This window comes from Rhamphochromis sp. 'chilingali' (genome assembly GCF_963969265.1).
Source record: "Rhamphochromis sp. 'chilingali' genome assembly, chromosome: 1".
In the NCBI taxonomy this organism is placed as follows: Eukaryota; Metazoa; Chordata; class Actinopteri; order Cichliformes; family Cichlidae; genus Rhamphochromis; species Rhamphochromis sp. 'chilingali'.
The window spans coordinates 9400403-9472491 of record NC_137929.1 but is presented as its reverse complement, the minus strand read 5'-3'; the positions used below and the strand labels follow the sequence as shown (position 1 = coordinate 9472491).

The 72089-nt window shown below is 41.6% G+C and overlaps 2 protein-coding genes and 2 long non-coding RNA genes across 4 annotated transcripts in view; 2 read left to right on the top strand and 2 right to left on the bottom strand.

The window, feature by feature from the left end:
* The window catches only part of LOC308403400 (NACHT, LRR and PYD domains-containing protein 12-like), a 309314-nt gene extending 299022 nt beyond the window's left edge, over nucleotides 1–10292 (bottom strand). The window contains exon 1 of the mRNA XM_080892773.1: nucleotides 9789–10292. Within this exon, the coding sequence (XP_080748899.1) occupies nucleotides 9789–10043 (255 nt within the window). The 5' untranslated portion in view covers nucleotides 10044–10292. The remainder of the gene's footprint in view (nucleotides 1–9788) is intronic.
* Nucleotides 10293–11716: 1424 nt separating this feature from the next.
* LOC308403883 lies at nucleotides 11717–13885 on the top strand. Its single transcript, XR_013972996.1, has 3 exons — nucleotides 11717–12983; nucleotides 13100–13171; nucleotides 13847–13885. It is a non-coding gene; the product is annotated as an uncharacterized lncRNA (long non-coding RNA).
* A 38169-nt stretch (nucleotides 13886–52054) lies between these two features.
* LOC308402658 (NLR family CARD domain-containing protein 3-like) lies at nucleotides 52055–60219 on the bottom strand (the record flags this gene model as incomplete). The annotated part of the gene is made up of 6 exons (XM_080891649.1): nucleotides 60088–60219; nucleotides 58176–59946; nucleotides 57934–58107; nucleotides 53745–53918; nucleotides 53404–53559; nucleotides 52055–52160 (listed from the first exon to the last, which is right to left on the bottom strand). The coding sequence occupies exons 1-6, from the start codon at nucleotides 60203–60205 to the stop codon at nucleotides 52055–52057; spliced, it is 2499 nt and encodes an 832-aa protein (XP_080747775.1). The 5' UTR covers nucleotides 60206–60219.
* A 9725-nt stretch (nucleotides 60220–69944) lies between these two features.
* On the top strand, nucleotides 69945–71033 carry LOC308404035. Its single transcript, XR_013973050.1, has 2 exons — nucleotides 69945–70196; nucleotides 70785–71033. It is a non-coding gene; the product is annotated as an uncharacterized lncRNA (long non-coding RNA).
* Nucleotides 71034–72089: the final 1056 nt, after the last annotated feature.

The following is a 72089-nucleotide window of genomic DNA, read 5'->3' as shown; positions in this document are numbered from 1 at the left end:
GTAGCCGGTTACCAAGATTACGTGAAGTACCCTCAGAAGGTCTGCTAGATGATGTTAATGCAGCACTACGGACAATACCTACAACCACGGTTACCGACACTAACAAGCTGATCTACAATACGGCAGCAGTGATCAGTGAGATGCTTGGCTACAAGTTGAACAGCCACAAGGGGCAGTACCCTCCATGGAGAAGGAGGCTAGAGGGCAAGATCAAAGTAGCACGGAGGGAGGTTAGCCAACTAACGGAGTTGCAGAAAGGTGCGACAAATAAGGTGCCTAAGAAATACAGCAAGCTGTCCATACCTGAGGCCTTGGAAACTGCCAAGCAAAGACTCACAGCCTTGGCCAGCCGCTTGAGGAGGTACACCAGAGAGATAGAAGGCAGGAGAATAAACCAGCTGTTCTCCACAGAACCAGCAAAGGTGTACTCTCAGTGGCAAGGGAACAATAAGAGAACAGCACCACCAAGGCTGGAGACGGAGCAATACTGGAAGAGCATATGGGAGAAGGATGCAACCCATAACGGCAATGCTCAGTGGCTAGAGGATCTGAGGGCAGACCACAGCGACCTCCCTGAACAGGGTCCAGTAACCATCACAGTGGCAGATATCCAAGAAAGGGTCTCCAGTATGAAGAGTTGGACAGCACCAGGGCCCGACATGGTTCACACCTACTGGCTGAAGAAGCTGACTGCACTCCACGAGCGTCTGGCAGCACAAATGAACCAGCTGCTAGTTAACGAAAGACACCCGGAATGGCTAACTGAAGGCCGGACGGTCCTGATCCCCAAGGACCCCAAGAAGGGACCGGTCCCCTCCAACTACCGACCAATAACCTGCCTCAGTACTACATGGAAGCTCCTGTCAGGTATCATATCGGCTAAGATGAACAGGCACATGGGTCAATACATGAGCGGGACACAGAAAGGAATTGGCAAGAATACCAGAGGTGCAAAACGCCAGCTACTGGTAGACAGAACAATCAGCCGAGACTGCAAGACCAGACTGACCAACCTGTGCACTGCCTGGATTGATTACAAGAAGGCCTATGACTCAATGCCCCACAGCTGGATACTGGAATGCCTAGAATTGTACAAGATCAATGGGACCCTAAGAGCCTTCATCAGGAACTCAATGGGGATGTGGCGTACAACACTAGAGGCCAACTCCAAGCCCATAGCACAAGTTACCATCAAGTGCGGGATCTACCAAGGAGATGCTCTGTCCCCACTGCTGTTCTGCATAGGCCTGAACCCCCTCAGTGAGATCATTAACAAGACTGGCTACGGATACCGACTACGGAACGGAGCAGTTGTCAGCCACCTCCTGTACATGGATGACATCAAGCTGTATGCCAAGAGTGAACGAGACATCGATTCACTGATCCACACTACCAGGCTATACAGCAATGACATTGGAATGTCGTTCGGACTGGAGAAGTGTAGTCGGATGGTAACAAAGAGAGGGAAGGTAGTCAGAACTGAGGGGATTGAACTACCAGAAGGCAACATTGCAGACATAGAGGACAGTTACAAGTACCTGGGGATCCCGCAGGCAAATGGGAACCATGAAGAGGCCACTAGAAAGGCTGCAACCACCAAGTACCTGCAGAGGGTCAGGCAAGTCCTGAGGAGTCAGCTGAATGGTAAGAACAAGATCCGGGCCATCAACACATACGCCCTGCCCGTGATCAGGTACCCTGCTGGGGTAATAAGCTGGCCAAAGGAGGAGATAGAAGCCACTGACATAAAGACAAGAAAGCTCCTTACCATGCATGGAGGGTTTCACCCCAAGTCCAGCACCCTGAGGCTGTACGCTAAGCGGAAGGAAGGGGGCCGGGGACTGGTGAGTGTCAGCACCACAGTCCAGGATGAGACAAGGAACATCCAAGAATACATTGGGAAGATGGCCCCAACTGACCGAGTGCTCAGTGAATACCTCAGGCAGCAGAAACCCAAGAAAGAGGATGGAGACGAGGAACCATCATGGAAGGACAGGCCCCTGCACGGTATGTACCACCGGCAGATAGAGGAGGTGGCTGATATCCAGAAATCCTACCAGTGGCTGGACAAAGCTGGACTGAAAGACAGCACAGAGGCACTAATCATGGCAGCACAAGAACAAGCTCTGAGCACAAGATCCATAGAGGCTGGGGTCTATCACACCAGGCAAGACCCCAGGTGCAGGCTGTGTAAAGATGCCCCAGAGACAATCCAGCACATAACAACAGGGTGCAAGATGCTAGCAGGCAAGGCATACATGGAACGCCATAACCAAGTGGCCGGCATAGTGTACAGGAACATCTGTGCTGAGTACAACCTGGAAGTCCCGAGGTCAAAATGGGAGATGCCCCCAAGGGTGGTGGAGAATGACCGAGCTAAGATCCTGTGGGACTTCCAGATACAGACGGACATAGTGGTGGTAGACAAACAGAAGAAGGCGGCCGTAGTGATCGATGTAGCGGTTCCGAATGACAGCAATATCAGGAAGAAGGAACACGAGAAGCTGGAGAAATACCAAGGGCTCAGAGAAGAGCTCGAGAGGATGTGGAGGGTGAAGGTAACGGTGGTCCCCGTGGTAATCGGAGCACTAGGTGCGGTGACTCCCAAGCTAGGCGAGTGGCTCCAGCAGATCCCGGGAACAACATCGGAAATCTCTGTCCAGAAGAGCGCAGTCCTGGGAACAGCTAAGATACTGCGCAGGACCCTCAAGCTCCCAGGCCTCTGGTAGAGGACCCGAGCTTGAAGGATAAACCGCCCGCAGGGGCGTGCTGGGTGTTTATATATATATATATATATATATATATATATATATATATATATATATATATATATATATATATATATATATATATATATATATATATATATAGATAGATAGATAGTATGGAATGCCCTTTAGGAAAATATTATATATATATATTCCAACCAAAGTCTGAATATATAGAATGAAACTTGAATATATAGAATGATCTTTTGACTATATAGAATGAAACTTGAATATATAGAATGATCTTCTGAATATATAGAATGAAACTTGAATATATAGAATGAAACTTGAATATATAGAATGAAACTTGAATATATAGAATGATCTTTTGAATACATAGAATGATCTTTTAAATATATAGAATGAAACTTGAATATATAGAATGATCTTTTGAATACATAGAATGATCTTTTGAATATATAGAATGAAACTTGAATATATAGAATGATCTTTTGAATATATAGAATGAAGCTTGAATATATAGAATGTATGAACCTCTTTTTTAGAGATGATGTGTTTCTGAATTCTCTGCCTTTACAAAATGGCATTAGCTGAACTATTTCAATACTTTTTAGAGCTTGACAACTGTTTTGCGACAGCTGTTCAAATTGCAAATTTCCATAGTCCACTAGTTGTATCTGTTGAAATCTCCCAATTCTTTGAATCTTTGGGCTGAAGGAAGGACAATACTCGGTGTATTTATGCTCAATCAACAATCATTTATTTCCATACAATTCAACACTTAAGAGCATAAGGACCATCATGATGGGGAGACATGCCTGAAGAGGGTCACAGCAAGTCTCAAAATGGTGACGGGTTGCTCAGCTTTTTATAGTCTCTAGTGGCCCCCATCTAGTCGTAAAAGCCAAAACATCACATTCTTTCTCTGTTACAGCGCCTAAGTTATGACCTCGGCAGTTGTCTCTCTGCTTTCTGTAAGGTGGGGGTGTGGAATGTGGTCTGTCTATCTCCCCTGTCTTAGACACAGAGTCTCCTGCTTACAATCTTCTCTTCATGATTCAACAATTAAGCATGTAACACATTCACAGCAGATCAAGGATACAGAGTGATGCACAATTATCTAATAAACTAATAAGTGAATATGTTCTGTTAACTCAAAAGTATAACGAGAACTAAACTACATACAGCTCACACACTCTATATTAAAGGGTATAATATGATCTACAGCAGTATTCTAATTCAACTACTTTGATTACATATATAAGGTAACATATAATAACAGAATAATCTAATATATCCTGTGGTTGTACAGTGTTCGAACATTTACTGACAACATTTGAGATATGACCATCCAACTAAACCCCAAGTCTCGCGTGTCAGTCAGCTGAGTAGCTGGTATGTTGTACCTAAAAGAGTTAGAAACAAAAGAAGAAATATGTTAACTTCTTTCTTATTTCTTGCATTCATTATCTTGTTTGCCATCTCTTGACTCTTTCAAGTGCCATACACATTATGAATGAATTTGTTTCCATTTTTATCACTTACCTTGACCTTCCTCTTTGAGATGTAGAATGATATAATGAGCCCATAACATGTGCTTCAGCTTCTGCTCGAAGTGTTAGCTCAGTTGACATCTCCATCAGTGATTGATAAATTCCCTCAAGAAGTGTGCATAATCTTCTCCCAGAAACATTTTGTTGAACATTATTCATGAGCACTAGAAATGTTGCAATAATGAAAACGTGTTCTTCAAGGTGACGTAGTATAAATTCAAATTATTTCTACCATTTGCAATTTGAACAGCTGTCGCAAAACAGTTGTCAAGCTTTAAAAAGTACTGAAATAGTTCAGCTGATGCCATTTTGTAAAGGCAGAGAATTCAGAAACACATCATCTCTAAAAATGAGGTTCATACATTCTATATATTCAAGCTTCATTCTATATATTCAAAAGATCATTCTATATATTCAAGTTTCATTCTATATATTCAAAAGATCATTCTATATATTCAAGTTTCATTCTATATATTCAAGTTTCATTCTATATATTCAAGTTTCATTCTATATATTAAAAAGATCATTCTATATATTCAAGTTTCATTCTATATATTCAAAAGATCATTCTATATATTCAAGTTTCATTCTATATATTCAAAAGATCATTCTATATATTCAAGCTTCATTCTATATATTCAAAAGATCATTCTATATATTCAAGTTTCATTCTATATATTCAAGTTTCATTCTATATATTCAAGTTTCATTCTATATATTCAAAAGATCATTTTATATATTCAAGTTTCATTCTATATATTCAAAAGATCATTCTATATATTCAAGTTTCATTCTATATATTCAAAAGATCATTCTATATATTCAAGCTTCATTCTATATATTCAAGCTTCATTCTATATATTCAAAAGATCATTCTATATATTCAGACTTTGGTTGGAATATATATATATATAATATTTTCCTAAAGGGCATTCCATAAGATATATATATATATATATATATATATATATATATATATATATATATATATATATATATATATATATATATATATATATATACAGTGGGGCAAAAAAGTATTTAGTCAGCCACCAATTGTGCAAGTTCCCCCACCTAAAATGATGACAGAGGTCAGTAATTTGCACCAGAGGTACACTTCAACTGTGAGAGACAGAATGTGAAAAAAGAATCCATGAATTCACATGGTAGGATTTGTAAAGAATTTATTCGTAAATCAGGGTGGAAAATAAATAAATAAATAAATATAAATAAAAATAAATATATAAAGAAAAAAAAAATATATATACACACACACACACACACACACACACACACACACACACACACACACACACACACACACATATAAAGGGAGTGCAGAATTATTAGGCAAGTTGTATTTTTGAGGAATAATTTTATTATTGAACAACAACCATGTTCTCAATGAACCCAAAAAACTCATTAATATCAAAGCTGAATGTTTTTGGAAGTAGTTTTCAGTTTGTTTTTAGTTTTAGCTATTTTAGGGGGATATCTGTGTGTGCAGGTGACTATTACTGTTCATAATTATTAGGCAACTTAACAAAAAACAAATATATACCCATTTCAATTATTTATTTTTACCAGTGAAACCAATATAACATCTCCACATTCACAAATATACATTTCTGACATTCAAAAACAAAACAAAAACAAATCAGCGACCAATATAGCCACCTTTCTTTGCAAGGACACTCAAAAGCCTGCCATCCATGGATTCTGTCAGTGTTTTGATCTGTTCACCATCAACATTGCGTGCAGCAGCAACCACAGCCTCCCAGACACTGTTCAGAGAGGTGTACTGTTTTCCCTCCTTGTAAATCTCACATTTGATGATGGACCACAGGTTCTCAATGGGGTTCAGATCAGGTGAACAAGGAGGCCATGTCATTAGTTTTACTTCTTTTATACCCTTTCTTGCCAGCCACGCTGTGGAGTACTTGGACACGTGTGATGGAGCATTGTCCTGCATGAAAATCATGTTTTTCTTGAAGGATGCAGACTTCTTCCTGTACCACTGCTTGAAGAAGGTGTCTTCTGACATTCTGCACTCCCTTTCTGACACCCCCATCACCTCTGTGGACTCATTCCGCTTCCTGGGTACCACCATCACCCAGGACCTGAAGTGGGAGCCCACCATCACCTCCGTCATTAAGAAAGCCCAGCAGAGGATGTACTTCCTGAGGCAGCTGAAGAAATTCAACCTGCCAACACGGACGATGATGCAATTCTACACTGCAATCATCGAGTCCATCCTCACCTCCTCCATCACCGTGTGGTACGCTGGAGTCACTGTCAGGGACAAACAGAGACTGCAGCGTGTTGTGCGCTCTGCTGAGAAGGTGATTGGCTGCAGACTCCCATCTCTGCAGGACCTTTACACCTCCAGGACACTGAGGCGTGCAGCTCGGATCTCAGCTGACCCTTCTCACCCTGGACACAGTCTGTTTGACCTGCTCCCCTCAGGCAGGAGGCTCCGGTCCATTCGCACCAGAACCTCTCGCCATGAGAACAGTTTCTTCCCCTCTGCTGTTGAACACATGAACAATAACCATATGACTGTTCCCACCACTAACACATGACCCTACGCTGTGTTCACTGCATCATTCCATGTTTGGCACTGATCACCACCTGCACTCATGTACATATCTATCTATCTATCTGGCATCTGTGGCATTTTGCTGTGAGACAAAACTGCACATTCCAGGGTGGCCTTTTGTTGTGGGCAGTCTGAGGTACACCTGTGCACTACTCATGATGTCAGATCAGCATTCTGATGTGGCACACCTGTGAGGTGGGATGGATTAGCTCAATATAGCAGATGTGCCCACTACCACACATTTAGACTGATTTGTGACCACTGTTTGGGAGGGATGGTTATATTGTGTATCTGGAATGAATTTTAGGTCTCTACGTCCATCCCATGGGGAATGGGAGCAGTAACAAAGGTGTTGCGTTTATATTTTTGTTAAGTGTAGTTTCAGTTAGGTTATTGTATCTAAGGATGAGCCTCGGTTCTGGTAAAAGGTCAGAAGTGCAATGGGTGAATTGAGAGAGCATTTGAGGACGACACACACACACACACACACACACACACACACACACACACTCAGTTAGAAAGAATCATTGTTGGTCATGTTTGTCTCTGGAAAGAGGAACAGCGTCTGGCAGGATGTGGGGCTCGTGTTCCAGACGAGATAGAAGACAATGTTCTTTTAAAAAGTCATTGTGGTTTTGATTTGACGTATGTATATATTCTGTCTGTGACGTATGAAGGGGCGTCATTAATTCAAACCCTGATGCTATAAAAATCTGTGTATGCTTTGATTACGTTGAAGATCAATCCCTGTCTGCGTACAGAGTGGTCTTCCCACGCGTGTATTCATTAAAATCAATTGTTTGACCATGATCTTCTGGACCAATGTTGTACTCTCCTTCCTCAATAATTGAACCTTAACAGTACGGACACAAACACTTTGTGGTTACAATCTGATTTTATTTTCAAAATTAAACTACTAACCTACACTGATCAATAATGTTAATGATCACATCTGAACTCACCGAGCCTTTCTGCAGTTCGTCACAGCTGGAATCAGTCTCTGTCGTCCCCGCTCTGATGTGTTGTACTTCAGCAGGTCCAACTCATCCAGAACCTCCTCTGACATCTGCAGCATGAAGGCCAAAGCTGAGCACTGGATCTCAGAGAGTTTCTTCTCTGACTTCAGGAACTCTTGGATCTCCTGAAATAATGAGAGGTCGTTCATCTCCATCAGACAGTGGAAGATGTTGATGCTTCTGTCAGGAGAAATTCCATCACTATTCATCTTCTTCAGGTTGTTGATGACTCTCTGGATGGTTCCTGGACTGATCTCTGTCTGACCCAGCAGACCTACTAAGAGTCTCTGGTTGGACTCCAGACAGAGGCCATGAAGGAAGCGAACAAAAAGGTCCAGATGGCCATTTTTACTCTGGAGGGATTTGTCCATGGCTCTCCTCAGAAATACATCAAGTGATTGGAGATCTATGTTATCAAAAACACTGGAAATCATCTTGATTAAAGATTCTAATTTTAGAAACATCTTCAGCACCTCTATCTTCCTGTTGGTGAAACAGTGGAACATGTAGACAGCAGCCAGAAACTCCTGAATGCTCAGATGAACAAAGCAGTAGACTGGTTTCTGGAAGATCACACACTCTCTTTTGAAGATCTCTGTACAAACTCCGGAGTACACCGAGGCCTCTGTCACATCTAGACCACACTGCTCCAGGTCTTCTTGGTAGAACATGATGTTTCCTTTCTCCAGATGTTCAAACGCCAGTCTCCCCAGCTTCAGAAGAACTTCCCTGTCAGCCTCCGTCAGCTCCTGTGGACTCGTCTCATGTCCCTCATGGTACTTGTTCTTCTTCCTCTTTGTCTGAACCAGCAGGAAGTGTGAGTACATGTCAGTCAGGGTCTTGGGCAGCTCTCCTCTCTGCTCTGTAGTCAACATGTGCTCCAGAACTGTAGCAGTGATCCAGCAGAAGACTGGGATACTACACATGATGTGGAGGCTCCTGGATGTCTTCATGTGGGAGATGATTCTGCTGGACAGCTCTTCATCACTGAATCTCCTCCTGAAGTACTCCTCCTTCTGGGCGTCAGTGAAGCCTCGTACTTCTGTTAGCCTGTCAACACATGTAGGAGGGATCTGATTGGCTGCTGCGGGTCGGGAAGTTATCCAGACGAGAGACGAGGGAAGCAGATTCCCCTGGATGAGGTTTGTCAGCAGCTGGCTGACTGATGACTTCTGTGTGACATCAGACAGCAGCTTCCTGTTGGTGAAATCCAATGAAAGTCTGCTTTCATCCAGGCCATCAAAGATGAACAAAAGCTGAGAGACAGCCAGCTTCTCTGCTGTGACCTTCTGTAATGTTGGATGGAAAACATGGAGCAGCTCCAGAAGACTGTACTGCTCATCTCTGATCAGGTTCAGCTCCCTGAATGAAAGCAGAACCACCACACTGACATGTTGGTTCTCCAAGCCCTCTGCCCAGTCCAGAGTGAACTTCTGCACTGAGAAGGTTTTTCCAACACCAGCCACGCCGTTGGTCAGAACCACTCTGATGGGTCTCTGTTGGTCAGGTAAGGCTTTAAAGATGGCCTGGCACCTGATTGGAGCGTCATGGAGGGCGTCCATCTTGGAAGCTGTCTCCAGCTGCCTCACCTCATGTTGGGTATGAACCTCTTCACTCTGTCCCTCTGTGATGTAGAGCTCAGTGTAGATCCTGTTGAGGAGGGTTCTACTTCCTGTTTCATCACTTCCTTCAGTCACACGTTCACATCTCCTCCTCAGACTCATCTTATGTTCATCTAAAACCTCCTGCAGATCAACATCTGCTGAAAGAAAGAAAAACAATGAGACTAAAGAGAAAGAAAACTCTTCAATGTCTGAACAACACAAGAAGTCCAGTTTTCAGAAATGAGTCCATCAGCAGACAGATGTTCAGTCTTACTTTGTACACAGCTGCTCTGACTGGCTGTCTGCAGTCCAGCTCTGCTTCTGGATCTTTCTCCACACTGGGGACAGGAGGAGTCTCCTGATGAAGCAGACTGGTCCCAGTATGAGGAGATGCACTGTCTGCAGAACCAGTGTCCACAGCTGGTAGAGACTGGATCCTTCAGGACGTCCTGACACAAAGCACAGCAGGACAGCTGCTCCTCCTCACAAACACCACTCCTCTTCCTCTCTCTGTGAACACATTTCTTTATCACTAAAAACATTTACTGTCAGTGAAAAACATCCAGATGTGACCAAACTGCAGTTCCTCACAGTTCCTTTGATTTCATCAACACTAATGAGCTGCTCTTCCTGTCTGCCTGTCTCATTAAACACTGAGTGATGAATACAAACTCAACACTTCCAGCAGACTTCCTGACTTCACAATAAAAGCTTTCCATCAGAGAGACAGTTATGACTTTCACTGTTTTACAGCCTCTGTGTGCAGATTATCTGGGTCAGTTCACTCTGAAGCAGCTTAGAAGTGTCCGTGTAGAGCCGTGGTCTGACACACAGAGACTTCTGATTTTCTCTATTTAAACAAACATGATGAAGATGAGCAGGTTTCTACGGAAGAGGATTAGGGCCACAGGAAAAAAAAAAAAAGAATTCTGACTTTAATCTCAGAATTCTGACTTTATTCTCAGAATTCTGACTTTTTTCTCAGAATTCTGACTTTAATCTCAGAATTCTGAGAATAAAGTAAGTTACACTTAGTACAGCGGAGGAGAGAAGCTGTAATGAATGTTTATGCGGATATTTCACTCAGAAAAATGGGTGGCGTTCATACACAGCCACCGACACAGCCCCGGTTGTTGTTCTGACGGTGGCCGACTGACGATCCCCTCACAACATGTTAGCTAACACAAACTAATGTAGTGCATGTAACTGTGTATACGTTAGTGGTACAGTGTCGGAAGAAATGAGCAAACTGTTTATAATGTCAGAATGACATCATCTTTCTCCTATATATAAAAGTGCTGGCTGAGGAGCGCTGCCGGGTTGAACTTTGACCTCGGAGTGACGTGACGTTTGTTCGCACAACCAATAGAAGTGCAGAAAGTCGCAAATCAGGCATATTGTTCGCATAAACACAAAAATAAATAACGAAATAATCCCGATATTGTGCCAAAGACTGATTTACAATGTTACTTTGTGTTCTATGTGTAATACCTTTGCTTAAATGACTAAATGGACTGTGTATTTATGACTCTGCGTTATAGTCTTACATACATAAGTAACATTCATATGTACAGATAAAAATGTACAGAGCTATGTACACAAGCGTGTACACAAAAGTCTACTGCTGATCGAGCTGCTCAGTGGTCGTACAGTCTCATGCAGAGAGCGTGGAGGTGTTGTCCATGGTGGATGTTAGCTTAGACAACATCCTCTCCTCCCCAGTCTGCTCAGTGGACTTTAGCAGACCGCTAAAGCTGGCCCTCCCGACCAGTTTGTTAAGTTTCCCCCTGTCCCTCTCTGCCATTCCACCACTCCAGCACACCACAACATAAAAGACAGCAGACGCCACCACAGTGTCGTAGAACATCCTTAGAAGACGTACTACCTACATCATAACCAATCAAGTCCCGCTTTTTTTTAAATACAGAAGAGGATTTATTATTTACTGAAAGGCTATGCCTTAGTTTGCTTCTTTCATTATTGTGTTTCGCCCTGCATAAAATAGATAGCTTTTCTGATAACTACAGTCAATACTCTCCTACTGGCATTAGCGGTGACCTAAGAGGCTTAACTGTAATATTGCTTTGCAGTGTAAATGTTGCAGAAAATGACTGTCTTTTCTTTCTTCCTGTGTGCAGATTGACTGTGACGTCATAGCGCTGATGGATGACGCAACTTTGGCAAACTACATTCCCTCGTACGGAGACCAAATTGCCGTCTTCAATTTCTGCAAAAGCAAGCAACCACTGTCAAAAAGAAAACTAGGACTTCTGCAAAAAGTTCACCTCTCAAAGTGAGAGAAACAGTGGCTGACATGTCAGATTTGGATGACTTAATAAGACTGTATTTCAGACTTTCTTTCAGTAACAAAGAAATACTTTCAATTTTAGCACATAGTCATCAGACAATTATAAGTGTTCGAACTCTAAAGAGAATTTGTAAAAGACTTGGGCTTTTTAGAAGGAAGAATCAATCAAACTTGGAGGAAGTGCTAGCCTTTGTCCAACAAGAGATCATGACAAATGGACAGATGCAAGGTTATCGTTGGCTACATCTACGTGCAATTCAACATGGATTTGTGGTGTCACAAGATACTGTAAGATGCATAATCAAATTGCTTGACCCTCAAGGTGTGGAACTGAGACGAGCTCGACGGTTGAGAAGACGACAGTACAGCTGCAGAGGGCCAAATGCTCTCTGGCACATGGATGGCTATGACAAGTTGAAACCATATGGTATTGCTATCAGTGGCTGCATAGAATCAGAATCAGAATCAGAATCAGAAAGGGGTTTATTGCCAAATGTTGAGCAGGTTTACAAATTAGGAAATTGCTGCGGTGCTTCAGTGCAAACATAATGTCATAAATAGCACTTAAATAGACATGAAAAAATAAAAGTAGGGATAAGAATTAAAAGTGCTACGTAGAAAGATATGTGCATGAGATATACATGAGATATATACATGAGAATAAGAATTAAGAGTGCTACGTAGAAAGATATATACATGAGTGCAGGTGGTGATCAGTGCCAAACATGGAATGATGCAGTGAACACAGCGTAGGGTCATGTGTTAGTGGTGGGAACAGTCATATGGTTATTGTTCATGTGTCCAACAGCAGAGGGGAAGAAACTGTTCTTATGGCGAGAGGTTCTGGTGCGAATGGACCGGAGCCTCCTGCCTGAGGGGAGCAGGTCAAACAGACTGTGTCCAGGGTGAGAAGGGTCAGCTGAGATCCGAGCTGCACGCCGCAATGTCCTGGAGGTGTACAGGTCCTGCAGAGATGGTTTTAGCCGCTATGTTTTATGGATGGAGGCTTATACTACAAACAGTGACCCTAAATTGATTGCAAGTTATTTTCTGAAAACAGTTTCATGCATCAGCGGATGTCCAGAAAGGTTACGTGCTGACCGAGGTACCGAAAATGGTTGTGTCGAACAAATGCAGATGTTTTTACGGAGAAACCACACAGACAGTTTTGCAGGTGAGAAAAGTTTCCTTTACGGAAGAAGTACGGCCAACCAACGTATAGAAGGATGGTGGGCTACCCTACGCAAACAGAGTGCACAATTTTGGATGAATTTATTTCAAACTTTTCAGGATGATGGCCACTTCACAGGGGATTTTTTGGACAAAAGTCTTATCCAATTCTGCTTTCTCAATCTTATTCAGGTAAAAGCATGTGCTCATGCTATGTAATGTCTTAGCTGCATAAATAGAAAATATAAATATGGTTAGAACATTTTTTTTCTTTAAATTAAATATGAATTTTATTTCCATTTTAATATGTCTTGATGCATGCTCAATCAGCCAGGTAAGGAATGTTTTTTGACAGAACATTTCTCACACTGAAAACGCTACATCCAGATGAACAGAATCAACTTTTTGGGATTCCATTTTAATACTTTGATGGAATTGTATTCATGTTATCAGTGGAAGTAACTGCACCTTTCTCAGCACAGGTGCATGGAGCATTTTTTTTTTTTTATTGCCACATGGTTTAAATTACTATGGAGTCTGTTACCTAGTGGTCCTTTGGGCACGGTTTCAGAAAGCAATCCTATCATTTGGTTAATTCTCTATTGAAAATTTATTGTAGAATCATTGCACACTGAGTATAAAGTGTTGGGCTATCTATTCAACAGCAGAATCATGCAGCACCATTCTGTGTCCATGTGCTGTTTAGTGAAAGTGCTCTTTTGTTGTTGCTGCTTGGTTTTACATTAATTAGAGGTCAGTTTCTATGTCTGTTGATTAATGAGTTAATAAGCCTCAACTTTGGCTAAATCTACTGGTACATGGTCTGTTTCATATACCGGTACTTATATTGTGTTGTTTTTCATGTAGGATGAACTTGATGAAGTTGTGAACACATGGAACTCGCACAAAAATCCGGCCAAGTGGTAGTGCAGCATCGGGTCGACCAGTAGTAATGTACTCATTTCCAGAGCTGCACAGTGCTGAGGATAGACTGAAGCCTATTTCTATGGAGGATATCACTTTGTGTATGGAAGAGTGTAGCCCAAAAGGTCAACACCCCTGTGATGAAACAGTCTTTGAACTGTGTTGTCTGCTTATGGTAGAAAATGAATGGGATGCCCCAGGAGATCCACTTGGTGCTGCGGATCTGTACATTAGGTTAAGAGAAGAAATACTGCAAAGTATTTAAGGAACTTCAGTGTGTAAATGTACAAATAAATACAAAATATTTCTCTTTATCTTGATAACGTGATTTGATAGTAGGTGCCATGTCTTACAGGTACCTTTTATGCAGGTATTTCTGCACTGCATTAAATGAAAAATGTTTTTCTACATTCACACTACCATTAAACAGAAATGTTTATATATTACTTGAAAAAGCTGAATATTGTGATATTATCAATCAGTTATGAAACACATGTCAATCCTTTTAAAAGGCCATACATTAAACTGCATTTACAAATGTTATATTTTTGATTGAATCATAAGTGGTGTAAACCTGCCTACCAGTAAATTGCAATATAAATTTCTGTGTTTTGTTGCCAGACATGTGCATAGTATATAAAATATAAACTGACCAGCTCCCTGCTCATTGTTTTCTGTATCAACCTTTACTCTTAATATTCATGGCTGGAAACCCAGGCACCAGCATATGATATGCTAAGTGCCCGGGTTATCTGTGGTATGTTTCAGCAAACCATAGTAGCATTAACAATTCTAGGTCTTGACAACAGCATGTTTCTATAAACGTATCATTGTTAATATTTAAAGTCGTTATGCCTTTTGGGGAGCTTTTAGTGCAATTATATTAAAGCAAAGCTATTATAATCATTTACCCATATGAAGATCCATCACTTAATTATTAATGTATTTCACTTCTGTTAGTTGTAAGATATTTTAGCTGGTCTGACACACAGAGACTTCTGATTTTCTCTATTTAAACAAACATGATGAAGATGAGCAGGTTTCTCTTCTAGTATAAACTCTGTGTATCTCTGGCTGGCTCATGATGGCTTTTCAGGTTTTATGTTTTGCTCTCTCCTGTTAGCGTTTTGCCTGCCTGGGTGGAGCTTGTAATGGCCTCTCGCTCTTGGTCCACACAGTTATGATGATTACACCACCTGTTGCTGACTCACCTGGGCTTACCGGTAACCATTTAACGCTGCGGCATGGAGCAGTTTGTCGCTGGGACATTGACCCTCCTGTGTTCATAATCTCGGCTCCTTGCTAAGAAATCTATCTCTAAATTCACCAGCTGGGTTAACTTTGTGTATACTTTGAGTAAATATTTCCCCGGACCTGGTTACAGACGCTTACCTCTGACTCCCATGTGTGGCTGTGTGAGTGGAGAGCAGGGCAAGAGTGACTGAAGAGGAGTGAGAGTGGACTCCCTTCCCTCTTTTCCCTTGAGCCCTGGACCCCCTCCCCAACTCACTGTACATATATAGAGCACTGTGGTTCACCCCTTTGGTAAATAAACTGTCACCTTTTTGTTTGTCAGAACGCAGTCTGTGCTTGAGTTCCTCTGTTAGCCATGACATTTTGTTGGTTCTCTCTCTTCAGGTCCCTGTAAGTGTTTGATCTAAAACATTATATTTATTCTGCTTTGATTGTTTTGTGTGCTGAGGGACATTGTTGCATGATCCACTTTTTCTTATCACTCAAATATCCTGATACTTTCAGAAAGTTGGAGAGTTGGGGGTGCATTCCTGGAGTGCACACCAAGCTTGCAGCCTGCTAAAGATCACACACAATTGATTATATGCCTCTAGGTATACATGGTTAAACATTTCCTAATGCAAATAACTACATGCAGTATTCTACCATGTGCAAACTTATATCACTAAAGGATTCTAACTGTCTAGTGTTTAACGGACCTGTCAAAGGTATCTTGAGATTATAGAAGGCCCCTTTCAGAGCTAGGGGGAACTTCCTTATATGGTTGTAACTTGAAACTTGTTGACACACGAACCCTTCTGCCTACAAAAACCCTGCACAAAAGAATAAACTTTGAGTTAGTTTGGGATGACAATCTAGAACAGTCTCCGCGTCTTCTTGTTCTTCCAAACTGCTCCCGGTACTCTGGCTGGTGCCGTAATTAACCGTTGATCATACTTGAGAATATTTTAATTGTTATAGGTTAAAGGATGAACTCTGATGATGAAAGCCCACGCCTCAGAGAAACCCGGAATGGAGTTTCTTACACTCAGTTCGTCTGTATTCAAAGTGCATTCGGGGCTTTAGCTGACAGCACTTTATGCTAACAAACTAAACTCTCTTAGTTTAAGCCAGCAGACTTTACCAAACACAAAGCCTGCTGCTGCCTCCATGGGTTAGCTTGTGTGACTGGTGTTTACACCAATGAAATCTAAATCACACTAATGTGTCCTCCAAGGTGTTTGGTGGGAGCACTGAGTGAAGCATAAGAGCTCTGGTAAAATAACAAACAGGGCTGTGAGAGCAACTGAAGTGACAAAAATACTGTTTAAAGATAAAAAACACTTTGATGTTCTCTCGTCACCTAACAAAGTCCAAACCCTGTGAACTATTTTAGCTTTAATAATTGTGGATTCAGGTATCCTGAACCCATCTTTGGACATTTGTAATTAAATATTTTAAAACTCCATCAAAGACTCCTGATGTGGCTGTTTGGAGAAGGAAAAGAGGGACAAAATGGAGCGTCGAGCTGAGGCTTCATTCAGTGCAAACCTACAGTTATGTTTTCTTATTTCTGCTGTTTGCATGTTCACCGCTGAAATAAAGCTGCCTCTTTGACTCCATCCTGTTGTGTTTGGGTCCAATCCTGCCTGCCACACAGCGCTACAGGACAAAGTCTAAGATTTTTATCTTTTTAATGAATTTTTGGTTATATTTATGGAGGAAAACACAAACATGTAAAGGAGTCATCACAGGTCTCTGACCTCGTTGGTCCAGGTTCACCACTGAAGTTTGGAGGTTGAAGTATGGACCAGTCACTCCTCACAGACGGACAGCTGGATCCTGCAGACTGTGACCTCTGACCTCTGCAGACACAAACATGTTTTATTCAATGATCAATTCTCTGATGAAGTGATTGAAGCAGCTGTGATCACACAGACTGCAGATAATGCAGCTGTTTCCTGTCAGTAACAGTCCTCTTAGATTAGAGTTCAGCTTTTTACAGGAAAACAAAGGTCCCTGAATGCAACAGTGAGACACAGTCTGCCTGTGTGGCTGTGATAGCTGCCGTTAGGAGCGCTCATGTGTTTGCAGTTAGACGAGGAGATGTTACCATCATGGACACGTTAACAAATCCTGCAGCATCACGTGGCACAAACACTTTGTGTTCCTGTAATCTGCAAGCAACAGGAAGTTCATTAATAAAGGCGGGATGGAGACGTGACTGTGATGGTTCTCCTTCATCCAGCTGTTACACACATCTGGGCTCACACGACGAGCCTTTGTCTAATACAGCAGCTGCTCTCTAAACACTTTTCTGAAGAGGAGCTTCACAAACCTTTGTTTGCTTTCTAGAGCAGCGTATCAAAGTCAAACTACCCACTGCTAGCAGCTGTTTCTATCATAGTTTAGGATCCAGATGTGTGAGGTCTAGATTTACACCTCTGATTAAAATACATAGTTAAAAACAGACAATTGTGTCCAAATGTGTCTTAAACCAGATAAAGTGACAGTTACAGCTGAGCCTGTGTGTCCTTGGAGACACTGCTCTGCTACAGAGATGCATATTAGAAACCAGGAAACATCAAAATCATTGAAATCAGAGAGTTCTTGTTACTAACAGCTCACCTCTCTGCAGCGGACACAGGCTGGGATTTAAAACCAATGTCTCGGTGATTTGACCGGTCACTCTTTAAGGACACAGAGCTGGACTGTTTCTCATTGACACTAAAAGTAAGTGAACATGAAATATGTGTCACATACAATGTGTCCAATACATTACATAAAAAGTATAAATAGAGTATGTGTCATGATTCGTTGTGTGGCAGGCAGGAGAAGGACCCAAGATGCAGATTCACAGACACGGGGATAAACTCAAAAAACACAGCTTTATTGCTGGCCACGAGAAGCAATACAAAATAAACTAAACTGGGAAAACTAAAGCATGAGATGTACAAGGAACCGAACCACGGGGAGAATAACACACAACATGAGGGAGAACGCGACGCCGAACAGAGGGAGACTCAGACAGAAATACACAGAGGGTAAACGAGGAAAGTGGGAACACACGGGGAACACAGGTGACACTGATAATCATAACGAGACAGGGCGGGGTGAACTGAACATGACATGTACAGGCGTGAGAGTCACAAAGTAAACAGGAAGTGCACAGAGGTTCAGACAGGAGGAGAGAGAGCACGGGGAAAACACAGACATAACGGGCTGGGGAAACATGAAACAACCACAAAGGGAGACGAGGGCTCATAAATACATAGAGGGCACACAGGGGGGAGAGAGAGCACGGGGAGAACTTAGACATAATGGGCAGGGGAAACATGGAATAAAACATAAGGAGAGACGAGGGCTCACAGATACACAGAGGGGCACACAGGGGGTAAAAGCCATGAAGGGAAAACACTTAGGGAACAACACAACAGGGCAACTCAGAAAACATGGCCTAAGCAAGGAACAAAATACAAAAATACAAGGAACTAAGAATACTGGGCCCACATGGCCCAGGACCATGACAGTATGTAAATAGTTTATTATCTAACCCTTGTGTGGTGTTCATATTTTTGTTACTCAGCCAGTGTTCATGGGTCTAGTGGACCCGCTAGAGCCTTGGCCTTCCAAATTAACACTATCAAACAATTTTATGTTAAATTACTCAACAGATGTTTACTTCATCCCAATTACAAGCCCTATTGACAGCAAACATGGTTAATTTTTTCCCTTTACCTTTGTTAGATCACATTTATGAATTAATGTGCTTCTCGTTTTTTTTTAAATTTTTTTCTAAAATGTTAGAAAAAAAATTAATCAGTTATAATCAAGTGGAGTGAGTGGAAAGACACAACACATTTACATGTGAAGCAATATGTTTCACAACTAAATGGGATCAGCTGCTCATCAATGGTGACATTAGGCCCAGGGCTGCAAAACAGGGGGAGGTGGTGCACCCACTTATCCCACACTGTCCTGATGGCAGCTAGCTTGTCTCTCTGCCGTCGAGCTGGTCTGTCGTCTCGGTTATCAAAACGGATAATCCTGGAAATTTTGTGAGTTTTCCAGAGACACTGATGCACGCAAAGGTTCTTGCCGGTTTCTGCATCCCACAGGGATTCTGTCGATTCCACTTTGGACCTGAAAACTCCTGCATGGCTAAGAACCTGTTACAGATTCAAATATTGGGGATATTCATGAGAACACAGGCATTTTATCTTCTAAACGCTATTCAGTTCATTTCAAACCCCAAAGTAGGCCTTTGGGGTTCTTAGATGAATTTGGTCTCCTTCCATCTCTCTCCAAAAACACACCTTCCTTCTAGATTACTGCAATGCAGAATAATTTTCTGGATGGAATCTGGGATGAAAAGCTCAAATGAAGACTTGATGTCCTGCACATGAGTAACTGTCAGCCGTGTTGGCCCTGGCTTATCACAGTAACAGCTCTGCAGGGTGGCTCATTTCTTGGGCAAGAAGACCATTCAATTTCACCAGTTATTGACATCCATATTTCTTCACTTGCTGTCTGGTGGGCTTGTTCTGGTCCTGGAGCTGGCTGCAGATGGGGTACTCGTCTTTGTTTTGTTACTAAATGGTGCTCAACCGCATCCTCTTCTTCAAAGTCACTGTCAGACTCTGAATTTTCAGAAATGTGAAATATTCTGAAACCTCTTTGTCAACATCATCATCCGAAGCCCCTCTCTCTTCCAAAATCAACTGGATGGCCCTCACAGCAGATAATCTTTTGCCATCTTGATCAGTTGTGATAAAGAACCATACTGGCAAAGTCTTATTTATAGTATTATGCCCCTAATTTGCAGGTGGGACAGGGTATGAGAAAATAAAATTTGGATCCCTCAAGAAAGAGGGTAAAATGTGTGGGAATGTCAGAGCAGATGGTGTTGATAGTTGAATTTTCAACAATGTTGCAACTTTGTGCGGGAGCAGGAGGGGAAGAAAACACTATCAGCAGCACCAGAAAGGAGGAAGACAGAGTGTGGGAACACAGGACCTACACTTTCAACACTTTTATTAGACCTGGGTCCAGTGGACCCGAACACCTTGTATGTAATGTAAATGCGTGGGGGGAGGTACAGTATGAGGTCATTGAAGATTAGTCCGGATTTATGTTCTTCACAGAAAATAAGCCAAAGCCAATGAATTTCAGGTTGAAAAAATAATTAATTGTTTAATTTTTCTTTTGAAAAAAAGCTGAAAACGGGTCTCACAGACCCGAACACCATACAAGGGTTAAATCATTAAATAGTAAAAAGCTGATTAAAATTTCAAACATTTTAATACTGACATGAACGTACTTTTCGTCAGATGACTTTTTTCGCCTTAAATTACGAAAGAAATGCTTCACCCGTTTGCTCTTAGAGGACACACTTCTGGGTGGAGGTCCAGGCTGGTTCCTGTGAATAATGATGGAGCAGTGATGTGAGTGCTGAGCTGTGACATGGAGAAGAGTCATGGACAGTTAGAGATGGTCATCTCACCTCTGAGCTTTGGTCTGGCTCTCATGTTCCCCACACAGAGTGCTTTTAGAGGGAGGGACTCCCTCCTCTCTGTCCTCACACTGATCCATGCTGCTCAATTCACATCAGCTCACACACACTTTCTACCTTCACCTGCAGAGGAAACACAAATCATTCATGTGCACATCAACTGAGAGCTGCAGAGGTCGTGTCTGATGTGTTGGACTAACATCCATCTGAGACGCAGCTTTCATCAGTTCACTACAAAAAGTGTCACAGAGCCCAGTTCAGCCTCCAAATCCTCCATTACTGTAGTCCTACAAAGCAGCAGGTCAAACATGGCTGCAGAGAGCAGCTTTATGTCAGTAACCATGTCCAGGACCGAGCTGACTGCTTACAGAGTTCATACTCTAACTGCTAGCTGCTCTGCTAGCTAAGCTAACTCAGTAACAGTGACTCTGACAGCAGTTACTGTGGAATAGCGGCCGAGCTCAGGACACATTCAGTGTGTTTAGTCTGAGTCCTGGACTCTGATTCAATGGATTCAATCCAGCTCAGAGTTTCATGTGTTCATCAGAATAAAATACATGTACTAATATAACAGAAGTAATGCTCTGAATGCAGGACTGTAATGGAGGATAAGTAAGGTTTTTACAGCCTGAAAGAAACATTCAGTTCATGTATTTGTAGACAGTGAAGCAGTTTTTAATACTGCAGCTGTTTCCTTCACCTGTGTGTGTGTGAGCCACACCTTCATGTGCTGCTTTAGAAATATGTGGTCTGACTGCTCAGACTGAGTCTAGGAGGAAAGTTCACACGCTGGAGAAAGTTTTGTTCCTAACTTTGTCAGAGTTCGGCTCCAAAGACAAAGAAGACGGAGCTCACAGTCTGTAGATGGTCCTCAGTGTGTGTGTGAAGCCAAGAAAGCACACAGGAGTGTGTTTATGTCAGCAAATCAGTGTGTGTGAAGAGTCTGAGGGAGTGTGTGAATGAGACTCAACACTGAAACCAACAGTCCAAGAAAAGCGTCTGGATTTCTTTAAGTTAAACTTAAAGAAATCCAGACGCTTTTCTTTTTGTCTCCATAATGCTGCAATGTTATCTGCCCCAGAAACACTGTGCAGAAGCTCTGATGGTGACACAGAAAAGTCACAGTGGAGATACTTCTGTCCACCTTTGATTAGACTCATTATAAAAAGGAAAACAAAGTTTGAACACAGTCATGTTTCCAGTTCACTGACTTACATTTATTCCATGGACACTCACTCTAACCTGAACCACAGCTACAACCCAACATTGTTGAGGCCTCATCTCCTCCTTTCCTGACTGTAGAGGTTAAATATGCAACAACCAACAAATAAAAGAATTTGGTTCATTTCAAAGAAATTCACATGGTGACCAAGTAAAGTAACCGTAGTAAAGGAGACAACATCCCGTTGATGGTGGGATTATTTGAAAGATTTGCTTTAGTCACGTCACCAAATGCAGTTGAACCACCCGTGGATCCATGTTTGACCATTCTACCACTCTGAGCTCTGCTTTTTAATCGTTTTATTATTATCATCATTCATTTATTCATTCTTTGGAGGTGGGCTATTTCCTAATGCCGCCCTAATAAGCTGATGTTCAAGGGGAAATATAACAGAAACTCTTTCAGTGTTATTCATTAATAAATTAACAGATAAACTGTGAAGAAGAAAAAAACTGAGATTTAAAGGAGAGAGTGAGAAACTTGATCATCCATCCTCATAATACATGTTTATCAGTATCTGCTATCACCATACTGCAGTAATAACTACAAGTCTACATTTCTGTGACTGTTGATCAATCACAGCAGGAATCTGAGCTCATCTCTGCACACAGAGCAGCTTCAGCTCTGGGATAAACTGCTCGCTTCACGTCCTTCTCAGCTCACAGACATCTGAAGATTAAACCGCTACATTCTCGGCTAAAAAATATTAAAACGGTATTTGGTGAGACACAAACAGGGTTTTTCAAAGTTCAGTTCTGTTAGTTTCCACATGGCAGTTGTTGGTGTGCAGTAACGCCTTCTAAAGACAATGGCCACCAGGCCAAAGCAATGGTTCTGACTCGATCAGCGTTAACCCTGCCCCCTGGGTTTGATGGGTGAGGTTGACAGATAAAATAAATTTATGGTGAGACCTGAAGGAGTCAACTGTGCCAAAATGAATTAATTAAATACACCATTAAATAATTATTTAAATGTGCCAATAATTAATTAAAACGTGAAATAAATAAATAATTAATTAAATGTGTCAAAAATTATTTATTTAATTAATTATTTCAAATTTAAAATTATTATTGTCACATTTAATTTATTATTTAATGGTGCATTTAATTAATTCATTATGGCACTCCTGGCATTCCATACTGTGGTTGGGTCGACTTTACTATATAGATGTTTCAGAATCAGAATCAGAATCAGAATCAGAATACTTTATTGATCCCTGGGGGAAATTATTTTTTGTTACAGTGCTCCATTTTAAACCAACATTAAGACAAGACAGACAATACGCTAACTAAGAATAGTACAATATATACATATATATACATACATACATACATAAGTCACTTATAAATAAATATTTGGAAAAGAAACATGTGTAGTTGTAGCAGCAAACAGTGTGTTAAGTGGATGCGTTGTACAGGGAGATGGCCACAGGCAGGAATGATTTCCTGTGTCGTTCAGTGGTGCTTTTCGGTAATCTCAGTCTCTCACTGAACGAGCTCCTGTGACTGACCAACATGTCATGGAGTGGGTGGGAGGTGTTATCCAACATTGTCTTTCTCTTGGACAGCATCCGCCTCTCCGACACCACCTTGAGGGAGTCCAGCTCCATCCCCACAACATTGCTGGCCTTACGGATCCGTTTATTAAGTCTGTTGGCATCTTCACGTTTCCATCTCAGCAGCCCCGTTGACAGATCACAGTATTATTACTTTTAAACTAAACCCTGAAAATAAAACGCAGTTTAAAAAAGATTACTGGAAATTTAATGCAGATCTATTAATTGATGATGGGTATGTTAAGATAGTTAAAGAGCTCCTCCATAACATTTACAACAATGTAACAATTGGCAATTACATACATAGATGGGAATTTTTTTTAATTTAAAGTTAGAGAATTTTCTATTACGTTTAGTAAACTGAAAAGTAGACAATAGAAGGAATTTGAAAGTAAATTACTTTACAATATAAATAACTATTGTAATAGACATTTTATGTCAGAGGCCGATAAGAAATCCCTGTTGTCTTTACAGGCTCAATTAGATAATCTATACAAGAAAAAGGCTCATGGAGCTTACATTAGAGCTCGTGCAAAATGGATAGAAGAAGCTGAAAAAGTGCTTCATATTTCTACAATTTGGAGAAACGGAGGCAAGAAAAGAAATCTATTAATACAATAATCGTAAATCGGGAGGAATGCACAAATCATAAGACTATAGCGGAAGAAAAACATAAATTTTACTCAAATTTATACTCCTCGAAATATTTAATCACTGATTCATTAACTTGTTTTGATCAGATTGAATCTTATATTCCAAAAATCGATTCTGTATTCAGAGAAATTTGTGATTCTGATATATCACTGGATGACTGGGATCAAGCCTTAAACAAACTGAAAATGGACAAAGCTCCTGGTCAGGATGGCTTGACTGCAATCTTTTATAAATTCTTCTGGAAAGAAATAAAAGAGTTTTTCTTCAAAACTATTAGCGAAATCATTAGTAATGAAATGTTGGCAACGACAATGAAACAATGATTCAAACGGTATTTTGGTTTTATTTCCCCAAAATAATTTTCAAGAAGCTCTGAATTTCGTTTAAAGTGCGACTTTGAAATTTCCAAATTAAATTATCCAATTTTCACAAACAGGTTCTCCAGTACTGGAAAAAGATATTAGCATATTTTTTTCCTCCACATACAAATTCGATTTGGAACAACAGATGTATACGATGAAAGAAAATCCATCTTTTATAAGGATTGGATGGATCATGGCATTTGGACGGTTTTACACCTTTTAGACAATGACGGAAATGTGTTAACATATAACAAATTCATAGATAATTATGGCATATCATGTACTCAGAGTAAATTCATTAAAGTTGTGAAAGCCATTCCCCTTGCAATGATTCAGATGTCTTCCCCAGATTGAACAACAACCTGTCAACAACATGCTGAGCTGTGACTCTTCTTCCCTCTAAAGTCCTGGTGTTAACACTCACCCTGCATCAGCTTCACCTATTTTTAAATTGTTTTTACTTTTCAAACCGACAGATCATTTGAAGCCAACCATCCAAAAACTGCTTCAGCTGTGTTTGATGTTTATGCTACACTGAAAAAAATATGTTGTTGGATTTACTTAATTCAATGGTGGACATTTGTTGCACACAGATGTTTTGCTTCGGCAGCAACTTAAACAATTGAGTTAAATTAACACAATTTATTCATGTTAAATAAACCTGTGCAATTTGTGTTGATAAAATGTGACTTAAACATGTTTTGATGAAGTAATTTGAGCTCTTGGAATATTTTAATCCTTCACAATTTTCTCACTTTATCCCAACACGATTCAATAACTTTTACCCAATACTACTTGGTCACTTAAATACTACATGTTATCTTCAAATTACATTTTGCTATTATATTCTAGTATCAAATACACAATTTTCAAATGGAGGCCTTATAACAGATTGTATTGTTCTCTTCCAAGATGGTTGCTGGCATCCACCAGTAACCTTTCAAAACAACATGTCTAATTTCACTGCATTGACAGTAGGTAAAGAATTAAACTGACATTACTCCTCCACTGAATCTATATAAATCAACAGTTAAATAATGTCAGTTCTTCCGTGTATGGATGGAGCACTGTAACAAAAAATAATTTCCCCCAGGGATCAATAAAGTATTCGGATTCTGATTCTGATTCTGATTCTGAAAAGTAATGAAGAGTAATGAGAGGGACTTTAGGAATAGTTGTAGGATTTCTATGTTATGTAAATTGCCCAAACACACTGTTCAGGACGGATATGCTCAACCTGTTAAAGCGGGTGAAGAAACCAGGACTAAGTTTTAAAGATGAAACTCTATAGAGTATGTTTTCCAAAGATTGACAAAATAATCTAGGACCTTTTACCAGAAAAGCTAATTGTACCTTTTTGGAGTTTACAGTGAGCTCTGAGGGAAGTCAGAAGTGGGTTTAAACTGGGATTCTGGGTAAAACAAGGGGGTGTAGGAAGTAGATTTAGGACATTTCACATTTCACAGGTGCTGTCTTAGAGCTTGATTTATTTGTTGTGGATAGAAGTAATTATGACAAAATAATAAGTAAACATTGAAAACATACAACCTGTTGAGGGGACAGATAGGGTTGGGCAATTGAAAGGTTTCATTTTGTTTAGCATAATCTCTTTTGTTATATTTTAGCCTTTTAACATGCAGGTAAACTTAATGGGATAAATTAGGAATTATGTGTGTTTCTTAGGAAACACGAAAAGGGGAGAACTGTCATGTAATTAATATATTCTTAGTGCTTATTTTCTGATTATATTGTTTTATGTACTTTAATAAAGAAGTTTTGTAAAGCAAGGCCACTTTTGACTCACAAACTAAGTGCTCAGCCAGACTGAAAAACAGGAAGTTAGTGTAGAAATATACAAGCATATTAATAAATACAGGAAGCCAGAAAGAAAAGAGGAACTTGTACCATATAAGGAGTTGTTGAAACTGTGTGACGTGTAAAGTACCAAAATAACACCTATATGAGACCACAGATATTCCCTTACTGTGAAAAAATAAAGCCAGTTTTCAGAACAGACCTGATGTTTATGCTACAGCCTGTTTACCAATATAATTAATATCAGATATCAGAGCAACAGAAACCTCGGTGATCAGGACGCTGGGACTGAGAACAGGAAGTGGCTCAAACGTCACAGTTTCATAACGTCACCCTGAACTCCACTCACGGAGTTTCTGTCGCCATTGTAGTTTTTAAAGTCCCGTGATAAAGGCGGGTCTTTCTGTGAATCCGCACGCTCATTGGCTAATAGCTCGAGATTGACACATTGTTATCCAATGAGCGTGCGGGAACTTCCGACATAAAGTTGTTTCCTTTGAAAAAAAAAACCAAAGTCTGATTATTTTTGCCTCCACTGACGGAGCCTGTTGTTCCTGCCACAGAGACACAGTAATGTCAGAGCGGTGTTAACACTCACCCTGCCTCAGCACAGCTCTCACTCTCCTCCTGCTCTCTCACACTAAACGGAGGCTCAGCTAAACTCACTTCCTCTCTACTTACAGGAAACCAGCGCTCAGAGGAGCCGACCGGCCTCACATTTCACCCACAGACACGAACAGCGTGGAATTATTTTATGTCATAAGAAGAAACATATTCATGTTAACACTCACCTGCCTCAGCTCCACCTTCCTCCTCCTGCTGCTCTGAACGGAGGCTCAATACTTTCACTTTTACTACTGCTCCCTAAACACAGAGGATGCTGGGACTTGTAGTTGTTTCCTTCCGGTGCGTCTTCCTCTTTGTTTGTTTGTGTTCAAGTTATTTCGATCATGTAAACATCAACAGAACACGTGAAGCCACACAGAGTTTGTATGTCGAGGTGGGTAGGAGGGTTTGAGGGTTTGGGGAGGGGTCAGAGGGAAGAGGTCTCTCAGTCTGGACAATCCACATTGATGGCTTTGCATCTTTCAACGTGTTTGTGGGTCGATTGGGATGCTCCAGGTGTAAGAGCAGCCACTCAGCCTCTACTGCAGATGTGTGTCACAAGTTCATCTAGTAGTAGGCTATGGCACTTGGCCACAGGTGGCAGCAGTGGACTGGTATTAAAACCCGATTCTTTGATCCCCATGATAGAACAGAGAAAACCCGACTCATAGTGGTCAAAACATTTATAATTCTTTATTCAATCATCTTCCGGAAGAGAAAGCCCTGCACAGCCCAACGGCAGTTGCAGGATCTCTAACATTAGAATCTAAAAATGTGTCTCATATAGGTGTTATTTTGGTACTTTACACGTCACACAGTTTCAACAACTCCTTATATGGTACAAGTTCCTCTTTTCTGTCTGGCTTCCTGTATTTATTAATATGCTTGTATATTTCTACACTAACTTCCTGTTTTTCAGTCTGGCTGAGCACTTAGTTTGTGAGTCAAAAGTGGCCTTGCTTTGCAAACCTTCATTATTAAAGTACATAAAACAATATAATCAGAAAATAAGCACTAAGAATATATTAATTACATGACAGTTCTTCCCTTTTCGTGTTTCCTAAGAAACACGACATAATTCCTCATTTATCCCATTAAGTTTACTTGCATGTTAAAAGGCTAAAATATAACAAAGGTGATTATGCTAAACAAAATGAAACCTTTCAATTGTCCAACCCTATCTGTCCCCTCAACGGGTTGTATGTTTTCAATGTTTCATTATTATTCCGTCATAATTACTTCTATCCACAACAAATAAATCAAGCTCTAAGACAGCACCTGTGAAATGTGAAATGTCCTAAATCTACTTCCTACACCCCCTTTTTTTACCCAGAATCCCAATTTAAACCCACTTCTGACTTCCCTCAGTGCTCACTGTAAACTCTAAACAGATACCATTAGCTTTTTCTGGTAAAAGGTCCTAGATTATTTTGTCAATCTTTGGAAACGTCCTCTACAGAGTTTCATTTTTAAAACCCCTTTAACGGGTAGCGCATAACCGGCCTGAACACTGCGTTTGGGTTATTTACATAACATAGAAATCCTGCAACTATTCCTAAAGTCCCTCTCATTACTCTTCATTACTTTTATGCTCACATTTAACCTTTGTCTAACGAGCTTTTAATCTCCTAAACAACACATTTTCTGGAACTATGGTTCTCTGTGCTCTGTGCTTCTTTTCGGGTTCCCCTTTCTCTGGTTGGTTCCGTTCGGTCTCGGGCTTCCAGGATTCTCGCCACCAATGTGGTCGCTGTAGTCCTGAAATCTTCTCCTGTAAAGGATCCTATTCTAAAAATCCTTCTATCCTTTATATTAACTTTACTTAATCTTTCATTAATCTTAATTTACTTGATCTCAATGTTCTTTATGTGTGTGAGCAACACTTTTAATTTTATTAAACACACCCAGGGTCAGATATACACCATAACCATATCAGCATAAAAACAGACAGAGACATTCCTCTTTCTGTCACATTCTTCCATACATGGCAATTTGTTTCACCTTCCAGATGATTCCTGGGGACTTACAATTTCTTGACTCTTCTTCTGTCACTTGTTACTAGGCAGCTCAAATGCAGTTAGAAGCTAAATGAATTCCAGGCCCTCGGAATTCTTACAAATCATTTGTGTTTGTAAGCGTGTATGCGGTTTAATCTTCTGCTGCTCCAAGTCACTTACACAATAGATCATGGGGACATCGTGCCAAACGAAGCTTAAGACCTTGAATAGACTGAGCATCAACTCTTTCATGAGCACAATATGCAATGTGTGTATACAATGATTATAGCTGCACCTTTAATAAAAGTTTTAGTCTAATGCCAGTAGCTTTAATAAACATTTTAATGCAATGTTAATGATGAAGGCTATATTGTAGCAGTAAAGTATTTTCTTTATTCCCACATTCCCTCTCTTGACCTTTCAAAAAGAAAGGTCACCACACTTCGTGTTGTGTCACTCCTCGGCCCATTCGGCCACTTCTAAGTCCATCAATGGCATCATGGCCACCAGAACCACTGTTCCAGGGTCCACTGCCCTCGTTATTACCTTTTCCAGCAGTCCTCTGGGACAAGGAATGAGACAACAACCGCAGGTGACCAGTATCGCTAAAAAGTGGCAGTAGAAAACATTGCAGACATGAAAAACCCCTTCCATTTCCCAAACACTGAGGTCATCCAGCTGTCCAGCGGATTGTCAATTCCCGAGTGCTCATGCATGGTTTTAGACTGAGTTTTCAGCCCCTCCAGAGCTCGGGTTACTGAGCCATCTGGAGCAGTGTTGTTGGGGATAAAGGTACAACACACTGCTCCAAACATGGCACCACACGCCCCCTTTCTTTCACGCCAACAACATGTAAAAAGGGCCATTCGATTTTGCACTCCCATCAGCGAGGTCGGACCCAACTGTTCTGTGAACCCCTCCATGGCATCTCTGGTCAGGTTAGAGAGTCTCAGCACATTATAATGGGCATAGTTTATGCAATCAAAATTCTTATTTGGAGTTATCCATATGAACATACTTTCAAATCCTGAAGCTAGTTGGTCCACTAGTTTATACTCATCTGGTACTCCCCTGGGCACTCCTATTGAGTCAATCCAGGTAGGCGAGTTCATTCTAGGGTCATAAGCATGTATCCCCTGTGTCCCTCTCTTTGCCAAAATGTGTCTCTTATGTCTGGCTGCCAATGTGCGTGTGTTGCGTTGTGGTATGGCTTTTACTTTGTTCCCGATTAGCATGAGTGGAGCTCCGAGTCGCACCATTGCGCACGTCCCTTCACTTCCCATATGGGCACGAACCAAAAGGGTGTTACGTCCACAATAATAATAGAGCCCACTTCTTGCCCATGTTCCAATTAAAGTGTTCGTTTGGCTTACTTTGTTTGTGGTTCTCCCTGTGAGTGTGACAGAGCACCAACTTGGGTCAATCTCTCCCAACTTGTACTTTACCGTATCCATTGAGAATTTAAAGCATGTGTAGTTGTTTCGTTTGGGCATGAATGGTCCTACTTGTGTTTGCTTGTGAATTAGGGGAAATAATTCTCTGTTCTAATTTACTGTTTAAAAGGGAAAAAACCTTGGTCACTTGGACAAGTCTTTGTTATTCTATAACTGCATTTTTATATAAAAAGTCTAGCGATCCCCTATTTGACTCATAAATATTACTTTGGTTGTAATTATTTTCGTCTATCAAATTTAATTGACTTCTACAGTGGCCTGCTTTTGTTAATAGTAACATGAGTAACATCCACCATTTTCTCCCCTTTAGCATCTGGTATTTTCCCCACTATATAATGTACTACCATAATCTACACCCAGTCAATAAAACTGAATTTTCTCAAAGCAAACATCAGCAACCCAAAATCAGCAGCCCCAGAATTAAGTCTTCCGCTCATCCTGCTCATGGCAAAAGCAAAGCAAAGCAAAGCAAAGCAAAGCAAAGCATCCCCTTTCTCTTGCCAGCGTGGTGAATTGTTTGTCAGCATTTATTCATCCTACTCTTGGTCCAGTCTTTATCTCAGTGTCCAGTCAGTCCAACCTTTAGTCCACATCATCAGTCCAGTCACAGTCCAGTCACACACATTCACACCAGATATTGCTGATAGTGGAGACTCCTGTGCAAATAATCAGATTCTCCACCCTCAGCAACGTGAGCTCATTCATTTGTTTTATTTTGTTTTGTTTTTTGTTTTTAAGTAAAAGAGTTCTTTATGCTCTTGGACTGGATTGACTCGCTGCAATCATTTTAGACAGGGACTTACAACCTGATCAGGTCCCCACAGGTCGGCTTTTCCTCAGCCAGTTGTAATCTGGAAAAGCTCACCTTATATTTGTTCTCCCGAAAATTTTTACAGCGCTGTTAATTCAATCTTTCAGGCCTGCTTAGAACAAAACCGAGAAAAAGAGAGCTGATTATTAGCTCATCAGAGCACAAAACATCATCACCTGACAGGTTTTCTCTAAGTGCACTGTTACAACTTTAAAGGGCCCAGTTCTAACCATGTCCATGTTTAATAAAACTCCCTCTATTAAAATAAGAAAACAACCCAAACCTAACTGTCAGAATCAACCCATCACTAAAACAAAAAAACCCCAAAAATCTCAATCACAGAAACGTTTTGCCTCAAGTTCTTCAGCGTCCTGACAGTCTGAGGTCAACTGACATAGTCTCACCTGCTCAATACACAGAAAATCTTGTTAAAAGCTGCACAGTTTTGCAGACCATTGATATTCTCATTAAGCCTTTTCTAAAGACGTTATAACCATCTATCATCACTAAATTCTAAATTCTTTACCAAATCTGGACGACTGCACTTAGTCACAGACCTGAACACTTTATTTAATTATCCTGTCTGTTACCAAGCCTTTCTTCTCACACAGTCACAGTGTGTGTTTCAGTACAAGCTTCACTCATCCAGTCAGACAGACAAATGCATATTTAAACATCACCACATTATTGAATTATTTTTATTTTCTTTCTACAGTAATCACTTGTTTTGATCAATCTGTACAGGAGCACTTCTAATTCACTATTCTAAAAACTACTTTAAGCTTTAATCACTTTTTCCTTTTCACAAAAATCACTCTATTGTCATGGAATGTCCCTGAGTTATTCCTCTGCTTCAGGGTTTAAGTATGTTACATTCACACTATTTTAACACTGATGAAAGATAACAAGCTGATGTTCATTGCATGTGTGTTATTAGTCAGGTTTAATCGATGTCTGTGCAGTGGAGCTGCAGATCCACCAGGGCATGTTCTCAAAGCTGCCTTTCCTACACATTTCTCTGCTATAACTGGATCATTTTTAACTACTTTGCTATGAGTCCAATGGTCTTTGTATCACTTTTTCATCACACTAAGTGACTTGGACAAGATGATAAACAGACTCAAATGCTGAATATGCTGTCTAATCTTCATGAGCTCTCTTGTCTTTGTAAGGTTAATACATTTTCTGCTTGTGTGTGTGATTTTGTGTATGTTTCTTTTTGCAGTGTTTCAGACTCCTTCACAATTTTCCCACTTAAGCAGTCAGTTTTCTTTTCCCCAGGTTTGCTAACCCAAATTTAGATTTCCCACATTAAATAACAGCATTCCTCTGTGTTCTCACCTACTGCTCTCACTCCTTTGTCCTCTCCCACTTCAACAGTCCAATAACAGGAAGTTCTCTTTCAGCTTTGTCCTGCATTCTCCACTGTCTCTCTTTAACTGCCGTGTTATTGCTCTTTGGAGCTGCATTCCTCGTCTTCAGTTAGGAGTGAAAGCTCGCTTGTCAGGTTTAGTGACACATGACGCTGTAAACAATTCAGCCAGAAACTTGGCCTGAACGTTTCCAGTGATGTTAAACTATAACTTTCTTCCGACTGCTGCATGTGGGAAATTGATCCTGGTCTGCTTTGCACCTAAAAGTGACAAAACTAAGACATTTTCATTATTATCATCACTGCTTAAACAACACACTTCTCTCTCTCTGGCCAGAAACACCAATTTATGTCATGTATTCACATTCATGAGTGTAAGCGTGTCTTTGTTGCGTGTATGTTGTGTATTCATATTAATATTGAGTGTAAGCTGGTCTTCGTTGCCTTGATGTGTTTTTATAATCAGATTTAATTCCTGCATCTTTGCACTGAGCTGTGGATTCAAACGGTCTCACTTCTGATTCTCTCCAAAAATAATTTCACATGTAACAATTTTTGTATGTGTGCTTTCTATTCATTCATGTAATTATTAGTTTATGCATTTCTTTCTCTCTCTCCCCTTTTTTAAAAAAAAAGAAAAAAAAAAGAATTACCTGTCTGTTATGATGCTCTGGACATTTCTAAACCTCCACCAGTTCAGCCTCCATTTTCAATCCAATTCCCCACACGCTCTCACTCGAACTCGTCCTGCTTGACCTCTCACTGGTCCTTGTCCCTTTTCTCACAGTTTCCTGTGTGGCCTTCAAATCTCCAGCAAACACAGGCCCAACTCAGCTGTTTCCTCTTCTCTGTTTCTTCTCTCTTGATCTTTTCAGTCTTTTCTTGTCGGTTAACTCCTAGCATGGCAAATATCACGTCCAGTGCCTTCACACAGTCATGTCACTGGTTAAGTTCCCAGCTTGTAATTCAAAGCTCATGTTCCATCAGTGGTGTTCATACACGCTGCTGCCTGACCCTTCAGTGTTTTACGTCAGTTGCACTGTCTTTTGCCTGCTGTTAACTCTTCAAGTCCACGATGTTCTGTCTTCCTTCTGTCTTCATCAGGAGATTGACTGTCCTTTAAGCTTCTTCTCAGGATAAGGACAGAATGAGAGGTGAAGCTGTCAAATTTTAAACCAAAGCCTGTTTGTCGTCCCAAATCTGTTAATCTATCATTTTGCTGCTGTACTCATGTTTTGAGGTTGAGTAAGTCCATGGGCACCTGTATTAACACACTAAAACACTTATTTAATATCATTTTCCCACACATCAGCCAGTTCCTTTTATGGGCATACAAAGTTGTTCACTTCCTGCCAGACCCAGACACAGACTCTCTTCTCAGACTTCCTTTTTTCACGCACTCTGCTATGAACCCACGATCTTCACCCCAGTAGTGTTATTATTACTTATTTGTTATTTAGTACAAATCACACAGAATCACTCAGATGCAGTACCCACAACGTTCACACACTTAGAATCACACACTTGTGATAAACTATTTTCATCAAACATGCTGTTTAGAATCAGAAAGAGGAAGTAGACCGCACCCTGTTAAGTGCGTATACGACCTCAAACTGAAAGAAAAACAATTAAAACCTCTAATCAATTCTCACATTACACACCAAAATCAAAAATAAATCACACCAGCATTTATTACTGAAATTCTTGCCTAGTTAAACTTGCTATTTAAACAGAGATATTTGTCTTCAATGCCTCAGGGTTTAGGCCCGACACAATATCTGTAGTATGCACAATTCATCCACTATAGACCAAAAAATAAATCAGTTCATCAAAATTCACTAAAAGAAACCCAAACTTTATTTATTATGTTCTAATATACATAAGCCAGCATCTAAAAACCCACAAATTCAGCGATGTTCACAACAATATATTTATAGAATCACCAATGATTAAAAGGATTTCACGACATGCATATTTTAATTTCAACACACACTCCCAGCATCCTTCCAGCCTTAAAAGCGTCAACCAACCCAAACTTTACCCATAGGTACAAGTCGAGGTTCCACGCCCGAAACCCGGTTTCTCTCAGTCAAACAAGTGCATAAAATCGTCCTGGGTGACAAGAAATGGTCCTTTGACCACTAGCTATTAAGGAATGCCCCCAGTTTTCGCGGTGGCTAACCGAACTAACCCTCCCCCAGAGGACTCTGACCCGCGTCCGGGCACAGAGTTGAAGCGTAACCTTCTGAGCAAATGCACTTCTTAGGGATCCCCGCCCCCGTTCTAAACAATTTAATCTCTTTGAAAACACCACACAAAACCACACAAGCAATTTTATTGATGTCCAAGCCCGGCTTTATACTCAATAGGGACAAACCAATGACCAATTCCCTATTATCCTATATTCTCTTAAACACACGTTGTTTCTTTTTCTCTTTTACCATGAAATACCATATTACCGGTACCTTTAACTCAGTACTGTCATTCTCAAAGTTTCATTATCATTACTTCAAAGCTTTACTTTATTCTAAAGAATTTAGTTCTACCACTACTGAGCCAATTTAATAGTTAAGATCGTCAACTCAGCGAACAGATAATTTAGAATTCATCCAATATGCACAAATTTGCTTTTTCTTTGAACAGGTTTGTGCCTACTTTTAAATCTTTTTAGACCGGTCTCCTGTTCGCCTCATATCAGATCCAACCTTCGGCCACATTTGTTCTCTCTGTTGCAAAGGGAACCGGGCGGGAAACACCAAATATTAAAACCCGATTCTTTGATCCCCATGATAGAACAGAGAAAACCTGACTCATAGTGGTCAAAACATTTATAATTCTTTTTATTCAATCATCCTCTGGAAGAGAGAGCCCTGCACAGCCCAACGGCAGTTGCAGGGAAGGGGCTGGAAGACTTGCTATGAGCCCATAAAAGTGGGTTGTAGGTGCTTTGCAGGACGATCACTCTGCAAAGTCCTAGGCCGGCTGGGTGTGGCTGGGGCAGCCAAGAAGAGGGCCATCCAGGCTGTGAGTGAAGCGGCAGAGAAAGCCAAAAGGTGGCTGTGGATTAAGAGGGCTGATCCGTGGGTAGCTACTGGTACGCAAGTCACCCCCGGCTGGGTCGCCTGGGCGAGGGTGTATGATGTTGTGAGACCCGAAACACCTGATGACCCTAGGATACATCACTGAAGATCCGTACCAGTGCATCCAGGAGATGTGTCTTTATAGTCTGATTAGATTGTTTTATGTATTTTAATAAGAGAGGCCTTTATAAACCAAGCCCAGATGTGAGAAAAAACTAGGTCAGAGGGTGACAGGTCGCCTAGCAACAGAGGCTTTAGTAAGGGGAGGTTAAGAAACAGGAAGTTTAGTGCAGAGCTGCAGAGGCATATTAATAAAATACAGGAAACCAGACAGAAAAAGCAGAACTAAGTAACACACACACACATTAGTCAGAGCAGAAGGAGTTGTTTTGATGGAAACTGTGTGTGTCTGTGTGTGACCTATAGCAGAACTATGTATGCGTATTTTGCCTGGCAATGCTTTTAGTACTGGGGTACGTGCTCGTGGCTGCAGTTCTCCGTTTCCGGAAATGTAAAAATAAAATCATTTTTTGAGCTAAACTCTAGTTTCTCAGAAACTGGCTAATTTAGAGACTGTTACTCGCCCCAGGGCCTCCCCAGAGGCTAAGTTTCTGCCTTCAGCCGACTCTGGACCCCTGGAAGCCAAGACGCCAGCTAAGAACTGCACCGTGCCAGCTCTGCCTGGGCAAAGCCAGTGCCCTGCGCAGTTTCAGTTACCGGTGTCTCTGCCAGAGGCCCGTGTGCCTGCTGGTCCTGTTCTGTCTCTGCCAGAGGTCTCCGCACCTGCTGGTTCTGTTCTGTCTCTGCCAGGGGCTCCGGTGCCTGCTGGTTCTCAGACTGTCTTCGCTGGGGGGCCCGAGGAGCCCGTCCAGCTTCCTGCCTCATCAGCTGGAGGGCCCGAGGAGCCCGTCCAGCTTCCTGCCTCGTCAGCTGGAGGGCCTGAGGAGCCCGTCCAGCCTCAAGACTCGTCAGCTGGAGGTTCAGGAGAACCTAGCCAGCTTCCTTCCTTTCCGGAAATGTAAAAATAAAATCATTTTTTGAGCTTTGACCACTCTGAGTCAGAAGTCTTTCTCTGTCGCCAAAAGAATTCAAAAGAACAGAATTTAATAAGTGGTGCCGTGACCTGGATTCTTTTGTGGCTGAGAGGACAAATTCGTCTTATGGTGGGATCTGATATGAGGTGAACAGGAGACTGGTCTAAAAAGATTTAAAGGTAGGCACAGCCTGTTCAAAGAAAAAAGCCAATTGTGCACATTGGATGAATTCTAAATTATCTGTTCGCCGAGCTGATGATCTTCACCATTAAATTGGCTCAGTAGTGGTGAAATTAAAGTCAATTATAAAATCTGTTAAGTAGATTTCGGGTGACATGTCCATGGTGATTTTGGGTAATTCGTGATAAATAAAAAGTAAAGTCTGGGGAATATTTGATGAAAGCTTATTGTTGTTAATGCTGGGGTGAATTTTAAAGTTGATGTGACATGTGCTTAAAGTTGATGTGTTATGTGTGTCAATTGTGTTACATCAGCCAAGAAAAGAGATTAGATTAGGACATTCGGTTAAGGGATTTAATTCCCAAATTGATTATAGGGTTGTACCTGAGCATCAGATAAATAAACTGGTGATTACAGTCCACAGTGGTGCTTCTAAATGTATTTAAATTGATCTAGGACTGGGGTTGGACTCCTAGGAGCGCAGTGTTCAGCGTGTGGCAACGACTCCTGATCGTGGACGCGCGGTCAGGCCTGGTGACGTCCAGTTAGCCCGGGTGGTTCCCGCAGGGATTCGAACTCCCGTTAATAACCAAGTGGTCGAGGAACACTTCTTTCCTACGCTGTTTGAGCAAAGAGCTTGGCTCAGGCGTGAGCATTTCAATGCGGGTGACAGGTAAAGCTTTAAGTAAAGCTTCAGGCACCAGTTAAATACTGAGACGCTGGTTAAGTGGAGTTTCCGGTCAAGCTGCAGGGAGCACTTTTAAATTAATATAGGGCCTAGAAATTTGACCATTATCGGTGACGGCGTTCCCGAAGCGGGTTGATTGACCAGCAAGGTTGGACCTGGGCTTAGAGGCTTTTAAATTTGTCGAAATTATGTAAGAAAGGTCTGGTATCAGTAGAAGGGGGCATAAGGGTTGGACCCGGGAGTTGGGCGCCAGAAAACACCCGTAGGGATCATGGTGTTTGTGTCTGTATGTACTTGGGTTGTCTGATTATTGTGTATTGTACAAGTGTGCAAGAATTCTGCTAACCATGCTGAGGATTTTGATGGATGTCGTTTGGTTAATGTTTGCAAATGCAAAGAGCTTAGTATATGTGTTTGTGTGTGTGTGTGTGTGTGTGTGTGTGTGTGTGTGTGTGTGTGTGTGTGTGTGTGTGTGTGTGTGTGTGTGTGTGTGTGTGTGTGCTGAGGGTGCATTCTTTTTATATTAAAATTAGTAGAGTTACAGAGGGTATATAGAGTGTGAACATAAAATAAGAGCTCGATTAGGCTGTAGAAACGGATGAAAATCCAGTAAAGTGAAGAGTGTGTGTGTGTGTGTGTGTGTGTCTGGCAGGAAGTGAAGCAGGAAGTCTGAATATAGGGCGACCCTGGCTCAGGGGGTTGGGAAGCGCATCTGTAACCGGAAGGTCGCCGGTTTGATCCCTGGGCTCTCTGTCCTGGTCATTGTGTCCTTGGGCAAGACACTTTACCCTACCGCCTACTGGTGTTGGCCAGAGGGGCCGATGGCATGATATGGCAGCCTCGCTTCTGTCAGTCTGCCCCAGGGCAGCTGTGGCTACAACCGTAGCTGCCTCCACCAGTGTGTGAATGTGAGAGTGAATGAATAGTGGCATTGTAAAGCGCTTTGGGTGCCTTGAAAAGCGCTATATAAATCCAATCCATTATTACTATTATTATTAGAGCTTGTGAGAGACGTTTCAAATTGAAAACAGAGGAATTAGACAATGAAAGTGCTAAGTAATAGTAATGAAAATGATATTAAATAAATGTCTTAGTGTGTTAATACAGGTGCCCATGGACTTGCTCAACCTCCTGGAAGAATACAGCAGAAAAATGATAGATTAACAGAATTGGGATGAAAAAAGGGTTTGGTTTAAAATGTCACAGCTTCACCTCTCGTCCTGTCCTTATCCTGAGAAGAAGCTTGAAGGGCAGTTAATCTCCTGATGAAGAGAGAAGACAGACAGAACAACACCGTGGACTTGAAGAATTAACAGCAGGCAAAAAGACAGTGCAACTGACCTAAAACACTGAAGGGTCCAGCAGCATGTATGTTGATGGAAACATGCGCTCTGAATTACAAGCTGGAAAGTGTACCAGTGACATGACTGTGTGAAACCACTGGATGGGACTGTCTGAGTCTCATATTTGCCATGCTGGGAGTTAAGCGCCAAGAAAAGACTGAAAAGAGGAAGAGAGAATGAACAGAGAAGAAGAAACAGCTGATTTGGGCCTGTGTTTGATTTGGGAGGCCACACAGGAAGTTGAGAGAAGAGGGGACGAGGACCGGTGAGAGGTGAAGGCTGGACGTGTTAAAGTGACAGCAGAGGAAAATTGGGTTGAACATTAAGGCTGAATTTGTGGGGTTTAGAAACATCCAGAGCATCGCAACAGAAAGGTAAAGAAAAGAGAGAGATAAAGAAATAAATAAACTAATAATACATAAATAAATAGAAAAATAGAAAACACATGTAGAAATTGTCACATGTGAAATTATTTTTGGAGAGAATCAGAAGTGAGACAGTTTGAATCCACAGTTCAGCGCAAAGATGCAGGAATTAAATCTGATTATAAAAACACATCGAGGCAACGAAGACCAGCTTACACTCAATATTAATATGAATACACAACATACACGCAATGAAGACATGCTTACATTCATGAATGTGAATACATGACATAAATGCTAAATGGTGTAGATTTAACACACTTAAAGGCTGAAGCTGAGGAATAACTCAGGAAGCTGCAGGACAATAGAGTGACGGTTGTGAAGAGGAAAAAGAGACTGGGAGGACCAACCAGTGATTAGAAGCTTAAAGCAGGTTTAAAATAGTGAGTTAGAAGTGGTTTCCAGCTGATTGAGCAAAAGAAGTGACGACTGTAGAAATAAAAATAAAATAATAATAATTGAATTATGCAGCAATGTTTTGAATATGCATTTCTGTTGTCAGGGCAACTTCTCGAGATGTGACTCAATGTGCAAATTAGTTGAATGAGTGGGGACAGAAAAAAAAGAAAAAAGAAAAACTCAAGTTTCCTGTCTGAGACATGAGTGAAGTTTGCATTGAGAGAAATATATCTGTGACTGTGTGAGAAGAACTGTTTGGTAAAATATATGATAGCAGCCGCAGGACAATTAAATAAAGTCTGTCGTGCAGATTTGGAGAAGAAGTTTATAATTTAGTGATGACACATTGTTATAAAGTGTTTAGAAAGGGCTTAATGGGAATATTACTGCTGGGCAAACTGTGCGGCTTTAACAAGATTTTCTGTGTATTTAGCAGGTGAAACTCTGTCAGCTGACTTCAGACTGTCAGGAAGCTGAAGAACCTGAGGCCAACCACTGAAATATGATGTGGGCAAAATGAACAGAGGGAGTGATTTTAAGTCTGATTTCAGACTATGTCAGTATTAGTTAAGCCAAGAGTCGGGCAAAAGCTTTATGGCCCGGAAAGTTCTAATTCCCACAACATATTGTTAGATTAGTAAGCAAAACTTTTCTGTGATGAAGATTTTTGGGGTTGTTGTTTTAGTGATGGGTTAATTCTGTCAGTTAGGTTTGGCTTGTTTTCTTATTTCAATAGAGGGAGTTTTACTAAACATGGACATGTCGAGGAGCGGCTCATTATTTCTGTAACAGTGCACTTAGAGAAAACTGTCAGGTGTCGCCCCCTTTGGTGATGATGTTTTGTGCTCTGATGAGCTAATAATCAGCTCTCTTTTTCTCATTTTTTGTTCTAAGCAGGCCTGCAAGATTGAATTAACAGCGCTGTAAAACATTTTGTGAGAGCAAATATAAGGTGAGCTTTTCCAGATTACAATGGGCTGAGGAAAAGGTCACCTGTGGGAACCTGCCAGTTCCTGTCTAAAAGGATTGCAGCGAGTCAATCCAGTCCAAGATCACAAAGAACTCTTTTTCTAAAAACAAAAGAAACAACAAATAAATGAGCTCATATTGATGAGGGTGGAGAATCTGATCCTTTGCGCGTGAGGCTCCACTATCAGCAAGATCTAGTGTGAATGCGTGTGCATGATGTGTGTGACTGGACTGTGACTGGACTGACCATGTGGACTAAAGTGTTGACTGACTTGACACTGAGACAAAGACTGGACCAGCGTTAGAATGAGTAGATGTTGACAAACAATTCACGACGCCGGTAAGAAAAGGGTGGATGCTTTGCTTTGCTTTTGGCAGGAGCAGGAGCACAAGAGAGAGAGAGAGGGAGACCGAAAGGTTCACATGAGAGTGTGGAGCTGCAGACTCCACCCTTGGGCGGCTAATTTTGTGTTGCTGATGTTTGCTTTAAGAAAATGTTGTTTTATTGACTGGGTTTAGATGATGGTGTCACATTATATTGTTGGGAAAATGCCAAATGCTGAAGGGGAGAAAATGTTTGATATTACTGATGTTACCATTAACCAAAGCAGGCCACTGTAGAAGTCAATGACATTTTATAGAAGGAAAATAGAACCAAAGCCAAATGTAGGAGTTATATAGGGGATTGGTGGACTTGTCACATTCCAAATCCAGTTATGGAATAACAAACACTGGTCCAAGGGAAAGGGCAGGTGATACGAGGTGGTGCTGGAGGAAAACGAGCAAAGTAAAGACAGCAAACCTATTTTGGTTCGATCTGATAAAGTCAAATTAAAAGAAGTACCATGACACTCAGAGGATCAACGTGAAACTAAAACATATGCAGATTTTGTATGAAGCACATGACTGATAACTGTTCTGTTTTAAGTTTAGTTTCTTATAGCACAGAGTGGATCACAGTGAGGGAAGGACAGGGGGGAAACTGAGTTTAAATGTGAAGTTGATGCTAATATACAGGTTTTGTTTCTAGGTCGTTCTGGGGATGCAGGCTCTGGGTGGAGCCAGGAGCTGAAAAGATCGAACATGATAATTAAACTGATTTTATTATTTAAACACAGGTTTGCAGGCCCGGAGCAAATATACTCGAGAGGAGAATCGCTGAGGTTTTCTGAGCAATGACAGGATGAACCTTTTTCTTTTAATTTTCTAGTTGTGGTTTTGTTTGACACATGAAGATGTGTCAAAAGGGGGAGTTTTAGGTCTAATTTGAAACAATGGATTATATGATCAGTGTGTGACTCTTTGTGTGTTTGATCATTTAGCTACGGTAAAACTTAGGCATAAGTAATTGCTTTTATGCTTAAGCTTAACTGATTGAAAATGTTTGCTTTCTTTATGATTTATTTTACTAGAATAAGCGCTTATAATCATTTTTCATACACACATTGCAATTGCACTGATAGGAGTTGCCACTCAGTCTTGTGAAGGTCATAAGCTTCGTTCAGTGTGACTGTCTGGATTGAAATATGGTAGGAAAAGGACTCAGAGTGCTTAGGGGTGAATGCAAACACGCTTACAGACAGAAATAATAATTAGGCTAATCCTTTTGATTAGAGAGTCCCGAATGTGATGTTTTGAACCAACTTTGAATAATCAAGAGAAGAATTGATGAACATATTAGATTATTGAGGCGTAGCAGAGAGAGGTGTTTTCCTCTTCTGTCCTTTACAGGAGAAGATTCCAGAACCACAGCAAAACCACGAAGGGGTTGGTGAGAATCCAGGACCCAAGAGGAGGGGCACCCAAAAGAAGCACAGAGCAGAGAAACCTCTCAGAAAATGTGCTGTTCAGATTGAAAAGAACATTAAAAGCTTGTTAGACAGAGGCTATAATGTGAACACAAAGTAATGAAGGGTAATGGGAGGATTAGCTTTAATAATAGTTTGTATGATTTTTATGTCAGTTGCCCAAACACAGTGTTCAGACCGGATATGCTCCACCCGTTAAAGGGGGCGAAGGGACAAATGAAGTGAACTGTAAGTGTGTGCTTAGAAACCAGGAGGAACTGTTTAAAAGAGGAAACGTTTCACTGTGTAGAGGTCGTTTCCATAGATTGACAAAAGTAATGTTGGACCTTTTTACCAGGACAAAGTTAATTATATCTGTTTTAGTTCACAGTAGTTATTGAGGGAGTCAGTTAATTAGGTTAACTCATAAAATGAGTTAAAAAGGGGGAGACTGTTACGAAATAAATATATATTCTTTGTCATGGTCCTGAGTCTGAGGACTCAGTGTTTTGTGTTTCCTTATGCTTTTGTTCATTCCGAGTGTGTATTCTGTTGTGATTTTGCCATTTGTTAGGTTTCTGTTCTTTGCCTGCCTGCTCCCACTTCTCTGTGTTCCCTCTGTCTGTCCATGGTGTTATTGTGTCTGCTCATGAGTCTGCCTGTCAAGTTCAGTATCCTGTCTGGTTCTTTGTGTCTGTTAGTTTCCTGTTTTATTCTGAAATTTCATGTCTCATGTCAGTGTGTTCAGTTTTACCTCTCCCCTGTCTCGTTAGCCTAATTGCTCCCAGCTGTGTCTCTCTCCTGTGGCCCATTCCCTGATTACTCCCTGTGTATTTAAGCCCTGTGTTTTCCTGTGCTCTCTGTCGCGTCGTCTGTTTAACTCCATGTCCGTCTGCATCATTCTGTGTAACCCGGTGTTCAGTCTGCGTCTCTCCGCCATCTTTCATTGTGTATTTTGTTCCTCCTCCCGTGCGTGTTTGGTTTAAGTTGAGTTCTTTAGTTTTCCCCAGTTTAGGTTGGTTTACTCCCCGCTCTGCTCCTCCTGTTTTTGTCACCTTATCACCTCTGCAAATAAACATTCACTCGCACCCCAGTCAGTGCCTGCATCTTGGATCCTTTTCTCAATTCACCACACGACTGCTGTGCAGCCGTGACAGTACGACGTGACCACAAGATGGATCCAGCGGCCTCAACCGGGGAGAGCGACCTCACACGCGCCCTACGCCTGGTGGACTGGGTAACCCACACCTCCAACGCACGAGCGAAGGTTGTGGGGATAAATGCCATTGAGGCTATTCTGGATGGAAATCCCTATCTCCACCAGGTCAGGGGATTTACGGATTTAATCTCTGAGCTGCATAAAGCCCGGGAGGCGGTGCAAGCTCGGGAAGTGGCGGGTTCTGCCCAGCAACAGTGGACTACGACCGTCCCGAAGTAGCCGTCTCAGCTTCACCCACCGGAGGTTTCACGGCCCGACCCGCCGGAGGTTTTGCCCTGCCCGTCGGAGCCGTCAGCGGTGGGGAAGCAACGTTCGCGCCATGTTCATAGTGAGAGTAGAGACAGTACACGGCGTTTACCTACCTTCGTGGTAACTGACCTCTCACAAGTTGGCATTTTCAAAACATCCATAACAGTAACTGACTGTGTTTCATCCACTCCACCACCAACTCCAGTCTCACTTCAACCAGTACATCAGCCTTTAGCCAGTTCATTAGCCCAGCCTGCATCTATTCCATTAGCCCGGTCACCCGCTCCCTCCATACTGGAGGCTGTGTCTGTGCCACCCATTTTGAATCCCGTTCCTAGCACCCATTTTAAGCGGAGAGACAAACCCATTAAAACCACTCTAGTTTCTCAGAAACTGGCTAATTTAGAGACTGTTACTCGCCCCAGGGCCTCCCCAGAGGCTGAGTTTCTGCCTTCAGCCGACTCTGGACCCCTGGAAGCCAAGACGCCAGCTAAGAACTGCACCGTGCCAGCTCTGCCTGGGCAAAGCCAGTGCCCTGCGCAGTTTCAGTTACCGGTGTCTCTGCCAGAGGCCCGTGTGCCTGCTGGTCCTGTTCTCTCTGCCAGAGGTCTCCGCACCTGCTGGTTCTGTTCTGTCTCTGCCAGGGGCTCCGGTGCCTGCTGGTTCTCAGACTGTCTTCGCTGGGGGGCCCGAGGAGCCCGTCCAGCTTCCTGCCTCATCAGCTGGAGGGCCCGAGGAGCCCGTCCAGCTTCCTGCCTCGTCAGCTGGAGGGCCCGAGGAGCCCGCCCAGCTGGAGGGCCCGAGGAGCCCGCCCAGCTTCCTGCCTCGTCAGCTGGAGGGCCTGAGGAGCCCGTCCAGCCTCAAGACTCGTCAGCTGGAGGTTCAGGAGAACCTAGCCAGCTTCCTGCCTCGTCAGCTGGAGGGCCCGAGGAGCCCGTCCAGCCCCAAGACTCGTCAGCTGGAGGTTCAGGAGAACCTAGCCAGCTTCCTGCCTTGTCAGCTGGAGGGCCCGAGGAGCCCGTCCAGCCCCAAGACTCGTCAGCTGGAGGTTCAGGAGAACCTAGCCAGCTTCCTACCTTGTCAGCTGGAGGGCCCGAGGAGCCCGTCCAGCCCCAAGACTCATCATCCTCGCCCGCAGCAGCCTCCTCATCAGCTTCATCAGCTTCGCCTGGTCCAGCCTCTGCCTCAGCTTTGCCTGGTCCAGCTTCAGCATCATCAGCTTCGCCTGGTCCAGCTTCAGCATCCTCAGCGTCGCCCGGTCCAGCATCTGCTTCAGCTTCATCAGCTTCGCCTGGCCCGGCCTCTGCTTCGGCTTCGCCTGGCCCAGCCTCTGCTTCAGCCTCGCCTGGTCCAGCTTCAGCTTCGCCTCCGCCTGGTCCAGCCTCCGCATCCGCTTCAACGTCGCCTGGTCCAGCCTCCGCATCCGCTTCAACGTCGCCTGGTCCAGCCTCCACTTCAGCCTCGTCTGGTCCAGCTTCAGCATCCTCATCAGCTTCGCCTGGTCCAGCTTCAGCATCCTCAGCGTCGCCTGGTCCAGCCTCTGCTTCTGCCTCGCCTGGTCCAGCCTCTGCTTCTGCTTCGCCTGGTCCAGCCTCTGCTTCTGCCTCGTCTGGTCCAGCCTCAGCTTCTGCCTCGTCTGGTCCAGCCTCCTTCTCACCTGGTACTGCGGGGGCCACGCACCCTTCTGGTCCCCAGCTGCCGCCTCAACATTGTCGGTCATCCGCCAGGCCGCATGTTGGGCATCTTCGCCACCGTGGCCGGCCTCCGGACTTGCATTGTCGCCACCGCTGTCGTGAGCACGGTCGGCCCCCAGAACTGCTTTCGCACCGCTGTGGCCGTCCGCACGGTCGGCCCCCAGAACTGCTTTCGCGCCGCTGTTGCCGTCCGCACGGTCGGCCCCCAGAACTGCTTTCGCGCCGCTGTTGCCATCCGCACGGTCGGCCCCCAGAACTGTTTTCACGCCACTGCCTACTGCGTGGCCGGCCTCTGGACCTGCCCCACTGCCGCTGCCTTTCACACGGTCGGCCCCCGGAACTGAACTGTTTTAGCCTCCGGCGCTGTCGGCCTCCGGGTCGGCCCCCTGAACTTGTCCGTCTGGGCCTTTTTGGACTACCTGTGGCCCATTCCCTGATTACTCCCCGTGTATTTAAGCCCTGTGTTTTCCTGTGCTCTCTGTCGCGTCGTCTGTTTAACTCCATGTCCGTCTGCATCATTCTGTGTAACCCGGTGTTCAGTCTGCGTCTCTCCGCCATCTTTCATTGTGTATTTTGTTCCTCCTCCCGTGCGTGTTTGGTTTAAGTTGAGTTCTTTAGTTTTCCCCAGTTTAGGTTGGTTTACTCCCTGCTCTGCTCCTCCTGTTTCACTCGCACCCCAGTCAGTGCCTGCATCTTGGATCCTTTTCTCAATTCACCACACGACTGCTGTGCAGCCGTGACATTCTTAGTGCTTATTTTCTGATTATATTGTTTTTTGTACTTTGTAATAAAGTCTGTGAGAGAGGTCAGAGGGTGAGAGGTCGCCTAGCAACAGAGGCTTTAGTAAGGGGAGGTTAAAAAACAGGAGGTTTAGTGCAGAGCTGCAGAGGCATATTTACCCTTTAAGACCTACCATAGAACCAAGTCCGCCAGAGCTTATATTATATTTTTACATGCTGTGGAGCCATTTTTGGGAGCATTTCAAGTTGCTATACATCAATACAACCATTACAGCCTAAATTTTAATAATATGTATGCATTAAGTGCATAGTAATTACATAAATTGCAAAAAAGTGCAATAAACTACAAAAAAATTGAAAATCGTTTTTGTTTTTTTAACATATATTTCTAGTTAGCGAAATTTAAGAGGCTTAACCCTCAAAACTGTAAATATAAAAAAGTTGCACGAAATAGTTTATTTTGAGTGTCTTCATAGTTTTATTTTTGAGATACACCAATTTCCATATTCTGCAGGAAAAACGAAAATAAATATTATAGTGCAAATTTGCAAAAAAGCTGCATATGCATCAAAAAAAACTATTTCCAGCAGTGCAATATGAGTCCTAAGCATCCCAGAATCGACACAGAAAGTCATAAAGTCAAACATAACTTTTAAAAAAACAAGTATAGGCTCATGATGCCCTGGTGGTAAAAAACTACATTTCCGCAAAATTACGTCACTTCCGGTTTCGGGCAGGTCATGGCGGACATGCGATTGTTCGTGCTGACTTCTATTCCAACGTAGGAAGTGTTATGAACAGCTGATTTGATCGGCAAAGCGTGTTTCTGGAATATTATGTTTTTTTTGCTGCAAGTGCTTTTTATGCAATTTTTGCAAAGCTATATGTGGAAGGAAACCGTGACCTAGGACAAGCATAAGATGTAAGTACAACTTCTCCGGTTTCATATGCAAAAAAAAAAATTTTGCGCTAGCTCATGTGGTTGCAGTGCTTCCGGGATTTAAAAGTAGTTGCGCAAAATGCAGCGTTCCCGCTCCGACCGGTTTTAGAGGGTTAATAAAATACAGGAAACCAGACAGAAAAAGCAGAACTAAGTAACACACACACACATTAGTCAGAGCAGAAGGAGTTGTTTTGATGGAAACTTTGTGTGTCTGTGTGCGACCTATAGCAGAACTATGTATACCCATTCTGGCTTCTAATGCTTTCAGACCTGAGTGTGTGTTAGTGGCTACAGGTCTCCGTTTCCGGAAATGTACAATAAAGATCATTTTTTGAACTTGACCACTCTGAGTCGGAAGTCTTTCTCTGTCGCCAAAAGATTCAAAAGAACGGAATTTAATAGTCACATGGCATCGATTTGTCACATGGCATCGGTATGTTAGGTTTTGGGATGAGAACGTGTTGGATGGTTACCTGTCTTGGTCTGGTGGAGGTCTCTTTGCATAAGAAGACTGATGACTTTTTCATTAACAGTGTTTCTTTCTTCTCTCTCCCCTCAGATGACTTCACACTATAACCAAGGACACTCATAGGGCATCTGATTGTGGCTTCTCTAATGATCTTTCTAATAGTAATATTGTTCACTGTTATGTTACAGAGTGAAGTGAGATTAGTGCTGTAAAACTTCCATAACACTGAACAGATGCCACCACAGATATGTTGAAATCTTAGTCAAAACTAGCAAGTAAAAACAAATGAAATCCATGATTCAGAAATGCTGATTGTTGAACAGATAATTCAGTCTGTACATGAGGAGGATCCACTTTAGACTAAACTACATACAGAAACACAGGAACCAGGGCACAGTGTAAATCCAGGACCTCTGCGTGCAACAGCTGACCTGTATGAACACAAAACATTGATTGAAGCCCACGTTGATGCTTTCTGTCTGTTTAACTTTTACATTTGAAGCAACACATTTTACTTCAAACACACAGATCAGGTAGAAAACTGTGGATTAGAAAACAAATTCATCAAGAAGGTCCTGAAGCAAGAAGTTCATCATTGCATAGAGTAAGAAAAAGGACATGAATCATCCCACGGGTATGTGCAGTCGTTATATTATCATCACCTAAATCACCTAAAAATGTGTGTGTGTGTGTGTGTGTGTGTGTGTGTGTGTGTGTGTGTGTGTGTGTGTTGCTTTTTTAAATCTTCTACTTAGAGTTCAAACTTGGATAGTGATAAAAACATTGCACTGCTTCATTTAATATTTAATTGAACACATCTGTGGTTGAATTTGAATCTTAAATGTTTTGATTTCAAAGATGTGGTTCTGATATGAAGGAACAGAAAGTATATTGTTGCCATGGATACAGTGAGACAGATGCCTCAGACCCTTATTTTTTATTTCTTTGACTTTTTATTTTATTGATTCATTTCTTTATTTTTACATTTTAAAAAGTGTATTTGTCTGAATGAACTAATCCCCATTTCCCATGCTTTGTATCACTGGTCATACTGGGAACAGCCATAGAAAATGTTTGTAAAGAAGAAATCTTAAACATGAGCAGATTCTCAGGTGATTTCTGTTTCCTAACCATTGTTTCAGTGCACACGTCCCATCACTACATGTGTGTTAAAGATTTCTTTGGGATCAAAATAATCCACTGACAGTTATCAGTACAAACAGAATGCAAAAATCAAAAGTTCAGACTTCAGAGTTACTAAAACAGAGATCTGAGGAAAACTGGTTATTCACACGACTTTTCATGTGTGAACAGTAGAGGTGGTTTCATTTTCACATGTAGGTGTTGCAGTGAGGATTGCAGGGAGACATTTGCTGAATAGCTGCAGCTCTGCTCCTGTAGACTGCCTCTGAATGTGTGTGTGGTGATAAAGTCACTTTAATTAAATGTCACCTGTCAGGGAAAACTTTGTGTTGACTGAAGAAAGTTCACTTCTCTTTCATTGCAGCTCCACTCTTATTTTTGATGCACTCGTTTGTTTCATAAATGATTTCAATGATTTTGCCACAGCTCTGCATTGTCAGGTCGGAGCATGTGTGCTTTTGATGAAATGCTGATATGATGACGCTTGATTGGGGAAAGATTTCCACAGGTGGTGTTGTTGGTCTCCTTCTTCCAGTTTTCTTGTTGCTGCCTCTCTCCTCGCCTCAGTTGCTGCAGCTGTATCATGTATGTTGTTATGTTACATACAAAGATGAATTTGTGACATTAAAGAGTAAAGATTCTTCTAATTGTTTTCCATATCATCTCCTACTGCTTTAGTCTGCGTGGACAACATATGAGTAAATCATTACCAAGCCAGATTATATTTGGAATATTTCAAACAGAGGACATTACAGTGAAATCTGCTTTCAATGTGACATTTACTTTGATCCTTTCAGACACAGTTTATACATCAGACAAACTGTTTGTAGAGCGATTAAATGTTTAATATTGTTGTTAAAGTTGTACAGATGAGCGTTAATCACCAACAGCTTCATTAATGTGGATGAACTGGACGGTTCCAGGGAAACTATCAGGATCACATGCCTCCAGTGGTCACTGTGAGTAACTACAACTCTGCACATACAATAATTAAGATGAAGATGTGTTTTTATTGTAGAAAGATGAACCAAATGTAGTTTGACTCTCTGACAAACGATGGCAAGATAAAAGTAGTTTGTTAAAAAAAAGTCACAAAAATGGTAACAATGAAAACAAATACAAACAACAGCATATCCTGATATGAGGCTCACAGATCAGGATCAATACAATACGTAGCAACCGACATTGATGTTGCCATGGTGACTGCTGCCATATATAGTGTTTCTGTTACCTGACTTGTCTTAAACATCAACGCTGGCTGTTTTTCATTTTACTAATGAGTCCACTCTCTTCCCTCACTTTCGTCTCTTCCTCGTGTTTGAGCTCCTCTCAGAGAGGATTTAAGAAAGAGCTTTGATGATGGCTGTAGCTCAGGAGATAGAGCAAGGCATCTACTGATCAGAATGTTGGTGGTTCAATCCCTGACTGCTCCAGCTGGCACGCAAAGTATCCTTGAGCAAGACACTAACCCTCTCCGATGCATCCATCAGAGTATGAACGTGTTAAACAAGAATCAGTCCATTCACCATGGAAATATCAAAGTAGAAAGTGATGTCAGTTATGATTGGCTGCACAACGGGATCACATGACCAGGTGGGTGGTACAAATAACAGGAAGCTTCTCTTGTGGCTTTAATAATCATTTGAATTGATAACTTGTGATTTACAGACTGTTCTTTATCTTCTCATTGTCGTCTGAAACACAGAAAAATATCAATGTTGGAAAATATGACATTTATATCTAGTTTCTAAAGGATGGTTTAATTCTCCAAAGGCCACCACAGACATGACAAAGTTATTTCATCATTATAATGCACAAAAACAAAAAGCAGGATGAGCCCTACTGCTCACCAAACTTGTGTTGAATAATAATTTGTGAATCATTTAGTTTAAAACATCAACTGACTGAATCCCTGAATCTCATCATGTGTTTCTGAGTGAAAGACCCAGACATGTACAGACTGAACTGTTTCTCTAACAGGTAAGACTAACTACACAGAGTCACTGACCCAGAGCGAAATAATAGTCTTTTGAAAGGACGGCCATATAAGTCTACACCTTTTCGAGCCCAGAATCCAAATCCAGGATAAAGGGGTTCAGTGAATGTGGTGTGGAAGGTGTGGAGGTGGATCAGAGAGTCAGAGGAGACTCTGTAGAAGGACAGAGTGCCAGCAGGACAGTCCACATACACTGCTACTCTGTTAGAGACAGAGGAGGAGGAGGAGATTAGTGTACCCCTGTTATTGTGCCACACAGAGAAATAATGATCAGAACAGCAAAGACTCCAGGACTGATCATTTCTACCAAAAACACACTCATCACTCCTTCCTTTTCTTTTGATTCCTCTGTAACTCACTGATATCCAAGCCCCTCTTGTCCACTTGACCTCCCAGTAACAGCGACCTTTCAGATCTTCTCTACACAGCAGCTGATGATAATCACCACCAAATCTGTCTGGATGATCAGGATATGACTGAAACCTTGTATGTGTCACCTTCCTGTTGTTGTCAGACAGTTGGAGCTTTGTGTGTATTGTGTTTGTGTCGATTTTGAGTTGACAGGAATCTGATGGAGAGAACAAACACAATCCAGCTGCAGTTATTGATCCATCATCTGTTCATTGATTGACCCTTTGATGATGACTCCTGACGTGATGAAGATGGTTGAATGTGTGCTGCTTTGTTTTCATGAATCCCATTAAAAACACACTTACACTTCCTCAGACCTGGTCTCAACCATCGGACTCCAGCAGGCTCCACCCTGAAAGGAGGAGGGGGGTCAGAGCAGCACAGTCAGCATGCACACATGGACATTACATGGCTCTCACACACACACTGTTACACACTGATAAAGGAACAGTCCAACATTTTGACACATAAATGTTTAAACTTCAAAAGAGCAAAACTCATAATCACATCACATTTAATCTCCTTTATTAAGCACGATGTCCAGGGAGCATTGACATGTGCCACAGTCAAGGTTCAACACACTGTGACATTCATGCTGTCAGGGAGTGGCTGCATATTAAATGTAAAGACTGGGACTGGGTACAAAAACTGATTCAGTACAGGTAGAGTGCAGCAGCCAGTGCATCACATATTTCGAGCTAATGCAGCGGTCATCACACCACATACTGCTTTCTATGTAAAGGAGCCTTCATTCTCACATTAGGGCTGTTTGTGACCATAAAGTCTGTCTCACAAGGGCAGCCACTGGTCCAGGCGAGGATGCCTCCACAGTGGGATGTCTGAGGGTGCAGACATGGGTGAAGTTAGGACCAGGTGCCAGTGGACCTGTGGACCTCTGGAGATAGGAGTTATCGTTTCACTCCACCAAAAGCAGGAGAGAAAGATGTTTATTAATAATCCTTCTTATTATTAAATGCTCTGTAGAGCAAATTTGTTCAAGGTAAACAAACAAATGATGGAAACAGCATCAACCAATTACAATGTTTCACTCTTGTAAGAGGAGGTTGTGATTTGATGCATGTGATGAATATATTTATGTATATATTTATTTCTTATTCTTCTAATAGGAAAATTATCTTTGTTTTTGTATATTTATACTAACATAAGTGCATTTAAAGGCTCGTCATCTTAATTTATTTATTCAGAAATTATATCAATAACAATAATACAGGGAAACCCTGAATACAATTACACAATTCTTGGTCATTGATGGTTACAGCTAACAGTGTCTCTGGGACCACTTTGGACAGCATTTGACTGAAGTGCTGGTTGGCTGCAGGGCCACCATGAAGGCTCTTTCTGGAGCTCAGTGCTGCAACACATATCCTGCAGTGCAGGCTGCAGGGTAACAGGACCAGTGGTTGTTAATGCTACATCCACTTTACAGTCAAAAACACCCACTAGTCTGGGCCTAACACCCAACCAGTGACCCGGTTTCCTCCACCAGCTCCATCCCTTTGTTTCTTAATCTCTTCTTTCTGTTGGAATGATTATTTCTTATTATAATTTGAATTTCAAGGTTGATCGACCAAAGTTAATTCACTTTGACTGCATTCTATTTTTCTGTTGTTTTCTACTAACTATTATCACAAAGTCCAGAAGCTCAATTTGATATTTTAGCACAAACAAGTTTCAGTAGTAAATGCTCAGAAGCAGCAAACTAGCAGTGCAAAATAGCCCATTTTAGTAGATGGCCAGTTAAGTTAAGTGACTTAATAATCCATTTATTTTTACTAATATGTTTTTCTAAGCCGGGGAAACAACCTCCTCCTAATTCTAGTTTATGCTGGGCCAGGCTAAACATGTCCTGGACATGGTCTCTGCACACAGATAAAACTTAAAATAAATAAAGAGAGTGAAAATGTCAGTTCCTTTCCAGAGATCAGTTTGAACAGGTTGCACAGTTGTTGCTGACAGAGATTTTGATCTTTGAGACCCCATGTTAGACCAGAATGGGAAAAATGTTCCTATATGTGTGATTGTTCAAATAACACTGGTTTCCAGCATTAAGTAATCAGACAGAGCCAGTTTCCTCATCTATCAGACACTGTTTGTGGCTGTAACGGCCATCTACATACCTCAGAGTGTTCAGTCTTAGCTGCTCAAGCATCTTCACTGCTGCCTCTCCTGGGTTATTGTAGCTCAGGTCCAGCTCTTTCAGATGGGAAGAACTGGAGCTAAAAGCTGAGACCAGAGACTTGCAACCTTCCTCTGTGATCAGGCAGCCTGACAGCCTGCAGACATGACAAATACTCTTAGAGAAGAGAAAAATAGCTAAATGCAAACAGGAAATTGCAGCCAAAAATGGATTTAAAAAATGACATGACTGAAACAGGAGTTAAAAATAGCCATTAGTCACTCTAAACCTTAGATTGTAAACCTCTAAACCTCATCTACTGAACATTTTAAGAACGCTGACCTGAGTGTTTCCAGTTCACAATATGGACTTTTCAGTCCAGAAGACAAAACTTTCACTCCAGAGTCCTTCAGGTCATTGTTACTCAAGTCAAGCTGTCTCAAACTAGAGGGCTGGGAGCTGAGTAGTGAAGACAGAGTTTCACAGCTTCCCTCTGAGAGATTACAGACACTCAATCTGAAGAGACAATAATGAGAAAAATAATAATTTTAAACTTTCTGGTCTGAACCTTTGAAAAATATATGATCTAGATTAAATATAATCTCTATAGAGGTTAAATCATGTGGAGGGTAAATTAATCATCAATAATTAATCAATTAGTCATCATTAAATAGTTTATTAAATGTCATTAATGAATTACAGTTCAAAATACTTCCATCCATTCGCTTCTGCTTATCCTTTTCATGGTCGCGGGCGGTGCTGGAGCCTATACCAGCCATCATAGGGCGAGAGGCGGGGTACACCCTTGACAGGTCGCCAGTCTGTCAGAGGGCTAACACATAGAGACAGACAACCATTCGCGCTCACATTCACTCACAGATTCCCATCTATGGGCAATTTGGATTAATCAATTAACCTATCCCCACAAACTGCATGACTTGGACGGTGGAAGGAAGCCGGAGTACCCGGAGGGAACAGCGATCCTAACAAATAATATTGCAGTGGTTGGAGATGAAACTTTGCTGACATGTAGTAAATGGACTGATTCTTATATAGTGCTTTTCTACCTTCCTGGAGTTCTCAAAGTGCTCTATACAACAGGCCTCATTCACACAAGCACTTCTAAACACAAGTGCAAACTACCCGGAGGGAACCCACGCAAACACGAGAACATGAAAACTCCACACAGAAAGACCCTCGGCCCAGTTCTTAAGTTCAAAATACTTAATAAATTAAATATATACATAATTGATTTAATGCCAATAATTTAATTTTAAACATTTCAACTAAATTAATTACAAATTTAATGATTTTTAAATATATTTAATTAATCACTCATTGAAACATTTAATTAATTATTTAAGAATCTATTTATTTAATTCATTTTGGCACTTCTAGCCCTGCAGCTGTGCATGTGCTTACATATCCGCTGGTTTGTATCCTACAGGTATTCTCACAGCAGTGCTGCTGAACATTAAATGACCAGCAGATGTCAGTTCTTCCAAATAAGCAGTTAAACTTTGTGTGATCTGCCTTTGGGTGAAGCAAATGGCCGGAAAAATTGGACACATTCACAGAGCTTTACCACACCATCACTAGACAACAATGGAATTATTTTAACTAAAACAAATAATCAGAAAGTCTTCTGCCTGGTCTTGTACCTCTGTGTTTCTGTAACAGAACTAATGAGCTGAAAGTTTCCTCACGACACCACCGATCAGCTAAAAGGTCCCTCGAGTTTACCTGCATGCATCCTGTTCACCTGTCAGCTGTTTAACACATGCTGCTTATTCAGGAAACACGCCCACATTACCTGGTGACAGTCACAGTTTAATGCGGGCCGCTGTTTGTCAATATAAGGCGCACCGGATTATAAGGGGCACTGTTGATTTTTGAGAAAATTAAAGGATTTTAAGTTCGTCTTATTGTGCGGAAAAATATGATAGCCTGTTTCCTCAGCGCACAGCTGCTGGAGCTTGTGTTTACTCTCAAAGTGACCGATCTGGGTTAAAAAGGGGATTCAAAAGGAAGGGCAATGGACACTAAGATAACTACAGAATATTTTATAAGTGAACCTGTTGCTTTAATAAGAATTTGCATTAAAATTTGCATTAAAATTAAATAGATTTATTGACAGACTTCAATTAAATTAATATACGTGTGCCACAGTAATTTAGTTCTGCCACTTATCTGCTCAAATGACTGGAAATCTGATATCCAGTCACCAGCACAGCTTACTCACTTACTCACTTGCAGTCACTTACTTTACTGTTTTTGCTCCTGAGTTTAGTTTAGATTAAAGCTGTTAAGATAAGATAAAACTTTATTAATCCCTCGGGTGGGTTCCTCTAGGAAATTCGGTATTTCATAACTGCATAATTTTACTGAAGTTTAATGTGTCAGCGGAGCACATGTGGAACTGAACCATTCGCCTGTCTTAATTATCTGATGTTTATATGTGTTACACTTTTTTAATCTTTAATTTTAAATTGAAACTAACATTTAAAAACAATTGGTACAATGTGGAAAGCTGAACAGTTTAAACTTACAGTTACTACACGACTGAAACACCAACATTATCTCTTTTATTAAGACATGCATATACACGGGTCACACTGCTTATTGAAAACCCCCCAACAAAGATCAGATCTTAATCAGATTTATTTTAGAATACAGTTTAATAATATTTTTATAAAGGTAGTTTAATAATTTCTGGAGCAAGCTGAACAGCAGTCTTCACTATCTACAAACAGCATGAAAATGTTGTGGTGAAAATGTTCTCTTTCCTCCTTAACCATCTTTTTAATGTTAGTTTTAATTTAATGCTTGTTTCAGACGCACAGTCTTAACTTAAAGTAACCATGGTCAGACTTGATTGAAGTAACTCAGGTCAGCCTTTCATAAACCGAAAACTCACAGCTGCCAACTCTAGTTTATGGCTAGACTCGGTTTGTTGAACTTGTGCCTTGAAAAAGGGTCCTGTTTGTCCCTCATGTTTTTGGATTTTTGTTTTCACATTTTAGACTTTGCTTCTATTTGGACTTTTTTATCAGTAATACGTGCTTACGTTTTGCTGGAACACTTGAAACTAACATAAATACATAACTCGAGAGGTGATAGTCAGCAGGGGGTTTACAAGTTGTGTGCCGCATTGACAGCGGTTTGCAAGCTCGACCACTCGCAAGGTGAGCTGGCGACATCACTGAAATCATCAGAGATGATTAGATTCATTTTGACAAAGTGAGCAGATATTGAAAGATTATGCCACTACATCCTTGACTAGAAAATATTAAAGTGTATTTGGTGACACACAAAAAAGGGTAAAGTTTAAGTATAGTTTGGGTCCACACATGTCCAAATCCTGGTGTGTAGGCCTACTTAGTTTTGAGAAATTGTCATGGGACCGGGGTCTGGGTGACCCAGGGCCAGTAAGAAGTTATGGACATGTGTGTTTTTGGTGCTGCTGTCTCCTGTTTCCATGTTTCTGTATCTAGGTGTGTGTGTGTGTCTGTCAGCCAGGAGCCTGGCCACACCTGCGGAGGAGAATTACTCACACCTGCAGCTGATCAAGCCTCGTCAGAGGAGCTACTTAGGAGTGTGGTGGAGCTCTCTCCGATGCTGGATCATTGCGTAACTTCACGTTAGTCTCTTGGCGAGTTAGTTAAGATTAGTCTGCCGCATTGTGGTGTTTCTGACGGCTGCCTCTTTGTTATTCCCCAGGAGGAGTGTGGAGACAAGAGGGCAGCGAGCACAGGGTACTCAGACACTGAGGAGCGGAGACAAAGAACACTAACAAGCAATGGTTTTGACTTGAGCAGCATTAACCCCGCCCCCTGACCTTGATGGGTGAAGCTGACAAATAAAATTTATTTATGAACACCGATGCAGGGCCAGGAGTAGCAACGTGAATTAAATAAATATACATGCAACTATAACTGATGACATAAAAATTAGGATTTCTTAAGGTAAAGCCAAAGTGCTGAATCATTTTGCATGTTACTCTCAAATGTTTTCTCAAATAACAATAACATAACGTTAGCCACAAGAGGGCAGAAGCATTGATACAAGTCGCATGTATATAAAGGTACAGTGATTATATTACAGTGATTTTTACAATAACAAAACAGAAGTTTATAGCAGTGTGTTTTTCCATGACAGATCTACCAACCAATCACAAGTGTTTTCTCTTGGTAGTTTTTTCCCTGAAGTTCCTCATTTTGAGAGTTGAATAACTTGTCCAGATCACTGTCAAACCCCACTGTTGCAGTTTATCTATCCTGCCATGTAGTTATTTATCTGTTCATTTCTGACACTTTCTCAACTTCTTGCACAAGCAAATGTAGACTGTTAGCAGCTGATAGCATAACTACTGTAACTCAATGAGATTTAACTGACTAAAAATCTGGTTTTAAATGGTTTTAGACAAAAACCCCTTTGAAAGAGATTTCAAAGTAAGGATATATCAGTATAAAAATAAATGTAGCGTTTAAGTTGCAAATTTCAAGTCAAATCACAAACAACAATATCTGACCTGAGTGTTTCCAGTTTCCAGTTTCCAGTCTTCAGTCCAGAAAACAGTATTGTCAAACCTGAATCCTGGAGGTTGTTGTTACTCACGTCTAGAGCTCTGAGCTCACAGTCTTCTAGTTGAAGAGAGGAGGACAGAGCTTCACATGCTCTCTCTGACAGGTTACAGCTATTCAGCCTAAGAAAGACATAAATCATCATAAATAAAATTACGATAAATTAAATAATAAAAACTTCATAACTTACAGAGCTTTTTTAGAGACTTTGACCACTGGCAGCAGCCTCAGAAGAGCCTCCTCTGAAGCAGAATATTTCTTCAGGTCAAGCACATCCAGATCTTTTTCTGATGACAGTAAGATGAAGACCAGAGCTGCCCACTGAGCAGGAGACAGTTTATCTGTGGAGAGACTTCCTGATCTCAGGGACTGTTGGATCTCCTCCACTAGAGAACTATCATTCAGTTCATTCAGACAGTGGAACAGATTGATGCTTTTCTCTGCAGACAGATTCTCACTGAGCTTCTCCTTGATGTACTGAACTACTTCATGATTTGTCTTTAAGCTACTTCCTGTTTGTGTCATCAGGCCTTGCAAACGAGTTTGATTAGTCTTCAGACCCAAGAGAAAACGAAGGAACAAGTCCAGGTGTCCATTGGGGCTCTGTAACGCCTTGTCCACAGCACTCTGATAAAAGTATTTCTCTGTCTGAGAGCTTGTTTGTTGTTCTTCCAGCAGATTGAGTCCAGAATTGATGAAGGGGAGATGGACATGAAGCGCAGCCAGAAACTCCTGAACACTCAAATGGACAAAGCAGAACACCTTGTTCTGGTACAGTTGTTTCTCCTCTTTAAAGATCTGTGTGAACACTCCTGAGTACACTGAGGCTGCTCTGATATCGATGCCACACTCTGTCAGGTCTGATTCATAGAAGATCAGGTTTCCTTTCTGCAGCTGATCAAAAGCCAGTTTTCCCAGAGACTCAATCATCTTCCTGCTCTCTGGACGCCAGTGTGGATCTGTCCCAGCTCCTCCATCATATTTGATCCTCTTGACTTTGGCCTGAACTACCATGAAGTGGATGTACATCTCAGTCAGGTTCTTGGGAAGCTCTCCTTCCTCTCTGGTTTTCAGCACATCCTCCAGAACTGTAGCAGTGATCCAGCAGAAGACTGGGATGTGACACATGATGTGGAGGCTTCGAGCTTTCTTGATGTGGGAGATGATCCTGCTGGCCTGCTCCTCATCTCTGAATCTCTTCCTGAAGTACTCCTCCTTCTGTGGGTCAGTGAACCCTCTCACCTCTGTCACCATGTCGACACACTGAGGAGGGATCTGATTGGCTGCTGCAGGTCGTGTTGTTATCCAAAGGCGAGCAGAAGGGAGCAGGTTCCCTCTAATGAGGTTTGTCAGCAGCTCATCCACTGAGGTGGACTTTCTGGTTTCAGTCAGGATTTTAGTTTTGTTGAAGTCCAAATTAAGTCGACACTCATCCAGACCATCAAGTATGAACACAACCTGGAAGTCTTCAAGCCTGCAGATTCCTGATTCGTTAGTTTGATTAAAGAAGTGATGAACAAGTTCCACCAAGCTGAACTTTTCCTCTTTCAGCACATTCAGCTCTCTGAAAGTGAATGGAAATATGAACTGGATGTCCTGGTTGGCTTTGTCTTCAGCCCAGTCCAGGCTGTATTTCTGTGTTAAGACTGTTTTCCCAATGCCAGCCACTCCCTTTGTCAGCACTGTTCTGATTGGTTCGTCTCTTCCAGGTGAGGCTTTAAAGATGTCTTCTTGTCTGATTGTTGTTTCTGGTCTGTCTGGTTTCCTGGATGCTGTTTCAATCTGTCTGACCTCATGTTCATCATTGACCTCTGCAGTCCCTCCCTCTGTGATGTAGAGCTCTGTGTAGATCTGATTCAGGAGGGTTGGGCTTCCTGCTTTAGCGATCCCCTCAAACACACACTGGAACTTCTTCTTCAGTTGGGCTTTAAGTTCACGTTTACAGAGTGGAGCAAATATTTCTGAAGGTAAGAAATTCAGAAAAAAATATTATATAATAAATATCATAGCCTCTCAGTACCCTGAAAGGATGAATGTCTATTGGTCCATTTCTTGAGCTATTAGGAAAGATCAATATTCAGTCTTTAGAGAAATTCTCTTACTGCTCTGCAGATGGTCAGCCATCTCATGCTGCTTAAGTCTCCTCAAGAAGTGGAGTGTGATCTTCAGAAATGCTTCTCTGCAGCTCTTTCTTTCATCTTCATCCTCACCTCCAAACATCTCCTCATCCTCCATCTGGCTCTTTAAAGTTTCTGGGTGATCTGGACTCAGAAGCTTCTGGATCTTCTTCAGCTCATTCTTCACAAACATGGTGATGTTGTCCTCCAGCCGCTGGAAAAGAAGACTATATGAATTACCCAGTGGTAAATGGACTGGTTCTTATATAGCTCTCTTTGATTCTCTGTGCACACAAAGCATTTTATACAACATGCCTCATTCAACCAAGCACATTGTTCTATGCTTAAATACTTTCTTTCACACTCTGATGGATGCATCAGAGGGCAGCTTGGGTTTCGTACGTTACCCAGTACATTTGCCAGCCAGGGTTTGATTCACAAACCTTCTGACTAGTAGCTGACCTGCTCACCTCCTGAGCTACAGTCACCCCAATCTGACTGAAATCATGGAGCCCAAACTCTGACGTATGTTGGACACACTGACAATCCTCTGGTCCACAAAGTGCAGCATAGAGGTGACTGAAAAGAACAAATGTAAACGTAGTACTACAAACCATAACCACAGAGTCCAGGTGTGTTTGATGTTGCTGTGCAGACTGACCAGTGGAAACCTCTGCTCTCTGCTGGTCCACTCTGTGGAGGAGTAATGTATAATTAGCTTATGTTATGTCTGTCCACACACAGGCACAAGCTAAAGGTCCATGAAGTGATGTTTGGATGGGTTCAGTCAATCAGATGACTGTCATGGTGAAGCGTTGCTAGTCCTGGTGATCCCACTGAGAATTAACAGCTCAGTTTCCAGATGTCTGTAGTTTTCTGCTCAGTTTCTTTAGTCCCAACAGCTCTTACCATCTCCTGCATAAAGCTTTCCCTCCATGCTCAGATGCCCTGGAACAAGGTGCTTTCTTTATATCAGTGACTGGTTTAAAGTGACAACTTGCAGTGCTCGCCAAATGTTGTGTCAGCAAAAGTAGTTCTACTGTTTCTTACATTTCTTACATTTTTACACACACAAATCAATGAACACAAAAACATAAACTTTTCAGATATTTTGTTTTACAATGTTACAAAACTCAGTTCACAACTACACAGTCTGATTTACAAGTACAAAATATTGATGACCACAGTTTGAGCCGATGTATGTCCCGAGTCTGTGGACTCAGTAGTTTTGTTTTGATTGTTCTTGTCTTTTGTTACAATTTCATTCTGATTAAGATTTTCTAGTTCTGAGGTTTTGGTTTCTGTGTTACCTCTGTACTGTGTTAGTATTGTGTCTCTGTGTTCACTTCCTGTTTTATTTTGACAGTGCCATGTCCTACATTAGTGTGTCTACTTTTGCTTCAATAATTGATCAATGATCAATGATCAATAATTTTTTTCAGTAGAGGTTATCTTAGCTTCTGCACAGTCCATCTCCACTGCCCTTCAGAGAAACAATTGCAACTAGATGCTGTTACACATGGCCGTAGTCTCAGCTTTCATGCGAATGCTTCTTCTGCTTGCCATAATGTTGTACAGCCCATTTGAGGGTTATCCTCTCTGTGAACCAGATGCTTGATTTCACACAGAGGTCCACCAACTAAATTTGATCAGTTATGGAACGATTTACCTCGACAGGCTCCTTCACTCGCTGCTTTTAAACCTCCTTTAAAACACACTTTTACTCCCTGACCTTTGACCCAGTGTGACATGTTGACTCACTACCTCAAACAGCTTAAAATAGTCTTTTTGCTTTTTGGTGCTGCCTAAAAGAACCGTAAAATATCTGTCCTATATACAGTTATGTTCATATATTTTTGTGCTACATCAGGAAACTCAAAAAAATATAGTTTGTAATATTTTAATCCTTATTTTTAAAACTGTTTTTGTCATTTTTCTTCTCCCATTGCATCAAAAATCATTATTTACACTGAATAAATGAGCAGCTCTCTTACATTCTTGCTGCAGGTTCATTACTGAAGTCTAGAGGTCTTTCTTTGGACCAGTCACTCCTCACAGACACAGAGCTGGCTGCTGCAGATCCTGCTCCATCCTCTTCCTCCATCTTCTTGATGTCAGGGTGGAGTTAGTCTAAGAGGTAAACACACACACTCAGAGGTGCTGTCGTACTGGAAGCATCACACTGACGGGTTTCTAAACTCACTTCCTCTCTACTTATAGGGAACCAGCGCTCAGAGGAGCCGACCGGCCTCACATTTCACCCACAGACACGAACAGCGTGGAATTATTTTATGTCATAAGAAGAAACATTCATGTTAACACTCACCTGCAAGGGCGTAGATTTGGTTTTGGCATTGGTGGGGACGGATGATTCAACCACTGAACCCTGCCCTGTTTCTTTTGTTCCCGTTTTGGTCTTTGCTTCTTGATAAAAAAGGAGAAGTATACTTGCCTACATGTGCTATTCTACCTGCTTTTAAACCATTTAAAATTACAATTCATAGTTTTATATGTGAATTTTGCAAAGAAGAGTGAGCAAATATTTCCACATCAAGATGTGCCATGCTAATAGGTTCCTACCCAAAAAGACTGATTAGAGTGATAAAAGGCAAAGGTGCTGCAACAAAGTATTAGTTTAAGGGTGTGCATATTTGTGCAACCGGGTTATTTTAAGTTTTTTATTTTCACCTGTGATCTTGTGTCACCATTACTCTCTGAGCTTTGTGTTGGTTCTTCTGTCACTTGACAAATAGAACCTACGTGACAATAAGAATAAAATGTGGAGCTGCTTCAGTGTTTCTGTCACTTTGTGCAGATCTTGACTCATCAGTAATGTTTGTAGGGTGAGTGCATTTTTAAAACAATTTGTGCAAACTGCACTACAAGGTGGAATATTTGCAAAATCATGACTACCTCGTTATATTTTGTCTCAAAAATGAACCCTATGAATATTTCAGTGCCATTAGAGTGAAATTATTGTGTCACCAACATTTTAACGTTAGACATATAATTTTAACAGCCTCTGTAAACTAATATCCTGGCTCGCTCGACGCTGTCGTTTTCTCTGACTGTTTCAATCAAAATTAGAAATGCTGCTCAGAGACTGAGAGAACTAATAGTGCTGCCTGTTGTGCAGTTAGTTTCCAAAACACGTTATTCATGGTTACATAGAATTTTAGACTGATGTGGGCCAAAGCCTAGCATAGCCTGTAATGTTATTGTGACGGACACATTTTATGAGTGATCTTGACTTTAAGTAACTTACAGGTTTCTTTGAAAAACACTTTCTTATATCCAGGTACTTCCTTTTTGCTGCCACCCACCTCTCGTCCTTGCAGGCCCTAGTAGCGCAGGCTTGCCGCTGCTAAAACTAAACAGAGCTCCCTGAAAGGCACAGCCAATCACATTGGCCATATTTGTCACATGACATAGGACTCCAGTAGAGAACGTAATTTAACTCTTTCTGCACCGCTGGGTGAACGAGACGTTGACAGATTGTTTTTTTCTTTCTTTCTATTGGGTTTGTTTTTCTTTTCTCGAAGAGATCAAATTATTGGTGGGGACACGTCCCTCCCGTCCATGCCAACTCTACGCCTTTGCTCACCTGCCTCAGCTCCACCTTCCTCCTCCTTCTCCTCTCAACGGAGGCTCAATACTTTCACTTTCACTACTCCTCCCTAAACACAGAGGATGCTGGGACTTGTAGTTTTTTCCTTCCGGTGCGGTCCCCTTCAGTTCGCTTATCAGCCTCGTCTCGGAACAGAGGACGCCATCATCTACCTGCTCAATCGTGTCTACACCCATCTGGACCAGCCGGCGAGCACTGTGAGGGTCATGTTTTTTGACTTTTCCAGTGCTTTCAACACCATCAGGCCGACCCTCCTGGGTGATAAGTTAGCAGCGATGCAGGTGGATGCTTCTCTGGTGTCCTGGATTGTTGATTACCTGACAGGAAGACCACAATATGTACGTCTCCCACAGTGTGTGTCTGACAAGGTGATTAGCAACACAGGGGCACCACAGGGGACTGTCCTCTCCCCCTTCCTCTTCACTCTCTACACCACAGACTTCAGCCACTGCACAGAGACCTGCCATCTTCAGAAGTTTTCTGATGACTCTGCGGTGGTTGGATGCATCAGCAGGGATGATGAGACAGAGTACCGGGCTGTGGTCGACTCCTTTGTCACGTGGTGTGAGCAGAATCATCTGCAGCTCAACGTGGCAAAGACCAAGGAACTGATCGTGGACTTCAGGAAGACCAGGAAACACTTGACCCCTGTTTCAATCCAGGGGGTCAGTGTTGACATTGTGGAGGACTATAAATACCTTGGAGTACACATTGACAATAAACTGGACTGGGCTAAAAACACCACAGCACTTTACAGGAAGGGCCATAGTCGTCTCTATTTTTTGAGGCGACTGAGGTCCTTCAACATCTGCCAGAAAATGCTGAGGATTTTCTATGAGTCTGTTGTGGCCAGTGCGATCCTCTATGCTGTTGCATGCTGGGGGAGCAGGCTGAGGGTCGCAGATGCCAACAGACTTAATAAACTGATCCGTAAGGCCAGCAATGTTGTGGGGATGGAGCTGGACTCCCTCAAGGTGGTGTCGGAGAGGCGGATGCTGTCCAAGATAAAGACAATGTTGGATAACACCTCCCACCCACTCCATGACATGCTGGTCAGTCACAGGAGCACGTTCAGTGAGAGACTGAGATTACCGAAAAGCACCACTGAACGACACAGGAAATCATTCCTGCCTGTGGCCATCTCCCTGTACAACGCATCCACTTAACACACTGTTTGCTGCTACAACTACACATGTTTCTTTTCCAAATATTTATTTATAAGTGACTTATGTATGTATGTATGTATATATATGTATATATTGTACTATTCTTAGTTAGCGTATTGTCTGTCTTGTCTTAATGTTGGTTTAAAATGGAGCACTGTAACAAAAAATAATTTCCCCCAGGGATCAATAAAGTATTCTGATTCTGATTCTGATTCTGATTCTGTACAGCGGGGGTTATGGCAGCTGTGTACCGGGACATGCGCTTTGTCGGTGGTAATAACAGCTCAATTGCTTGCGAGGCGAGCGGGTCTGTCCCACGCTTTGCCGTGAGCAGGGCTCCTACGCCTTTTTCAGGGTCAAATTCAAGCACTTTTTAAGCACTTTCAAGGTCCCTTTTCAAGCTTTTCCAGCACATCAGCCCCCCCGCCAAAAAAAAAAAAAGAATGCATGTTTCAATTCGCATTACCTCAGTAAGACCATGTGAAAATGAAAACAAATCATCCTACATGAACTTAAATACCTTTGTTCAACTTTTGCTAAGAAATAGAAAAAACGCACCACACAAAAATACAGTGGAACCCCGACTTACGAATGCCCCATTTCACGAAAAATTCAAGTTACGAAGGCACGGAATTGCAATATTTCTGCCCGTGTTATGGCAAAATGCCCGAGTAACGAAAGCTCCGATTGGCTGAGCCTACTACGCCCACAATGCCTTCCGAATCATGTGACAACCCCTTGGTTTCCGCACTCGTGCTTCGCTGTTCCACTTGAACGACGAATTGTTGTTCTAGTTAGCAATCAGCCTATAGCCTATCGTTCAGCATCGCCTCACTTAAAACGCGCAACTCAATTACGAAAGACCCTCGGGAATGAATTCATTTTGTAAGTCGGGGTTCCACTGTACTGTACTACCTTATATACATAGTGTATAAACTCTAAATGCCCATTTCACTTAAAAATTAAGATGTGAAAATGTGAACAAAAAAAGAAAGAAATAAGTCTGCTCATCAGATATTGATGCTTCTTTCCTGTGTGACAAGAATTAGGAGACAGATATTTGTTTGTTTTTTAAGTTAATTCCCAATAAAACTGTTTTATTGCTAACTACATTGCTCTCTGTATTATTGCTGAAGTCCTAAAGGATCACCTTTAAAGTGTTTGTGCTAATAACATGTACAGTCAGACAGGCATGGAGAACAGCACTGACTGGGAGGCTTTGAACAGATTAAGTAGTTCAATTCAACATATAAGACTTTAAGAATGCACAAGCATCTACTTAAAATCTATTGAATTTGTCATCTGTGATATTATTTTGTACAATTCCAATGTATTTTGTTCATCTCCCTTAAATAAACAGGCAGCCTTAAAGTATGAAATATTCATATACAAACACATATAAATGTGTGAACTGTCTCAGTGGCTGATTGTGCCCCACAGGCCTCAGTGTGAGCTTGAAAAGACATTTATAATGTTTAAGTAGTTTAATGTGCAGGTGCTGACCATAAACACATTTTGAATGAAAGCCGGGGAACTTTGGTAGCACAGAAACAAGTGGCTATTCTTTGTGACCATATGGACCGCTCATATTACCGTTATTTCAAATACTCCAGAAAGCTGGTGTCCAGGGTGTAATTGGCCGTTTTTGACTACTTTTGATGTGGCCTCTGTATTTCACATTTAAAAACTGTTTATCTTGCCAATCTGTTATTTTCTCATTTTGACAAAATGTATCAGCAGAATTTATCTAAATTCAGACAAAATTTAAAATACGAGTAGAAAGTGATATTTTTGACTGTAAAAACCACAAGCATGTTAAACAAATCATTTTCATAACTTGAAATGCAAACAGAAATTGTACATTTTTTAAAATACACAAAAGTTTTGCAGACAACAAAGTTATATTTACCTAAAAATGCAGCCAAGGCTCAGACGCTTTTTATGTAACCATTTCAAACTATTTACAGAACAATCAGGCGCAAGGCAGCCCAGGCGGGGAAATTTTGCTTTTACATTTTGCGACGCATTTTATTTCTCTATCTGATAAGAAAACTATTCAATCAGATAGTTGTTTGTGGTGAGCAATAATAAACAATGGATAATCCGTATACAAACAAATTCAAGCTTTTCTCCTCAACGGAGAGCCTCCCCCGATTGAACAACAACGCGTCAACAACATGCTGTGACTCTTCTTCCCTCTAAAGTCCTGGTGTTAACACTCACCCTGCATCAGCTTCACCTATTTTAAGTTGTTTTTACTTTTCAAACCGACGGATCATTTGAAGCCAACCATCCAAAAACTGCTTCAGCTGTGTTTGATGTTTATGCTACAGCCTGTTTACCAATATAATCAATATCAGATATCAGAGCAACAGAAACCTCGGTGATCAGGACGCTGGGACTGAGAACAGGAAGTGGCTCAAACGTCACAGTTTCATAACGTCACCCTGAACTCCACTCACGGAGTTTCTGTCGCCATTGTAGCTTTTAAAGTCCCGTGATAAAGGCGGGGCATTCTGTGAATCCGCACGCTCATTGGCTAATAGCTCGAGATTGACACATCGTTATCCAATGAGCGTGCGGGAACTTCCGACATAAAGTTGTTTCCTTTGAAAAACCAAAGTCTGATTATTTTTGCCTCCACTGACGGAGCCTGTTGTTCCCGCCACAGAGACACAGTAATGTCAGAGCGGTGTTAACACTCACCCTGCCTCAGCACAGCTCTCACTCTCCTCCTGCTCTCTCACACTAAACGGAGGCTCAGCTAAACTCACTTCCTCTCTACTTACAGGAAACCAGCGCTCAGAGGAGCCGACCGGCCTCACATTTCACCCACAGACACGAACAGCGTGGAATTATTTTATGTCATAAGAAGAAACATATTCATGTTAACACTCACCTGCAAAGGCGTAGATTTGGTTTTGGCATTGGTGGGGACGGATGATTCAACCACTGAACCCTGCCCTGTTTCTTTTGTTCCCCTTTTTGTCTTTGCTTCTTGATAAAAAAGGAGAAGTATACCTGCCTACATATGCTATTCTACCTGCTTTTAAACCATTTAAAATTACAATTCATAGTTTTATATGTGAATTTTGCAAAGAAGAGTGAGCAAATATTTCCACATCAAGATGTGCCATGCTAATAGGTTCCTACCCAAAAAGACTGATTAGAGTGATAAAAGGCAAAGGTGCTGCAACAAAGTATTAGTTTAAGGGTGTGCATATTTGTGCAACCGGGTTATTTTAAGTTTTTTATTTTCACCTGTGATCTTGTGTCACCATTACTCTCTGAGCTTTGTGTTGGTTCTTCTGTCACCTGACAAATAGGACATACATGACAATAAGAATAAAATGTGGAGCTGCTTCAGTGTTTCTGTCACTTTGTGCAGATCTTGACTCATCAGTAATGTTTGTAGGGTGAGTGCATTTTTAAAACAATTTGTGCAAACTGCACTACAAGGTTTTATTTTTATTTATTTGCAAAATCATGACTACCTCGTTATATTTTGTCTCAAAAATGAACCCTATGAATATATCAGTGCCATTAGGATGAAATTATTGTGTCACCAGCATTTTAACGTCAGACATATAATTTTAACAGCCTCTGTAAACTAATATCCTGGCTCGCTCGACGCTGCCGTTTTCTCTGACAGTTTCAATCAAAATTAGAAGTGCTGCTCAGAGACTGAGAGAACAAATAGTGCTGCCTGTTGTGCAGTTAGTTTCCAAAACACGTTATTCATGGTTACATACAATTTTAGACTGATGTCTAATGAATGGCTATCGTGGCTCAAGAGTTGGGAGTTCGCCTTGTAATCGGAAGGTTGCCGGTTCGAGCCCCGGCTCGGACAGTCTCGGTCGTTGTGTCCTTGGGCAAGACACTTCACCTGTTGCCTACTGGTGGTGGTCAGAGGGCCCGGTGGCGCCAGTGTCCGGCAGCCTCGCCTCTGTCAGTGCGCCCCAGGGCGGCTGTGGCTACAATGTAGCTTGCCATCACCAGTGTGTGAATGTGTGTGTGAATGGGTGGATGACTGGATATGTAAAGCGCTTTGGGGTCCTTAGGGACTAGTAAAGCGCTATATAAATACAGGCCATTTACCATGTGGGCCAAAGCCTAGCATAGCCTGTAATGTTATTGTGATGGACACATTTTATGAGTGAGCTTGACTTTAAGTAACTTACAGGTTTCTTTGAAAAACACTTTCTTATATCCAGGTTCTTCCTTTTTGCTGCCACCCACCTCTCCTCCTTGCAGGCTAGCTAGCAGCGCAGGCTTGCCGCTGCTAAAACTGTGCGGATCGATACTGAAATATCGATTCTTCCGATACCAGCAATTTATGTTCTAGAATTGATTCTCATATTATAATATCGATATTTTAGTACTCTGGGGTAAATTTGTAGTTTTTCCATTAAAATGAACGCAGTGGAAAGAAACTATATCATTCAGATCGTCTAATTTGGAAGGAACTACTTCCTCTTATGCCTTTCATAGTCATATGCGAAATACGGCTGTATAAATGTGTCGCAGCCCATTGCGTGCACACTCACAACAATGGCAGAGCGCAAACAGAGTCATGTGTGGACGCGTTTTACCTCCACAAACAGCCCAGACGCGGTTTGTGATATATGTGGCAAGACAGTGAGGTGTTGTGGCAACACCACTGACCTCGTCAAACACCTCGGAGTAAATCACATCACAGAATATGATAAGCTTATGTTGAGGTGAACTGAAGAGGAGGACAGGGACAGGTGCTGCTAGAGCGAGACAGACGTCTCTCGCAGAGTCCTTTAGTGCTGCAGGCAGGCAACATGCTCAAATAGCGCACAACGTCAGTTTTTTTTTATTTCTATATGATTATTCTGCATTATTAAGCAATAAAAACAAGTTGTCTGATATCGTCTAATCATTATGAAGCAATATGGTTATGTTATTATTACAATTACATAATACAATTATACACAGCAAATTCAAAAGTGTTAAATTTTTTGGTGTTAATAGTCTTCTTGCAAAAGTAGAGTTAATTTTACTCTAAGCAGAGTCACATTCTTTTAATGTAACTCTGAGGTGTAAAATGATAGTAGTTAAAATCGAGTGTTAAAAATGAGTGTTTCTATGTCAAATCTGGAGGTGTTACAATGGAAACATTAACTCTTGACCTCTTAACTCTGAACTCCTAGAGGGGCTATGACACCAACAGAGTAAATTCACAGACTCCGCCCCCAGCACGGCTCCAATCGAAGCTGAAGTGAAGCCGTTTCGGAACATTTTGCTCTACATATTTGAGTTGTTTGCCATGCTTGGTAAGTCATTCTTTCAAAGATTGTTTCAATTATTTCTATTAGCTTTTACTTCTGTGGCTCTTTGGAGTTGAGACGAAGCTGTGTGAAAGGCATTAGCCATGTTGCTCGGTGATAGCATAACATTCTGTTTTAGCTAGCTGAAAGGTATTGTTTGCGGCAAATACCACAGCCTTGAAAAAAAGCTTGCATGTGAATTTTCAGTCAAACTTATGGTCAAATACACCTAAAACAATGTCTAGAATGTGAAACGTTGGTATAATGGTGCTACTTGAAGCCTGAAAACGATCGCCCATAAAAACAAAAACAAACGAGCAAACAGCAGTAGCTGACGTCCTGACTGGATTCTACGTTAGCATTTAGATCCCTCCAGTTTTATGCACACGGTTTAGGTAAAAATGAAAAAGGTTGAGGTTTTACATTTAGTTCAGTATTACCTGTTGCCTGTGTCCTTGTCTTTTGGGAAAATACTTTACACAAGTAATGGCTCAAAGAGGATTCCTTTTTTTTTTTTTACTGTGCTGCAATTGATTACTGGATTATTTGTGCCATTAATTAGTGTCAACTAATTTTTATTCAATCTCCGCACAGGATATGCTTGTGAAGATGGATTATGGGGGAGAGCAGAAGTGCGTTGAAGTTCCACAAAGGGATGAATGAAGGACATGCATATTGTATTGAAGAAATAAGTGATGAGAATGCTGTTATTTGCATTTACCATGTCAGACCTTTTGATAAACACAATTCTAATGAAAGTGAGAACATGTACACTGTTACATCTTTCAGAAAATGTTTTGAAATTGTGGTGCACAGTTCAGAATAAATGTTTTTCAAAAACCATTGCATCTTTTTAGTAAATGTTTATTTCCAAAAGAAATTTCTAGAAGTTCAGAACAGTAAAATTCCCGCTTTTTAGAATGAATTAGAAGATAACTCTTAAGTAGTTAAACTAAAATACTCTTTGAGAGTTAATATATAAACTCTTAACACTAAGTGTTAAATTATCAACTCCAGACAGATTTGGTGTTTAACACTAAATCAGAGTTAATGTACCAACTCTCCAAAAAGAGTTAAATTAACACTCTCTGGTGTGGACCCATATAGACACTTTAATAGTGTTGAAATCAAATCCGACAGTGTTAATTTGGACATGCTGGATTTGCTGTGTATATTGTATTATGAAATGCAATGAAACATTAAGTTTTTGTACAGAGTATCTGTATCGGATCAGTATCACCAGATACCACCCTGAATTTTACTTGGTATCGGATCGGAAAGGAAATCAGTGGTATCGCACATCACTACTAAACAGAGCTCCCTGAAAGGCACAGCCAATCACATTGGCCATATTTGTCACATGACGTAGGACTGCAGTAGAGAACGTAATTTAACTCTTTCTGCACCGCTGGGTGAACGAGACGTTGACAGATTGTTTTTTTCTTTCTTTCTATCGGGTTTGTTTTTCTTTTCTCGAAGAGATCAAATTATTGGTGGGGACACGTCCCTCCCGTCCATGCAAAATCTATGCCTTTGCTCACCTGCCTCAGCTCCACCTTCCTCCTCCTTCTCCTCTCAACGGAGGCTCAATACTTTCACTTTCACTTCTCCTCCCTAAACACAGAGGATGCTGGGACTTGTAGTCTTTTCCTTCCGGTTCGGTCTTCCTCTTTGTTTGTTTGTGTTTGTGTTCAAGTTATTTCGATCATGAAGACATAGGGTTGCCAACTCCCTGAGAAATAAATAAGGGGCACCTCGTGGCCAGGGCCGGGCAACCCAGTTGTCTTCACCCTTCCCAGTGTGGTGAATTTTTTAGCTCTTTTTTTTTGTGTGTGAAATTATTTTTTAACCATTTGACTTGAATTTGATTTAAGTAGATGCATATTCTTTGTGATATGA